The sequence below is a fragment of the Hordeum vulgare genome, chromosome 7H (assembly GCF_904849725.1).
Source record: "Hordeum vulgare subsp. vulgare chromosome 7H, MorexV3_pseudomolecules_assembly, whole genome shotgun sequence".
NCBI classification, from domain to species: Eukaryota; Viridiplantae; Streptophyta; class Magnoliopsida; order Poales; family Poaceae; genus Hordeum; species Hordeum vulgare.
The window spans coordinates 56,532,607-56,604,695 of record NC_058524.1 but is presented as its reverse complement, the minus strand read 5'-3'; the positions used below and the strand labels follow the sequence as shown (position 1 = coordinate 56,604,695).

Genomic DNA, 72,089 nt, shown 5'->3' with positions numbered 1-72,089 from the left:
TACTGTTTCCGCTGTAAGTTGGTCATCAGTGAGGAATTTTCTGAAAAGGAATTTCCTCAGTGATGAAATTCTAAAAATCTCCTATTCACCCCCCTCTAGTCGATATAATGCACTTTCACTTATGGGGGCCTAGTGTGCCCTCCAGTCTTCTTCCGATGCTCCACGGTCTTGTTTTGGTCCAGAAAAAATCACAAAAAGTTTTAGGTCAATTGGACGTCGTTTGGTACTCGAACCTGAAAGTGGAAAAACATGCAGAAAATAGCAACTGGCACTAGACAGTTGGTCAATAGGTTAGTGCTAAAAAATAATATAAATGGGTAGATAAGTGCCTAAAAAATGTTCTAAAATGATAACATAATAGCATGGAACAATAAAAAATTATAGATACGTTGGGGATGTGTCATGGTGTCACAACATGGCACATATATGTCGTGGTAAAAGAATTGTCCAATTTGGGCCAATCTTTACAACAAACCTCTTACAAACCGGAGTTTATCGCAAGAACCCTCGTGGTTCTGATAGGAAACGTGCCCCCTTGTGGGTGAAACGATAATTTCTGCCTCTTCTTGCCTTGTGTTTTTTTTCTACATGAAACATGGGACAACATGAGATTCATGATGAAATTTGAAATTATTCAAGGTTCGTTTGACCTTTTTATACATTAATTGAGTTTTCTAGTCATTTAATGTCCATAATTCAAATCTGAATTACAAATACATGCTTGAGTGCATTAAAATGTCTAGAAAAATTGTACATGTGTCCTTGGGTGCATGTTTAAGTCCCATGCAAGGAATGGGAATGGATTACAACTGTATCGGTGTCCTGGCTCGGCCTCAAATGTTAGGAATCTCAGTTTTTATGTCCTCGTAAATCCAAAACTCACGAGAAAATCATGAAACTTGGTATGGTGTCCCAACATTGCACATATATGTCGTGGTAAAAGAATTGTCCAATTTGGGCTAATATTTATTACAATCCTCTTACAAACCAGAGCTTATCACAAGAACCCTTGTGCTTCCGATAGGAAAACGTGCCCCCTTGTGGGTGAAACGTTAATTGCTGCCTCTTCTCATCTTGTATTTTTTCTACATGAAACATGAAACAACATGAGATTTATGATGAAATTTGAAACTACCCAGGATTTAATTGTCCTTTTATACATTAATTGAGTTTTCTAGGCATTTAATATCCATAATTCAAATCTGAAATACAAATACATGCCCTAGTCCACCAAAATAGATAGAAAAATAGTACATGTGTCCTTGGGTGCATGTTTAGATCTCATTGAAGGAATGGGAATGAATTACATAGGTCTTGTCGTCCTGAAACATTGAGAATATTGGTTTATAAATCCTAGTAAATCAAAAACTCACCCAAAAATTATGAAACTTGGCATGGTTTCATGACAATGCACATATATGCCGTGGTAAAAAAATCGTCCAATTTGAGACAGGGCACACACATTAATACCGAACGCAGTCCTTTGGAACAAATAGGTGACACGTTACTATCGCAAATGGTTGCATTATGTGAACTACGTGTGTTCCTATACCGATTTAAATGTGGCCACGCGTCCGTGTTTTTATTGGAGAGTACTAGCTCAGTCTTGGTTCATTGGTCCTCTTTGTATTTTGTGCAAAAATTTAACCATAGTCGGTGGCATGCGTGCAACTGTTTGATTTGACGGGACGAGCGCGAGCAGTCTGCCGCGCAGGCTTGATGGGATGCGTGCGAGGAGCCCGAGCTGCTGTTTAACATGCGGTTAATGAAAGCACACGGACAGAGGGTGCTTGCTTGTGATCCCATGGCCCCGCTCAATGTTAAGCATTTCCTTCGTTCGTGCCTCGCTGAGAATGTGATTTTAGCTTGTTACCAACTCGTATTCCAAATAATTTAAAATGCCACATGCGAAAATGGATAATACAACGACAAATTAAAATGGCAACAGATAATACGAGGACAAATTTACCATGGCGCAGATTATAATTGTCTTACATATTCCCGATAATTTTAAATGCGACACGCGACAAGGCACGAAAGACACAGAGGCAAGAGAAGAAGGAAATCACAGACAACAATCTGGGTCACTACCGTCTCTATTCCTTGATGGATCCTTGAGCGACGAGTTCCTCCAGCTCCTTCTTCAAATCATCACAACTTTTCTTGAAAGTAGCCACAGATTCCTCCACCTCCTCCTCGCGCTCGATGCGGAGCTTCCTCAAGTCACCCATAAGTTCCTCGAGGATCGCTTTCAGCGTCGTCCCCGAGGCACTGCTCTCCTCACGAAACTTCTTCTAGCTGACGGCCTCCTCCTCCTTCTTGGAGAGCTCCTTGAGGAGCTTTGCATTGTCACCCATGAGTGGCATGACAAGGTCAGTCGCCTTCTCAGCTGAGGCATCGCTAATCTTAGGCAGCTTCAACAATCTCTTGACCAGCTCCTCCTACCTAATTAGGCTAGCAAGACTAGCGTCATCGATAGCCAAGAATTTCAACACTGCCATTTCTTCGCGTTCGCCGATGCGACGAGTGCGCTTGCGAGAGCCCTTGCCTACTAGTGAGATCTCATTCGAGAGTCCATGGCGTGTTAGTACATCTTTGTTACGTCTGCCGTGCAGTGGCAAGACCTCTAGTGCTTCCGCGGCTTTGTTCTTTGCTCCCTGGTTATATGTCGACCTCCTCCTACCGGTCATGGCAGAATGACTTGACAGGAAAGACATGTTTAGTGGGTGATGAGGAGAGGAAATGAGAAGTATTTTTTGCGTGGGTAGTTTTCATATACCAGTGCTAAGTGTGAACACATTTAGATTTGGCCGGTGTTACTTATTGCGTGGTAATCTGGAATGTGACGAGAAACAAGATCAAAATTTATTGATGGTTTTGGGCTCGAAGCCCGAAACAACCCTTTATATGGATATGTTCAACTTCTATATGCAATAATTATGGATGTGCTTGCTCGTTATTTAGGCGGCCGTGACGCGCTCTTCTCGCGCACCTCTGCTTGCTCTGCTCGCTGTTTAGGCGCCGAGGCGCGCTCAGGTCGTATCCCTATGCACGCGCTCTGTTAGTGGTTGGGGCCGGTGTACAACCCATCTCGTTAAGTTGAACCGTTTCTGTTGTGTTCCCTAATCAAAGACAGTTCGTCTAAGTGAACTGTATGACACACTGTCGATGGTTGGGGCCTGCCTACGATCACGCTCGAGGCTCCATATGCATGCGGTTGCGCCACGAGTGTCGCCCCGTGCCGGTTTTCCGGGATGTCCGGCCCCCATCTATACCCGCGACCATTAACCATAGTCTCTTCATGCTTCCAATCATGCCCTACAATACAATAAGCACACGCTCAATGACATATACAGAGAGGATATCCAACAGGGCTGCAATGGAGTTCGGCGTGCATCTTGTGGAGACCCACATGAGGAAGATGGACTTCACGGTGGTGTACACCAATGACCCGGTCATGGTGGAGGACTCCATCAACACTAGGGAGCAGTTCCTAGATGAGGATAGAAAGTACAAAGTGGTCGGCTTCGACTTCGCTTACACCGGCGGTCGTGTCGGGCATGATCAGAAGGTTGTCGTCGCCCAGTTGTGTGTGCACCATCATGTTCTCCTCTACCACTGTTACCTGGCCATAGTGCCTTACGAGCATTTAACCTGGTTTGTCAACAACCTCGGCTACAGGTTCGCTAGAGTGGACACCACCAATGATCGAAAGGTGCTCAAGACTCCGGGCTTAGCCTGCCAGAAGCTTGTTGGCATCCACTAACACTACAAGATCTGGGCAGCAAAAAGGACATGGACTCCCATGTTGACCTAGCCGAGGCCATCACCGACCCCTACTATAGAGGCATGAAGGCTGAGTGCAAGAAGAACAAGCATGTCTGGCACATGGTCTGGGTGAAGAGACTGGATCACCTCCAGACCACGAACAAGGAAGCATACACATTCTACGAGATTTTCATGTGGATCATTGACATGATGAACTGCCTCCTACCTGAATACATCGAGGGATTGAGCCACGAGTAGAGCGGTGGCGGCAAGCATCACAGGAAGTAGATGATGTGTTGATCGTTTCCCATACTCACTCGGTGCTGAAATATTTATACCTTTAGTAGGCTAAGTTTATTATGCGTGTAATAGTGTATTGAGGTGTGCGCCAATGTTATGTGTGTAGTCACTTATGTATTTGGATGGTTAATTAGGTTAAGCAATCAAGTTGTTATTTGGATGCTTAACTACTTTGCATTTTGCAAAGTTTTTTCTACACACGGAATCACACACGAATTAACGGTAGTAATTGTGTGTGTTACATTTTCTCATCACCAATCGTTTGTGTTCTTTTGGCTCATCGCAAACAGTTCATCTATGTGAAGTGTATGTCGCATATCACATACATCTTCTTAAACTAAACATTTTCTATTGTGTTTCCTAATCAAAAACAGTTCGTTCGAGTGAATCGTATGTGATCTGGCTGACCGTTTCTGTTGTATTTTCTAATCACAAATAGTTCATATGAGTGAACTGTATGCCGAATATCGCACACACCTTCATGTGGCTGCCTGCTTTTTTGTTTTGCCTCATCAAAAATAGTTCTTTGGAGTAAACTGTATGCCACACATTGCACACACAACTCTAACCTGAATCGTGTTTTATGTCTCCGCCATCACAAACGTTTACCATCCTTTTTGACGTTTTTACACCAATGTTTGCGATTAATGCATCGCACACAATTTCATCGAAGGGTCTCTAATTGTAGTGTCGCATTTGGACCATCCTGCAATAGTGAATGGATTGGACGAGTCATGAACCACTCGAAGATCAGAAATAAATTCTTCACCCAAACACCTTCTTTTGCAACTTTAGAAGCCGCAATGTACTCAGCTTCTGTTATAGAATCAGAATCAGGTACCGTATATTGCTTGGAACTCCTCCAGCTCGCTACTCCTTCATTTAGAATGAACACAAACCCAAATTGTGACCAACTATCATCCATATCAGTTTGGAAACTAGCATCGGTGTAACTCTTTACAATGAGCTCATCCTCACCTCCATAAACCAAGAACATATCCTTAGTCCTTCTTAAGTATTTAAGGATCAACCTGGTATCTCCCACTATGCTTAGAGAAAAGCTAACATCAGGACGAGTACATACCATAGCATACATGATGGACCCAACAGCCAAAGCATAATGAATCTCATCCATGTGTCTTCACTCATCAGGAGTCAAGGGACTCTGAGTCTTGCTAAGACTAATGTCACGCGACATGGACAGGAACCTTTTCTTGGCATCTTCCATATTGAATCGCTTCAACACCTTGTATATATATACATACTTTGGCTTAATCCAATAGGCCTTCTCGATCTATCTCGATAGATCTTGATTCGCAGAATATAAGTTGCTTCTCCCAAGTACTTTGAAAAACTATTTTTCAATGAGTCGTTGACAGATTCAAGCATTTGAACATCATTTCAAATCAACAATATGTCATCTACATATAGGATCAGAAATGCAACTGAGCTCTCACTGACTTTCTTGAGTACACAATGATCATAGTCGTTCTTGGTGAAGCCAAACTCTTTGACCACTTCATTAAAACGAATGTTCTAATTTCGAGATGCTTGCCTCAATCCATAAATGGATCTCTAAAGAATGCATACCATACCAGCATCCTTTGGATCGACAAAACCCTCAGGTTGTATCATATACACATCCTCATTTAAGTTTCAATTGAGGAAAGCCATTTTGGCATCCATCTGCCATATCTCATAGTTGAAATGTGCAGCTATAGCAAGAATGATCCGAATTGATTTAGGCATCACAACAGTGAATAAGTCTCACCGTAGTCAAGTCCTTGGGCTTGTTGATAACCTTTAGCGACAAGTAGAGCCTTATGGACTGTAACATTTCTGTCCATATCAATTTTCTTCTTAAAGATCCATTTGCACTCAATCGCTCAAACTCCATCTCGCGGATCAACCACATTCCAAACTTGATTGTCATCCATGGACTTTAAGTTGGATCTCATGGCTTCAGGCCATAACTCAGAATCAGGGATAACCATTGCTTCCTCATACATGGTCGGATCGTTGTTTTTACAAGAACAACACATTGCAGTTGTGCATAATGTGCAACCTTTTTGACCTCCGTGGAACCGGCGCCGATTCCACTAAGGGTTCCCTCACTAACTCTGGTGTGATTGAATCACCTGCCGGAACATATCGTGCGGCTCTCAAATTTCTTCGATTCATATGGACCTCCCACTAGCCTATCGATTGAGAAATTTTTCTCAAGGAAAAATCCATGTCGAGCGACAAATACTTTGCCCTCTTCACGATTTTAGAAGTAATATGCCAAGGTTTCCGTGGGATATCACATGAATATGCACTTGTTCGACTTCGATGTGAGCTTTTTCGACTGGAGTCGCTTGATATATGCTTCACAACCCCAAATCTTTAGAGAAGACAAACTATGACTCCTTACATTCCATATCTCATATGGTGTCTTATCTACGGACTTTGATGGTACCCTATTTAGTGTGAAAGATGCAGTTTCTAGAGCGTATTCCCAAAATGATAAGGGTAAATTCGACTGACTTATAATCGACCGGACCATGTCTAACAGAGTCTAATTCCTCCATTCCGACACACCATTTTTCTATGGAGTACCTGGAGGAGTGAGTTGTGGAACTATTCCACGCCTCTTCAGATGATCATCAAGCTCCTGGCTCATATACTCACTACCACGATCAGATCGTAGAAGCTTGATTGTCTCGCCGAGTTGATTTTCCACTTAGTTCTAAAACTCCTTGAACTTTTCAAAAGTTTTTGACTTGTGCCTCATAAAGTAGACATATACATATCTACTAAAGTTGTCGGCAGAAGTCACAAAGTATTGGAAATCACCTCTTGTTGTCGTGCTCATTTGTCCACATACACCATTATGTATAAGTTCCAATAGCTCAAATGCCCTTCACAACTCTTTGGAAAAGCAGTCTTAGTCATATTGCCAAGTAGGTAGGCCTCGCATGTATCGAATGATTCAAAACCAAATGAAGTTAGAAATCCATCATCCTGGATCTTCTTTACGCGCTTTTCACTAATGTGTGCTAGTCGACTATGATCGATATTTTATTTTCGGTTTTCCGATCTAAGATCAGTTTGTGTCGTTCGCCGTCGCCATAGACCCCTACACGCCTCCGACACCGGTGCGGCCACTCGGTCTCTGTCCCGACCTTGCTATCCCTGGCAGCGGCGCCACAAATCATTTGGCTACGGCGACAGAAACCTTCTGTCGTCTCTTGAGCTTGCGTTGGTTTTTCCCCTGAAGAAGAAAGGGCAATGCAGCACAGGAGCAGTAAGTATTTCCCTCAGTTTGAGAACCAAGGTATCAATCCAACAGGAGAATCTCGTCAAGTCGAGAATACCTGCCCAAACACAAAAGAGCTTGCACCCAACGCTATAAAGGGGTTGTCAATCCCTTCAAGATTGATTGCAAAGTGAGATCTGAAGGCGGAAAGTGCAACGAAGTAAAAGTGTAAGGCTGAAAATATGGTGTGGAGTAGACCCGGGGCCATAGTGTTCACTAGAGGCTTCTCTCAAAATAGCAACTATTACAGTGGGTGAACAAATTACTGTCGAGCAATTGATAGAATCGCGCAAAGTCATGACGATATCTAAGGCAATGATCATACATATAGGCATCACATCCAAGACAAGTAGACCGATACTTTTTGCATCTACTACTATTACTCCACACATCAACCGCTACCGAGCATGCATCTAGTGTATTGAGTTCATGACGAACAGAGTAACGCCTTAAGCAAGATGACATGATGTAGAGGGATAATCTCAAACCAATGATGAAAACCCCATCTTTTTACCCTTGATGGAAACAACACGATGTGTGCCTCGCTACCCCTTATGTCACTGGGTGAGGTCACCGCACGGTATGAACCCAAAACCAAGCACTTCTCCCATTGCAAGAATCATAGATCTAGTTGGCCAAACAAAACCCACTACTCGAAGAGAATTACAAGGATATGAAATCATGCATAAGAGAGATCCGAAGAAACTCAAATAAGATTCATAGATAATCTGATCATAAATCCACAATTCATCGGATCTCGACAAACACACTGCAAAAGAAGATTACATCGGATAGATCTCCATGAAGATCATGGAGAACTTTGTATTGAAGATCCAAGAGAGAGAAGAAGTCATCTAGCTACTAGCTATGGACCCGTAGGTCTATGGTGAACTACTCACGCATCATCGGAGAGGTCATGGTGTTGATGAAGAAGCCCTCCGTATCCGAATCCCCCCTTCGGCAGGGCACCAGAACGTGCCCCAGATGGGATATTGCGGAGACAGAAGCTTGCGGCGGCGGAAAAGTACTTTCGATGATCTCCTGATTTTTTCTGGGATTTTAGGGAATATATAGGCGTAAAACCTAGGGCAGAGGAGGTCCAGGGGGCCCACAAGCCCGTGAGGCCCGGCCTCCCCCCTGGCCGGGGCTCGGGGCTTGTGGGGGTCCCAGGGTACCCCTTGCCTTGGTTCTCAAATTTCCCGATCTTCTTCTGTTTCGGGAAAAATCTTTTCGGGGATTTTATTCCGTTTGGACTCTATTTCAATCTTCCTCTGAAAAGGGTCAAAAACATGGAAAAAACAGGAACTGGCACTTGGCACTGAGTTAATAAGTTAGTCCCAAAAAAGATATAAAAGGCATATAAAAAATCCAAAGTTTGACAAGATAATAGCATGAAACCATAAAAAATTATAGATACGTTGGAGACGTATCATAGCCTCGTGCGACGCGGTGGCCCATCATGGCCGACATTTGCGTGTCTAAGCGCCCTTCGCTTTGCACCATTCATAGCCTCCCTCATCCAATCAGGATCCCGCATCAACCACGTCTCCTCCCCGCTTGGCTACATCAGTCCGCCGATCCTGATGTCACCATGCACGTTAGCTAGAAATTTGTAAAGTATGTGATTCTTTATTAATAAAGCTCGGCTGTTTCTCCTTTAAAAATAACAGGTCACCTTGACGCAAGGAGCATTATATATGAGCTCCCATTGTTTGGGACTAGAGCATCTACACTGAGACGCTCTAAATCCATCCCGGGTAGAGGAACCGGTCACTAACCAGTCACAAATAAAAATATTTGAGCGCCTTAAACCAGCCTCAAACGGCCGGATTGCCGAGCGCCCTTCTTTGGCCTCTTTGGGCTCTTTGGCCTTTTTTTATTTGGGCTCTTTGGCCTCTTTTTTTTATTTGGGGTCTTGGCCTCTTTTTTTATTTCCTCACATGGGACAATGCTCTAATAATGATGATCAACACACTTTTGTTTACTCACAGCTCAAAGCTCAAAATGATGATGACTTTATAGGAAATGCCTCCGGCAGTGTACCGAGATGTGCAACAATCTAGCTTGGCGTATGACGTTGAAACATCTCGCTAGCTATCTTACGATCATGCAATGGCAATATGAGAGTGACGACACAAGTCATGAGACGGAACGGTGGGAGTTGCATGGCAATATATCTCAGAATGGCTATGAAAATGCCATAGTAGGTAGGTATGGTGGCTGTTTTGAGGAAGGCATATGGTGGGTTTGTGTACCAGCGAGAATTGCACGACACTAGAGAGGCTAGCAATGGTGGAAGGTGAAAGTGCATCTATACCATGGACTCACATTAGTCATGAAGAACTCACATACTTGTTGCGAAAGTTTTTATTAGTAATTGAAACAAAGTGCTAAACGCATACTCCTAGGGGAAGGGTTGGTAGGTGTTAACCATCGCACGATCCCGACCTCAACACAAAGGATGACAATCAATAGATCAATTATGCTCTGACTTCCTAACATAGCGGTTTACCATACGTGCATGCTACGGGAATCACTAACTTCAACACAAGTATTTCTAGATTCACAACACCCTACTAAAATAACTCTTAATATTACCAAATCCATGTCTCAAAACTAATTGAGAGGAATCAAGACTTCTCTTTCTACTCAATGCACATGAAGATGGAGGTTTTTGTATCCTCTTTGGATACCTATCACCTTTGGGACTACTTTCATAGCATAAGCCAACTACAAAGTCACGCACCGCCGTGTTCTAAAATATCTAAGTGAAGCACATAGAGCAAAATTATCTAGCTCAAAAGATATAAGGGAAGCACGATGAGCATTCTAGCAAAATCACGATGAGTGCATGTCTCTCTCTAGAGGTGTGCAGCAAGGATGATTGTGACACAACAAAAAGAAAAGACTCCTAAGATACAAGACGCTCCAAGAAAAACACATATCATGTGGTGCATAAAAATATAGCTCCAAGTAATGTTACCGATGGATTGAAGACGAAAGAGGGGATGCCTTCCCGGGGCATCCCCAAGCTTAGGCTTTTTTGGTGTCCTTGAATTTGGCTAGGGATTCCTTGGGCATCCCCAATCTTGAGACCTTTCCACTCCTTATCTCTTTGTCCATGAGAGCATCACCCAAAACTTGAAAACTTCACAACACAAAACTTAAATAGAAACTCGCGATAACATTAACACAAGAAAACAAACTACCTCCACTTTAGGTACTGTAGCAATCTTGATTTATATTTATATTGGTGTTGGGCTACTGTATTCTCACTTTTTCATGACTATTACCCCCCGATACTATCCATAGTTTCATCAAAACAAGCAACCAACTCAACAAAAATAGAGTATGTCAAAAACAGACCAGTCTGTAGCAATATGTATACTTCCTATACTTCTGGTACCTCAAAAATTCCGAAAATTTACGACTGCGTGGGAAAAAGGCATATCAACCAGTAGCAAAAAGAATCAACTCAAAATCTCTTTATGAATAAAAATTAAAAATCATCTCGTGAGCAAAAAGTTTCTGTCTTTTTCCAGCAGGATTAAACAACCATCACCAAGACTAGTCATAAAGGTTTTGCTTGGCTCAAACGCAAAAAGAAACACAAAAAACACAATCACAACAGAATTATGATGGTGTGGACGCAAAAAAACAGAAATAAAAATATGAATTCATTGGGTTGCCTCCCAACATGCGCTATTGTTTAACGCCCTTAGGTATTCATAAAAGCGATAGAATCACGTATCGTCGTCTTTGGTGCTCAAACCATAAGTAGCGTGATCACTTATCATCTTAAGGTTTTCATCTTTCTTGCTAGATGATTCACCACTATTTTTGGGAACAAAAATAGACTTGGTGACCTTATTGTGGGCAAGAATTGGAGTATTCTGCACAGCGGCAAAAGCGGAACCCAAGTTGGTTATAACATCCTCTAGTTTGCCAATCCTAGCGGAATCATGACCTAGTTTTTCGTTAACTGTGGGTTCCTTCTCCTTTAAAATTTTCAAAACCATTCCTACCTTGGATCCGTACTGAGTGATTTGGTTCTGGATCTTTTTATCCAAATTCTCAATAAGCTCGATCATAGCAACTTTATTTTCAATGACATCCAACCTACACATCACATGTTCCAGAGTTAAGGTAGTTCCATTAACCATGAGTGGGGGTGAGCCTACCAAATTTATTACAACACCCTAAGAATCAACGGTATGGCTACCCAAGAAATTTCCACCTACGATGGTGTCAAAAATATACCTATTCCAAGGAGAAACACCCACATAAAAACTGCGAAGCACGACGGTAGTGGATTGCTTATGAGTAGATCTACTATGAGCATTGCAAATCCTATACCAAGCGTCCTTTAAATGTTCTTCCTCAATTTGTTTGAAATTGAGAACTTTGATCTCGGGAGTATCATTCGAAGTGGTGGATCTAGCCATGAGGACAGGTAGACTACCCCACACAGACGAACAAAAAACAAGCGAGAGAAAAGGGCAAAAGAAAAGGCGAACGGAAAAGGCAAATTTGTGAAGTGGGGGAGAGGAAAACAAGAGGCAACTGGGAAAAAAGTAAATGCAAGAGATGAGTTTGCGACACTTACTTGGATGAGTTCTTGACTTGATCCTCCCTGGCAATGGCACCAGAAATTCTTCTGCTATCCCTGGCAGCGGCGCCAGAAATCCTTTGGCTACGGCGACAGAAACCTTGTGTCGTCTCTTGAGCTTGCGTTGGTTTTTTCCTTGAAGAGGAAAGGCGATGCAGCACAGGAGCAGTAAGTATTTCCCTCAGTTTGAAAACCAAGGTATCAATCCAGTAGGAGAATCCCGTCAAGTCCAGAGTACCTGCACAAACACAAATGAGCTTGCACCCAACGCTATAAAGGGGTTGTCAATCCCTTCAAGATAGATTGCAAAGTGAGATCTGAAGGCGGAAAGTGCAACGAAGTAAAAGTGTAAGGCTGAGAATATGGTGTGGAGTAGACCCGGGGCCATAGTGTTCACTAGAGGTTTCTCTCAAAATAGCAAGTATTACGGTGGGTGAACAAATTACTGTCGAGAAATTGATAGAACCGCGCAAAGTCATGACGATATCTAAGGCAATGATCATACATATAGGCATCACGTCCGAGACAAGTAGACCGATACTTTCTGCATCTACTACTATTACTACACACATCGACCGCTATCCAGCATGCATCTAGTGTATTGAGTTCATGACAAACAGAGTAACGCCTTAAGCAAGATGACATGATGTAGAGGGATAATCTCAAACCAATGATGAAAACCCCATCTTTTTACCCTTGATGGAAACAACACGATGTGTGCCTCGCTACCCCTTATGTCACTGGGTGAGGTCACCGCACGGTATGAACCCAAAACCAAGCACTTCTCCCATTGCAAGAATCATAGATCTAGTTGGCCAAACAAAACCCACTACTCGAAGAGAATTACAAGGATATGAAATCATGCATAAGAGAGATCAGAAGAAACTTAAATAAGATTCATAGATAATCTGATCATAAATCCACAATTCATCGGATCTCGACAAACACACCGCAAAAGAAGATTACATCAGATAGATCTCCATGAATATCATGGAGAACTTTGTATTGAAGATCCAAGAGAGAGAAGAAGCCATCTAGCTACTAGCTATGGACCCGTAGGTCTATGGTGAACTACTCACGCATCATCAGAGAGGTCATGGTGTTGATGAAGAAGCCCTCCGTATCCGTATCCCATCTCCGACAGGGCACCAGAACGTGCCCCAGATGGGATATTGCGGAGACAGAAGCTTACAGCGGCGGAAAAGTACTTTCGATGATCTCCTGATTTTTTCTGGGATTTTAGGGAATATATAGACGCAAAAACTAGGGCAGAGGAGGTCGAGGGGGCCCACAAGCCCGTGAGGCCCGGCCTCCCCCCTGGCTGGGGCTGGGGGGCTTGTGGGGTCCTTGGGGACCCCCTACCTTGGTTCTCAAGTCTCCCGATCTTCTTCTGTTTCAGAAAAAATCTTTTCAGGGATTTTATTTCATTTGGACTCCGTTTCAAATCTTCCTCTGAAAAGGGTCAAAAACATGGAAAAAACAGGAAGTTGCACTTGGCACTGAGTTAATAAGTTAGTCCCAAAAAAGATATAAAAGGCATATAAAACATCCAAAGTTTGACAAGATAATAGCATGAAACCATCAAAAATTATAGATACGTTGGAGACGTATCATAGCCTCGTGCGACGCGGTGGCCCATCATGGCCGACATTTGCGTGTCTAAGCGCCCTTCGCTTTGCACCATTCATCGTCTCCCTCATCCGATCAGGATCCCGCATCAACCACGTCTCCTCCCCGCTCGGCTACATCAGTCCGCCGATCCTGATGTCACCATGCACGTTGATGACCCACAAGTATAGGAGATCAATCGTTGTCCTTTCAATAAGTAAGAGTGTCGAACCCAACGAGGAGCAGAAGGATATGACAAGTGGTTTTCAGCAAGGAAATATCTGCAAGCACTGAAATTATCGGTAACAAGTGATTGTGTGGTGAGATGATTCGTAGCGAGCAACAAGTAACAAAAGTAGCAAAGGTGCAGAAAAGTGGCCCAATCCCTTTTGTATCAAGGGACAAGCATGGACAAAGTCTTATAGGAGGAAAAATGCTCCCGAGGACACACGAAAATTTCTGTCATGCTAGTTTTCATCATGTTCATATGATTCGCGTTCGTTACTTTGATAGTTTGATATGTGGGTGGACCGGTGATACGTCTCAAACGTATCTATAATTTTGATGGTTTCACGCTGTTATCTTGTCAACTTTGGATGTTTTGTTTACCTTTTATATCTTTTTTGGGACTAACTTATTAACTCAGTGCCAAGTGCCAGTTCCTATTTTTTCAGTGTTTTTGACTCTTTTCAGATCTGATTTTGGAACGGAGTCTAAACGGAATAAAATCCCCAAAATGATTTTTTCCAGAACGGAAGAAGATCGGGAGGCTTGAGGGCCAAGCAAGTGGGCCCACAGGGAGCCCACAAGCCATGTTGCCGCGGCCAGGGGGAGGCCGCGACAACCAAGCTTGTCGCCTCCCTGGGGCCCCCCTGCCCTAGGTCTTTGCCCTATAAATTCCCTAAAAATCCAGAAAAAATCAAGGCGTCCACGAAAACACTTTTCCGCCACCGCAAGCTTCCGTTTCCGCGAGATCTCATCTCGAGACCCTTCCCGGTGCGCTGCCAGAGGGGTCTTTGGAGTTGGAGGGCTTATTCATCAACATTATCTCCCCTCCAATGACTTGTGAGTAGTTCACTTCAGACCTACGGGTCTGTATTTAGTAGCTAGATGGATTCTTCTCTCTCTTGGATCTTCAATACAAAGTTCTCCATGATCTTCATGGAGATCTATCCGATGTAATCCTCTTTGGCGGTGTGTTTGTCGAGATCCGATGAATTGTGGATTTGTGATCAGATTATCTATGATATATATTTGAGTCTTTGCTGATTTCTTATATGCATGATTTGATATCCTTGTAAGTCTCTTCGAGTCTTGGGTTTTGTTTGGCCAACTAGATCTATGATTCTTGCAATGGGAGAAGTGCTTGGTTTTGGGTTCTTACCGTGTGGTGACCTTTCCCAGTGACAGTAGGGGCAGCAAGGCACACATCGTGTAGTTGCCATCAAGGGTAACAAGATGAGCTTTGTCGTAGATATGAGATTGTCCATCTACATCATGTCATCTTGCTTAAGGCATTACTCTGTTCTTTCGGACTTAATACACTAGATGCATGCTGGATAGCGGTCGACGTGTGGAGTAATAGTAGTAGATGCAGAAAGTATCGGTCTACTTGTTTTGGACGTGATGCCTATAGGTATAATCATTGCCATAGATATCGTCATGACTTTGCGCTGTTCTATATATTACTCGAGAGTAATTCGTTCACCCATCGTCTACTTGCTTTCATGAGAGAAGCCACTAGTGAACACTACGGCCCCCGGGTCTATTCACACCTATCGTTTCCACTTTTGCTTTTACTTTGCTTTGTTACTTTGTTGCTTTTAGTTCTCACTTGGGAAACAATCTATAAGGGATTCACAACCCCTTCATAGCGTTGGGAGCAAGATCTTTGTGTTTGTGCAGGCACTTGTGATACTCCTTCACTGGATCGATACCTTGGTTCTCAAAACTAAGGGAAATACTTACCGCCGCGGTGCTACATCACCCTTTCCGCTTCGAGGGAACACCAACGCAAGGCTCCAAGGCCACGGGGGATGCTTTGCATATTTGCCTAGGAAGTCCCTAAAGGCGTAGCCGTAGCAGAAGGATTCCTGGTGCCGTTGCTGAGGAGAATCAAGACAAGAATAGTCTCCCGTCAGCACGCTTGTTTCTGGCGCCGTTGCAAGGTCTTTTGTTGCAGTAGCAAGAAGAATTTCTGGTGGCGTTGCCGGGGAAGGAGAGATCTATCCAAGTAGGTCTCACAAACTCATCTCTTGCATTTACTTTTTTGCCAGTTGCCTCTCGTTTTCCTCTCCCCCACTTCACATTTGCCGTTTTCATTTGCCTTTCTCCTTTGCCGTTTCCTTTTGCCTTTTACCTTTTTGCCGTTTCCCTTTGCCGGTTTTCTTGCTTGCTTGTGTGCTTGTTTGTTTGTTGAAGTCATTATGGCTGAAAACACCAAACTTTGTGACTTCTCGAGTACCAATAATAATGATTTTATTAGTACTCCGATTGCTCCCGCCACTAGTGCGGAATCGTATGAAATCAACGCAGCTTTGCTGAATCTTGTTATGAAAGAGCAATTCACTGGCCTTCCTAGTGAAGATGCCGCATCCCATCTCAATACCTTCACTGAGCTTTGCGATATGCAAAAGAAAAGAGATGTGGATAATGACGTGATTAAGTTGAAGCTTTTTTCCTTTCTCGTTGCGAGATCGCGCAAAAACTTGGTTTTCTTCTTTGCCTAAAAATAGTATCGATTCTTGGGACAAGTGCAAAGATGCTTACATATCCAAGTATTTTCCGCCGGCTAAGATTATCTCCTTACGTAACGATATCATGAATTTCAAGCAACTTGATCATGAACACATTGCACAATCTTGGGAGAGGATGAAGTTAATGATTATAAATTGTCCCGCTCATGGCTTGAGTTTGTGGATGATTTTACAAATCTTTTACGCTGGTTTGAATTTCGCTTCTCGCAATATCTTGGACTCCGCCTCAGGTGGAACGTTCATGGAAATCACGTTAGGAGACGCTACAAAACTCCTAGACAATATCATGACCAACTACTCTCAGCGGCATACTGAAAGGTCACCTGCTAGCAAAAAGGTACACGCTATAGAAGAAATTAACTCGCTTAGTGCTAAGATGGACGAGTTGATGAATTTGGTTTCTAGTAGAAACGCTCCTTTAGATCCTAATGACATGCCACTATCTTCCTTGATTGAGAGTAGCAACGCTAGTTTGGACGTTAACTTTGTTGGTAGGAACAATTTTGGCAACAACAATGCTTTTAGAGGAAACTATGTTCCTAGGCCTTTCCCTAGTAACTCTCTAACAATTATGGAAATTCCTACAACAACACTTATGGAAATCACAACAAATTACCGTCTGATTTAGAGAGTAATATCAAAGAGTTCATGAACTCTCAAAAGATTTTCAATGCGTCCATAGAGGAAAAACTACTCAAAATTCACGATTAGGCTAAGAGCGTTGATAGGATGTCTTGTGATATTGATGCTTTGAAAGTTAGATGTGCTCCTCCCAAGGTCAACTTGGATGAAACTTTGAAAGCTATGCGTGTCTCCATGAATGAGAGCAAAGAAAGAACCGCCCAAATTCGTGCTAGGCATGAATGGTTTAAAAGGGTGCGTTCTAGTGATGCAAATCACGAAGATCTTAAAGTGCTTGGTGTGTCTCCTCTTGAATCTTTGTTTTCGCGTGTCAAACCTATTGATGAAGGGGCTGGATATGAATCCACTTTGGTTGAAAAACGCCCCAATGACCTTTCCCAGTGACAGTAGGGGCAGCAAGGCACACATCGTGTAGTTGCCATCAAGGGTAACAAGATGGGCTTTGTCGTAGATATGAGAATGTCCATCTACATCATGTCATCTTGCTTAAGGCGTTACTCTGTTCTTTTGGACTTAATGCACTAGATGCATGCTGGATAGCGGTCGACGTGTGGAGTAATAGTAGTAGATGCAGAAAGTATTGGTCTACTTGTTTTGGACGTGATGCCTATAGATATAATCATTGCCATAGATATCGTGATGAATTTGCGCGGTTCTATCAATTGCTCGACAGTAATTCGTTCACCCACCGTCTACTTTCTTTCATGAGAGAAGCCAGTAGTGAACACTACGACCCCCGGGTCTATTCACACCTATCGTTTCCACTTTTGCTTTTACTTTGCTTTGTTACTTTGTTGCTTTCAGTTCTCACTTGGCAAACAATCTATAAGGGATTCATAACCCCTTCATAGCATTGGGAGGAAGCTCTTTGTGTTTGTGCAGGCACTTGTGATACTCCTTCACTCGATCGATACCTTGGTTCTCAAAACTGAGGGAAATACTTACCGCCGCTGTGCTACATCACCCTTTCCGCTTCGAGGGAACACCAACGCAAGGCTCCAAGGCCACGGGGGAATCCTTTGCATATTTTCCTAGGAAGTCCCTAAAGGCGTATCCGTAGCAGAAGGATTCCTGGTGCCGTTGCTGAGGAGAATCAAGACAAGAATAGTCTCCCGTCAGCACGCTTGTTTCTGGCGCCGTTGGAAGGTCTTTTGTTGCAGTAGCAACCGGCGCTTGGGTACTTCCCTTACTTGGACAAGCATCCCACTTATGATTAACCCCTCTCGCAAGCATCTGCAACTACGAAATAAGAATTAAGACAAAGTCTAACCATAGCATTAAACTAGTGGATCCAAATCAGCCCCTTACGAAGCAACGCATAAACTAGGGTTTAAGCTTCTGTCACTCTAGCAACCCATCATCTACTTAGTACTTCCCAATGCCTTCCTCTAGGCCCAAATAATGGTGAAGTGTTATGTAGTCGATGTTCATATAACACCACTAGAGGAAAAATAACATACAACATATCAAATTACCGAACGAATACCAAATTCACATGACTACTATTAGCATGACTTATCCCATGTCCTCAGGAACAAAAGTAACTACTCACAAAGCATAAACATATTCATGACCAGAGAGGTAATGAGTAGCATCAAGGATCTGAACATAAACTCTTCTACCAAGTAATCCAACTAGCATCAACTACAAAGAGTAATCAACACTACTAGCAACCTTACAAGTACCAATCGGAGTCGCGATACGGAGATTGGTTACAAGTGATGAACTAGGGTTTGGAGATGAGATGGTGCTAATGAAGATGTTGATGGTGACGAGTCCCCTCCGATGAGAGGAGTGTTGGTGATTATGATGGCGACGATTTCCCCCTATGGGAGGGAAGTTTCCCTGGCAGGATCGTCCTGTCGGAGCTCTAGATTGGTTCTGCTCAAGTTCCGCCTCGTGGCGGCAGCGAATCCATGAAAAAGCTCCTCCCTGATTTTTCCTGTACGAAACCCTTCATATAGCAGAAGAGGGGGGCCAGTGGGCCAGCAGGCTGCCCACAAGCCCTCATGGCGCGGCCTGGGGGGGTGGCCGCGCCGTGTAGGCTTGTGGCCACCTGCTGGCGCCCCTGTGGCACTTCTTCGGCCCATTATTTTTTATAAATCCGGAAAAAAACCCTCGTTGATTTTTACGGCGTTTGGAGTTGCGGAGAATAGGTATCTCAACTTTGCTCCTCTTTCAGGCCAGAATTCCAGCTGCCGACATTCTCCCTCTTCATGTAAACCTTGCAAAATAAGAGAGAAAGACATAAGTATTGTACCGTGAAGTGAAATAACAGCCCAAGAAGAGATAAATATCAACATGAAAACATGATGCAAAATGGACTTATCACACGTTAGCTAGAAATTTGTAAAGTATGTGATTCTTTATTAATAAAGCTCGGGTGTTTCCCCTTTAAAAATAACAGGTCACCTTGACGCAAGGAGGATTGTATATGAGCTCCCATTGTTTGGGACTAGAGAATCTACAGTGAGACGCTCTAAATCCATCCCGGGTAGATGAACCAGCCACTAACGAGTCACAAAAAAATATATTTGAGCGCCTTAAACCAACCTCAAACGGTCGGATTGCCCAGCGCCCTTCATATCTAGGATGGGTTGTCTGGTGCCCCTCATATATATGTACCTCGGCGTTTCGGGCATGTCGGGTGTGTCCGTCATGTTGGACCCGATAGGTCTCGCCCACCACCGATCCCACGGCTGCCCCACAAAATTCGAAATCCACCCCATCCTACAAACCCAATCTAACTCTCATTCTCCTCTCTCACTTCGTCCCCTCCTCTCCTCTCTCCATTTCTAATTTAATAAGGCGAGATTTCGAGCTCCGGTAGCCACGCCGGCTCCAACCCCGACTATGTCGAGGAGCTTGTCCTCCGCATTACCTTGGAGCAGTAAAAGGTGGACACCGGGGGCAACTTCGGATCGGCACCATCACCGCTCATGCACCGGTGCACCGGAAATGCTTGAGTTGGCCCCTCCCAGCTAGTGCATAGCTTCGCTAGGACATCACAACCCGCTCCCCACTTCGTCCCATTACCCCATCGGTGGTTGCTTCGCACGGGCAACGCTAAGTGCGAGTTCCCGTGCCGCGAGCCCTCACACGCACACGCACTGCGAAATCGGAGGTGCGCGGCTCCCGCTGCGAGAAGGGCAAGTGAGAGGGACATGGCGGAGCACTCCATGCGTCAACAATGCACGTTGCCAGCAGAGCCCAATGGGGACGAAAGGCTCCTCGCTTGGGTGTACCATTGGTCGTTGACGATGGTGGAAGAACGCGTACACGCTCCGGTTTGCTATTGAGCACTCAGAGTGCTAGGTGTGTTGGGGTAAACATAGTAAATTCAAAATTTTCCTACGCCATACAAGGATCTATCTATGGAGAAACCCGCAATGAGAGAGGTTGTAGAGCATCTTCATACCTTTGAAGATCGCTAAGCGGAAGCATTACTATGAACGCGGTCTATGGAGTCGAACTCACAGCGACTCAGATCGCGGTCAGTTCCAATCTATGTGCCGAATCACGGCACCTCCGCGTTCAACACACGTACAGCCCGGTGACATCTCCCACGCCTTGATCCAGCAAGGAGGAGGGAGAGGTTGAGGGAGAGCTCCGGCAGCGCGATGACGCGGTGGCGGTGGAGCTACGAGGTATTCCCACAAGGCTTCGCCAAGCACCGCGGAAGAGGAGAAAGAGGAGAAGCAGGGCTGCGCCGAGAGAGAGATTTCGTGTGTCTCAAATCAGCCAAAACCTCCACTATATATAGGGGGAGAGGGAGGGGGCGCCCCTTTAGGGTTCCCACCCCCAAAGGGTGCGGCAGCCCCATCTAGGGCTGGTGGTGGTGGCAAGGGCAAGAGAGAGGGGGGTGGCGCACCCCAGATGGCCTTAGGCCCATCTGCACTAGGGTTTCCCCTTCCCTCTCTTGTGGGGCCTTGGGCCTAGATGGGAGGCGCACCAGCCCACTTTGGGCTGGTTCCCTTCCACCTTTTAGCCCATGCTAGCCTTTGGGGTCTGGTGGCCCCTCTCGGTGGACCCCCGAAACCCTTTCGGTGGTCCCGGTACATTACCGGTGTCGCCCGAAACAATTCCGGCGACCAAATCCTCACTTCCTATATATAATTCTTTACCTCCGGACTATTCCGGAGCTCCTCATGACGTCCAAGATCTCATCCGGGACTTCGAACAACCTTAGGTAACCTCGTACACTATTTCCCTATAACCCTAGCATCATCGAACCTTAAGAGTGTAGACCCTATGGGTTCGGGAGACGTGCATACATGACCAAGACATATCTCCGGCCAATAACCAACAACAGGGTCTGGATATCCATGTTGGTTCCCACATGTTCCATGATGATCTCATCGGATGAACCACGATGTCAATGATTCAATCAATCCTGTATGCAATTCCATTTGTCTATCGGTATGATACTTGCCCGAGATTCGATCGTCGGTATCCCTATACCAATCTCGTTACCGGCAAGTCTCTTTACTCGTTCTGTAGCACATCATCTCGTGGATAACTCCTTAGTCACACTAAGCTCATTATGATAGTGTTCTACCGAGTGGGCCCGGAGATACCTCTCCCTCATACGGAGTGACAAATCCCGGTCTCGATTCGTACCAACTCAACATATACTTTCGGAGATACCCGTAGGGCACCTTTATAGTCACCCAGTTACGTTGTGATGTTTGATACACCCAAAGCACTCCTACGGTATCCGGGAGTTGCACAATCTCACGGTCGACGGAAAAGATACTTGACATTAGAAAAGCTTTAGCATACGAACAACACGATCTAGTGCTATGCTTAGGATTGGGTCTTGTCCATCACATCATTCTCCTAATGATGTGATCCCGTTATCAATGACATCCAAAGTCCATGATCATGAAACCATGATCATCTATTGATCAACGAGCTAGCCAACTAGAGGCTTGCTAGGGACACATTATGATCTATTTATCCACACATGTATTACTGTTTCCTGTTAATACAATTATAGCATGAACAATAGACGATTATCATGAACAAGGAAATATGATAATAACCATTTTATTATTGCCTCTAGGGCATATTTCCAACAGTCTCCCACTTGCACTAGAGTCAATAATCTAGTTCACATCACTATGTGATTGCAATGAATTCAACACCCATACAGTTCTCGGGTTCGATCATGTCTTGCTTGTGAGAGAGGTTTATAGTCAACGGGTCTTGAACCTTTCAGATCCGTGTGTGCTCTACAAATCTCTACGTCATCCTATAGATGCTACTACGCCCCATCTGGAACCATTCCAAATGATTGCTCCACTATATGAATCCGGTTTACTATTCATAGTCCTCCGGATTAGTGACAAAGCTTGCATCGACGTAACTCCTTTACGACGAACTCTTTAATCACCTCCATAATTGAGAAAAATTCCTTAATCCATTAGTTACTAAGGATAACTTCGACCGCTGTCCAGTGATCCATTCCTGGATCACTCTTGTACCCCATGACTAACTCATGGCAAGGCACGCTTTAGGTGCGGTACACAACATAGCATACTTATAGAGCCTATGGCTGATGCATAGGGGACGACATTCTTCCTTTCTCTTTCTTCTGCCGTGGTCGGGCTTTGAGTCCTACTCAAATTTACACCTTACAACATAGCAAGAACTCCTTCTTTGCTGATCTATTTTGAACTCCTTCAAAAACTTTTCAAGGCATGCATTTCGTTGAAAGTTCCATTAAGCACTTTGATCTATCTTTATAGATCTTGATGCTCAACTCTCAAGTAGCTACATCTAGGTTTTCCTTGAAAAAAAACTACTTTCAAACAACCCTTTATGCTTTGCAGAAATTCTACATTATTTTCGATCAACAATATGTCAACCACATATATTCATCAGAAATTCGGTAGTGCTCCCACTCACTTCTTTGGAAATACAAGTTTCTCATAAACTTTATAAAACCAAAAACATTGATCACCTCATCAAAGTGTATATTCCAACTCTGAGATGCTTGCTCCAGTCCATAGAAGGATCGCTGGAGCTTTGCATACTTGTTAGCACCCTTTAGGATCGACAAAATCTTCTGGTTGTATCACATACAACCTTTCCTCAAGGAAACCATCGAGGAAACAATATTTTTACATCCTATCTACAAGATTTCATAAATGATGCAGCAAATGCTAACATAGTTCCAACAGACTTTCAGCATCGCTACGAGTGAGAAAGTCTCATCGTAGTCAACTCTTTGAACTTTGTCGGAAACATCTTCGCGACAAGTCGAGCTTTCTTAATGGTGACTTCTCACCATCACAGTGTGTCTTCCTTTTAAAGATCCATTCACACTTAATAGTCTTATGACCATCAAGTGGTTCTTCCAAAGTCTATACTTTGTTTTCATACATGGATCCTCTCTTCGGATTTCATGGCCTCCAGCCATTTGTCGGAATCCGGGCCCACCATTGCTTCTCCATAGCTCGTAGGTTCATTGTTGTCCAACAACATGACTTTCGAGACAGGGTTATTGAAGCACTCTGTAGCAGCAATACGTGACCTTGTCGACCTATGAGGTTTCTGGTAACTTGATCTGAAGTCTCATGATCACTATCATTAGCTTCCACTTCAATTGGTGTAGGCGCCACAGGAACAACTTCCTACGCCCTGCTACACACACACTGGTTGAAGTGATGGTTCACATAATCTCATCAAGTTTCCACCAAAACTCCCACTCAATTCTTTCGAGAGAAACCTTTCCTCGAGAAAGGACCTGTTTCTAGAAACAAACGCATTTGCTTCCGGATCTGAGATAGGAGGTATACCCAACTATTTTGGGTGTCCTATGAAGATGCATTTATCCGCTTTGGGTTCGAGCTTATCCGGCTGAAACTCTTTCACATAAGCATCGCAGCCCCAAACTCTTATGAAATGACAGCTTAGGTTCCTCTAAACCATAGTTCATACGGTGCCATCTTAACGGAATTACGTGGTGCCCTATTTAAAGTGAATGCGGTTGTCTCTAATGCCTAACCCATAAACGATAGTGGTAATTTGATAAGAAATATCATAGTATGCACTATGTCTAATAGTGCACGATTATGACATACGGACACACCATCAGACTATGGTGTTCCAGGTGGCATGAGTTGTGAAACATTTTTCATGTGAAACAATTTTCACCTTGTCTTAAACGTTTACCAAACTCGTAACTCAGATATATATGATTACCTCCACGATCACATCGTAGACATATTATCCTCTTATCACGATGATCTTCAACTTCACTGTGAAATTACTTGAACCTTTTTCAATAATTCAGACCTGTGTTTCATCAAGTAAATACACTAGTACCTACTCAAATCATTTGTGAAGTATGAACATAATGATATCCACTGTGTGCCTCAGTACTCATCGGACTGCACACATCAAAATGTATTACTTCCAACAAGTTACATTCTTGTTCCATCTCACTGGAAAAGGAGGTATTCAGTCATCTTGCCCATGTGGTATGATTTGCATGTCTCAAGTGATGCAAAAATCAAGTGAGTCAAACGATCCATCCACATGGAGTTTCTTCATGCGTTTATACCAACAGGCATGGTTTGCCTGTCTCAAACGTTTCAAAAATGAGTAAGTACAAAGATCCATCAGCATGGAGCTTCTTCACGCATTTTATACCAATATGACTCAAGCAGCAGTGCCACAAGTAAGTGGTACTATCATTACTACTTTGTATATTTTGGCAACAATATTATGGACATGTGTATCACTACGATCGAGATTCAATAAACCATTCATTCTAGGTGCAAGACCATTTAAGGTATCATTCAAGTAGACAAAATAACCATTATTCTCTTTAGATGAATAATCGTATTTGCCATTAACATAATCCAATCATGTCTATGCTCAACGCAAACACCAAATAAAAATTATTTAGGTTTAACACTAATCTCGATGGTAGAGGGAGCGTGCGATGTGTGATCATATCAAACTTGGAAACACTTCCAACGCACACCGTCACCTTGCCTTTAGCTAGTCTCTATTTATTCCGTAGACTTTATTTCGAGTTACTAACACTTAGCAAGCGAACTGATATCTAATACCCTGGTGCTACTAGGAGTACTAGTAAAGTACACATCAATATCATGTATATCCAATATACTTTTGTCGACTTTGCGAGCCTTCTCATCTACCAAGTGTCTAGGGTAGTTCCTCTTCAGTGACTGTTCCCCTTATTATAGAAGCACTTAGTCTCGGGTTTGGGTTCAACCTTGGGCCGATCTTCACTAGAGTAGCAACTGGTTTGCATTTAATGAACTATCCCTTCATGCCCTTTCCCTTCTTGAAACTAGCGGTTTCACAAACCATCAACAATTGATGCTCCTTTTCGATTTCTACTTCCGTGGTGTCAAACATCGCGAATAGTTCAAGGATCATCATATCCATCCTTGATATGTTATAGTTCACCACAAAGCTCTAGTAGCTTGGTGTCAATGACTTTGGAGAGCTATCACTCTCTCATCTGGAAGATCAACTCCCACACGATTCAAGCGATTGTAGTACTCAGAGAACCTGAGCACATGCTCAATGACCGAGCTCTTCTCCTTTACTTTTGCGCACAAAGAATCTTGTCGGAGGTCTCATACCTCTCAACAAGGGTACGAGCATGAAATCACAATTTCATCTCTTGGATCATCACGTATGTCCTGCGACATTCGAAACGTCTTTAACACCTTAATACTAAGTCGTTCAAGCAATATGCACTAAACTATCATGTAGTTATCAAAAAATGTGTATGTCGGATGTTCGCAACATCCATAGATCACGCTTGGGGTTTGATACGTCTCCAACGTATCTATAATTTTTGATGGTTCCATGCTATTATCTTGTCAACTTTGGATGTTTTATATGCATGAATATGCTATTTTATTTCTTTTTTGGGACTAACCTATTAACTCAGTGCCAAGTGCCAGTTTCTGTTTTTCCGTGTTTTTGACCCTTTTTCAAACGGAGTCCAAATGGAATGAAACTTTACGATGATTTTTTGGACCAAAAGAGACCCCCGAAGCTTTGTAAGAAGGCCAAAAGAGCCACAAGGGAGTCACAAGCCCTGACGCCGCGGCCACCCCCCAGGTCGCACCGTGCAGGCTTGTGACCTCCTCGTTGGCCCAACTGACGCAATTCCACCGCCATAAATTCCTATAAATTCAGAAACCCCCAGAAAGAAACCTAGATCGGGAGTTCCGCCGCCACAAGCCTCTGTAGCCACCAAAAACCAATCTGGAGCCCGTTCCGGCACCCTGCCGGAGGGGGAATCCATCTCCGGTGGCCATCTTCATCATCCCGACGATCTCCATGACGAGGAGGGAGTAGTTCTCCCTCGAGGTTGAGGGTATGTACCAGTAGCTATGTGTTTGATCTCTCTCTCTCTCTCGTGTTCTTGAGATGTCTTGATCTCAATGTACCGTGGGCTTTGCTACTATAGTTGGATCTTATGATGTTCTTCCCCCTCTCCCTTCCTGTAATGAATTGAGTTTCCCCTTTGAAGTTATCTTATGGGATTGAGTCTTTGAGAACACTTGATGTATGTCTTGCACGTGTCTATCTGTTGTGATCAACTTGAGGGTTCGTGACATTGGGAACCTATGCATATGGGTTGGCACACGTGGATTCATGTGAGTACTTGATGTATGTTTTGGTGATCAACTTGCGGGTTCGTGATATTGGGAACCTATGCACAGGGGCTGGCACACGTTTTGACTCTCTGGTAGAAACTTTGGGGCACTCTTTGAAGTTCTATGTGTTGGTTGAATAGATGATTCTGAGATTGTGTGATGCATATCGTATAATCATACCCACGGATGCTTGAGGTGACAATGGAGTATCTAGGTGACATTAGGGTCTTGGTTGAGTATCTTAAGGTGTTATTCTAGTACGAACTCTATGAAAGATTGAACGGAAAGAATAGATTCGTGCTATTTTACTACGGACTCTTGAATAGATCGATCATAAAGAATAACTTTGTGGTTGTTTCGTACCCAACAATAATCTCTTCGTTTGTTCTCCACTATTAGTGACTTTGGAGTGACTCTTTGTTGCATGTTCAAGGCTAGTTATATGATCCAATTATGTTATCATTGTTGAGAGAACTTCACTAGTGAAAGTATGAACCCTAGGACTTGTTTCCACACATTGCAATACCGTTCATGCTCACTTTTGTTACTAGTTACCTTGCTGTTTTTGTAATTTCAGATTACAAAAACCTATATCTACCATCCTTATTGCACTTGTATCACCATCTCTTCGCCGAACTAGTGCACCTATACAACTTACCATTGTATTGGGTGTGTTGGGGACACAAGAGACTCTTTGTTATTTGGTTGAAGGGTTGCTTGAGAGAGACCATCTTCATCCTATGCCTCCCACGGATTGATAAACCTTAGGTTACCCACTTGAGGGAAAATTGCTACTGTCCTACAAACCTCCGCGCTTGGAGGCCCAACAACGTCTACAAGGAGAAGGTTGCGTAGTAGACATCAAGCTCTTTTCTGGCGCCGTTGCCGGGGAGGTTAGCGCTTGAAGGTATATCTTTAGATCTTGCAATCGAATCTTTTTGTTTCTTGTTCTTTCGCTAGAAAACTACAAAAAATATGGAATTGAGGATGCCTCATATGCTCCAACTTTTCAATGTCTTTCGTGAGCATGATGGGAAGGAAAATTGTGCTCAAGTGCTTAAAGAAGAATTACATAGAATGCTTGGCATAGAATATGTGAAGGATGAGCATGATTGCAATGTTTTTAGCATGAATTCGTTGAATACCCATGATGCTAATGATATGCAAAGCCACAAGCTTGGGGATGCTATATTTGATGAAGATGATCTTTTTAGTTCTTCCACTTTGAATGATCAAAATCATTTTGATGAAAGCATGCCCCCTATCTACGATGATTATTGTGAGGATACTTATGCTTTGAAGAATAGGGATGATAAAACTTGTCATACTCCCGAGAACCCTTTTGCTAAACCTTGCTTTTTCATTGTGGACACAATTTGTAGTGCTCAAGTCTTTTACGATCCTCCCACTACTATTCTTGAGAATAGATTTCCTTATGTGGAGAGTAGTAAAATTCCTATGCTTGTAGATCATGAAAAGAAAGCCTTAGGTGCTGGTTATATTGTTGAATTCATTCATGATGCTACTGAAAATTACTATGAGAGAGGATCATATGCTTCTACTTATTGCAATAGTATCAAGCTTCCTCTCCATATGTTGAAATTTTTGAAGCTATGCTTGTTTTGCCTTCCTATGCTAGTTGATTCTTGCTCCAATAAATTGTTTGATCACAAAATCCCTATGCATAGGAAGTGGGTTAGACTTAAATGTGCTAGACATTTGCTCCATGATGCTCTCGTTGTGTTTCAATCCTTACCTTTTATGTGAGCATCATTGAAATCAATGCCTAGCTAAGGGCGTTAAACGATAGCGCTTGTTGGGAGGCAACCCAATGAATAAATTTTTCTTTGCTTTTTGCTTCCTGTTTTGTTTTCTCCACACCATCATAATTCTGCTATGATTGTGTCTTTTGTGTTTCTTTTTGTGTTTGTGCCAAGCAAATCCGTTATGATTAGTCTTGGTGATGATTGTTTGATCATGCTGGAAAAAGACAGAAACTTTCTGCTCACGAAAAGAACTTTCATTTTTATTCTGTAAGAGATTTTGAGTTGATTATTTTTGCTTCTGATTTCTATGCAATTTCTTCAGACTGTTGTATTTTTCAGAATTTTTGAAGTACCAGAAGTATACGAAGTATACAGATTGCTACAGACTGGACATATTCTGTTTTTATTGAGTTGGTTGCTTATTTTGATGAAGCTATGGATAGTATCGGAGGGTACTAGCCATGGAAAATTGAAAATACAGAAACCCAACACCAACATAAGTAGAATTTAATTTTGCTACAGTACCTAAGGAAGTGGTGGTTTGCTTTCTTATACTAATGTTATAACGAGTTTCTGTTTAAGTTTCGTTTTGTGAAGTTTTCAAGTTTTGGGTGAAGTTCTTATGGACAAAAAGATAAAGAGTGGCAAGAGCTCAAGCTTGGGGATGCCCAAGGCACCCGAAGTTGATTCAAGGATGTCGTAAAAGCCTAAGCTTGGGGATGCCCCGGGAAGGCATCCCCTCTTTCGTCTTCAATCCATCGGTAACGTTACTTGGGGCTATATTTTTATTCACCACATGTTATGTGTTTTGCTTGGAGAGTCTTGTACCGTATGAGTCTTTTATTTTTGTTGTGTCACAATCATCCTTGCTGCACACCTAGATAGAGAGACATGCACTCACCGTGATTTTGTCGAGCTTCACTTATATCTTTTGGTTAGACAATTCAGCTCACATGTGCTTCACTTATATCTTTTGAGCTAGTTGATTTTGCTCTATGTGCTTCACTTATATCTTTTAGAGCACAGCGGTGCGTGGCTTGGTAGTTGATCTATGCTTTGAAAGTAGTCTCAAAAGGGGTAGTTATCCAAAGGGATATGAAAACTTGCACCTTCATATGCATTAAATAGTTAGAGAAGTTTGATTCATCTCAATTAGTTTTGAGTTGTGGTTGTGGTAATATTGAAGTTATATTAGTAAGGTGTTGTGGATCTAGAAATACTTGTGTTGAAGTTAGTGATTCCCGTAGCATGCACGTATGGTGAACCGCTATGTGATGAAGTCTGAGCATGATTAGTTTATTGATTGTCATCCTTGTGTAGCGGTCGGGATCGCGCGATGGTTTATACCTACCAACCCTTCCCCTAGGAGTATGCGTTGAATGCTTTGTTTCGATTACTACTAAAACTTTTGCAACAAGTATATGAGTTCTTCATGACTAATGTTGAGTCCATGGTTTAGATGCACTTTCACCTTCCACCATCACTATCTTCTTTAGTGCCGTGCAACTTTCGCCGGTGCATAAAACCACCATTAGCCTCCCTCAAAACAGCCACCATACCTACCTACTATGGCTTTTTCAAAGCCATTCCAAGATATATTGCCATGCAACTACCACCATGACATGTGCCACAGCTTCTACATTGCCATTGCATGATCATAAGATAGCTAGCATGATGTTTTCATTGATGTCTATGCCATGCTAGATCATTGTCACGGTACACTACCGAAGGCATTCCATATAGAGTCATCATTGCTCTAAGTTTTGAGTTGTAAGTGTGATGATCATCATTGATGGAGCATTTTCCCATGTGAGGAAATAAAAGAGGCCAAAGATGCCCACAAAAATAAAAAAATAAAAAAAGGAGGCCAAAGAGCCCACAAAAAAATGAGAGAAAAAAAAGAGAAGGGACAATGCTACTATCTCCTTTCCACACTTGTGCTTCATATTAAGCACCATGATTTTCATGATTGAGAGTCTCTCGTTTTGTCACCACCATATAGCTAGTGGGAAATTTTCATTATATAACTTGGCTTGTATATTCCTATGATGGGCTTCCTCAAAATTGCCTTAGGTCTTCGTGAGCAAGCAAGTTGGATGCACACCCACTAGTTTTCTTTAAGAGCTTTCACATACTCTTAGCTCTAGTGCATCATTTGTATGACAACCCCTACTCATTCACGTTGATATCTATTGATGAGCATCTCCATAGCTCATTGATATGCCTAGTCAATGTGACCGTCTTCTCCTTGTTTGCCTTGCAACCTCCACCACACTCCACACCACTTATAGTGCTAAAACCATGGCTCACGCTCATGTATTGCGTGAGAGCCGAAAAAGTTTGAGAAAGTAAAGGTGTGAAAACAATTACTTGGCCAATACCGAGATTGTGCATGATTTAAATTCGTTGTGCAAGGATGCTAGAGCATAGCCAGATTATATGATTTTATAGGGATAAGTTTCTTTTGGTCTTGTTATTTTGAAAGTTCATGATTACCTTGCTAGTTTGCTTGAAGTATTATTGTCTCCACATCAATAGCAAACTATTGTTTTGAATCTAACGGATCTGAACATTCATGTCACGTGAGAGAAGTTACAAAGGAAAATATGCTAGGTAGCATGCAACATCATAAATTTATTCTTTATCACTTCCCTACTCGAGGACGAGTAGGAGTTAAGCTTGGGGATGCTTGATACGTCTCCAACGTATCTATAATTTTTGATGGTTCCATGCTATTATCTTTTCAACTTTGGATGTTTTCTATGCATGAATATGCTATTTTATTTATTTTTTGGGACTAACCTATTAACTCAGTGCCAAGTGTGAGTTTCTGTTTTTTCCGTGTTTTTGACCCTTTTTTCAGACGGAGTCCAAATGGAATGAAACTTTACGATGATTTTTTTGGGACCAAAAGAGACCCCCAAAGCTTTGGAAGAAGGCCAGAAGAGCCACGAGGGAGTCACAAGCCCTGACACCGCGGCCACCCCCCAGGTCGCACCGTGCAGGCTTTTGACCTCCTCGTGGGCCCAACTGACACAATTCCACCGCCATAAATTCCTATAAATTCAGAACCCCCAGAAAGAAACCTAGATCGGGAGTTCCGCTGCCACAAGCCTCTGTAGCCACCAAAAACCAATCTGGAGCCCGTTCCAGCACCCTGCCGGAGGGGGAATCCATCTCCGATGGCCATCTTCATCATCCCGGCGATCTCCATGACATGGAGGGAGTAGTTCTCCCTCGAGGCTGAGGGTATGTAACAGTAGCTATGTGTTTGATCTCTATCTCTCTCTTGTGTTCTTGAGATGTCTTGATCTCGATGTACCATGGGCTTTGCTACTATAGTTGGATCTTATGATGTTCTTCTCCCACTCCCTTCTTGTAATGAATTGAGTTTCCCCTTTGAAGTTATCTTATCGGATTGAGTCTTTGAGAACACTTGATGTATGTCTTGCACGTGTCTATCTGCTGTGATCAACTTGCGGGTTCGTGACATTGGGAACCTATGCATATGGGTTGGCACACGTGAATTCATGTGAGTACTTGATGTATGTTTTGGTGATCAACTTGCGGGTTCGTGACATTGGTAACCTATGCACAGGGGTTGGCACACGTTTTGATTCTCGGGTAGAAACTTTGGGGCACTCTTTGAAGTTCTATGTGTTGGTTGAATAGATGATTCTGAGATTGTGTGATGCATATCGTATAATCATACCCACGGATACTTGAGGTGACAATGGAGTATCTATGTGACATTAGGGTCTTGGTTGATAAGTATCTTAAGGTGTTATTCTAGTACGAACTCTATGAAAGATTGAACAGAAAGAATAGCTTCGTGCTATTTTACTACGGACTCTTGAATAGATCGATCATAAAGAATAACTTTGTGGTTGTTTCGTACCCGACAATAATCTCTTCGTTTGTTCTCTGCTATTAGTGACTTTGGAGTGACTCTTTGTTGCATGTTGAGGGCTAGTTATATGATCCAATTATGTTATCATTGTTGAGAGAACTTCACTAGTGAAAGTATGAACCCTAGGCCTTGTTTCCACGCATTGCAATATCGTTCGTGCTCACTTTTGTTACCCCTTACCTTGCTGTTTTTGTAATTTCAGATTACAAAAACCTATATCTACCATCCTTATTGCACTTGTATCACCATCTCTTCGCCGAACTAGTGCACCTATACAACTTACCATTGTATTGGGTGTGTTGGAGACACAAGAGACTCTTTGTTATTTGGTTGCAGGGTTGCTTGAGAGAGACCATCTTCATCCTACGCCTCCCGCGGATTGATAAACCTTAGGTCACCCACTTGAGGGAAAATTGCTACTGTCCTACAAACCTCTGCGCTTGGAGGCCCAACAACGTCTACAAGGAGAAGGTTGCATAGTAGACATCAGTGTTTAGCACACCGAGTGGTGCGTTAAGGACATAAGCCTTCTGTTTAGCAATGAGGACAATCCTCAGTTAACGGACCGAGTCCGCATAATTGCTACTTCTATCTTTCAACCATATTTTCTCTAGGAACGTAAAAAATACCGTAGAGCTATAGTGTAAGTTACAACATAATTTGCAAAGAGCTATTTGACTATGTTCATGATAATTAAGTTCATCTGATGAACTCCCACTTAGATCGACATCCCTCTAGTCATCCTAGTATTACACGATCCACGTCGACTAGCCCATGTCCGATCATCACGTGAGACGGACTAGCCATCAACGGTGAGCATCTCCATGCTGATCGTATCAACCATACGACTCATGTTCGACCTTTCGGTCTCCTGTATTCGAGGCCATGTATTTACATGCTAGGCTCGCCGAGTCAACCTAAGTGTTCTGCGTGTGTAAACTGGCTTACACCCGTTATATGCGAACGTTGGAATCTATCACACCCAATCATCACGTGGTGCTTCGAGACAACGATCCTTCGCAAAGGTGCACACTTAGGGGAATACTTTCTCGAAATTTTCACGAGGGATCATCTTATCTTTGCTACCGTCGTTCTAAGCAATAAGATGTAAAAGAACATGATAAACATCACATGCAATCATATAGTGACATGATATGGCCATTATCATCTTGCTCCTTTGATCACCATCTTCGGGGCACCATGATCATCATCGTCACCGGCATGACACCATGATCTCCATCATCATGATCTCCATCATTGTGTCTCCATGAAGTCGTCATGCCAATCTATTACTTCTACAATAAATTAAGACAACTCATATGGCTCCTGCCGATTGTCATACTCATCGTCATGCAAGTCGTGAGTCCTATTACAAGAACATGATCAATCTCATACATCACATATGCAAAATCACATTCTTTTGGCCATATCACATCACATAGCATACCCTGCAAAAACAAGTTAGACGTCCTCTAATTGTTGTTGCAAGTTTTACGTGGCTGATTTGGGTTTCTAGCAAGAACGTTTCTTACCTACGTGATAGCCACAACGTTGATATGCCAATGCTATTTACCTTCATAAGGACTCTCTTCATCGAATCTGATCTGACTAAAGTGGGAGAGACAGACACCCGCTAGCCACCTTATGCAAATGGTGCATGTCTGTCGATGGAACCATTCTCACGTAAGAGTACGTGTAAAGTCGGTCCGGGCCGCTTCATCCTACGATGTCGCCAAATCAACATAAGACTAGTAACATCGGCCAATTGACAAAATCAGCGCCCACAACTTTTGTGTTCTACTCGTGCATAGAATCTACGCATAGAACCTTGGCTCTGATACCACTGTTGGGGTAAACGTAGTAAATTCAAAATTTTCCTACGCCATACAAGGATCTATCTATGGAGAAACCATCAACGAGAGAGGTTGTAGAGCATCTTCATACCTTCGAAGATCGCTAAGCAGAAGCATTACTATGAACGCGGTCGATGGAGTCGTACTCACAACGATTCAGATCGCGGCCAGTTTTGATCTATGTGCCGAATCACGGCACCTCCGCGTTCAACACACGTACAACCCGGTGACGTCTCTGACGCCTTGATCCTGCAAGGAGGAGGGAGAGGTAGAGGGAGAGCTCCGGCAGCGCGACGGTGCGGTGGAGGTGAAGCTACGAGGTATTCCGACAATGCTTCGCCAAGCACCGCGGAAGAGGAGAAAGAGGAGAAGGAGGGCTGCACCGAGAGAGAGATTCCGTGTGTCTCAAATCAGCCAAAACCTCCACTATATATAGGGGGAGAGGGAGGGGTGCCCCCTTTAGGTTTCCCACCCCCAAAGGGTGCAGCAGCCCCATCTAGGCCTGGTGGTGGCGGCCAGGGCAAGAGAGAGGGGGGTGGCGCACCCCAGATGGGCCTTAGGCCCATCTGCACTAGGGTTCCCCCCTTCCCTCTCTTGTGATGCCTTGGGCCTAGGTGGGAGGCGCACCAGCCCACTCTGGGCTGGTTCCCTTCCACCTTTTGGTCCATGCTAGCCTTTGGGGCTGGTGGCCCCTCCCGGTGGACCCCCGAAACCCTTTCGGTGGTCCCGGTACATTACCGGTGTCGCCCGAAACAATTCTCGCGACCAAATCCTCACTTCCTATATATAATTCTTTACCTACGGACTATTCCGGAGCTCCTCATGACGTCTAGGATCTCATCCGGGACTCCAAACAACCTTCAGTAACCTCGTACACTATTTCCCTATAACCCTAGCGTCATCAAACCTTTAGTGTGTAGACCCTACGGGTTCGGAAGACATGTAGACATGACCGAGACATATCTGGCCAATAACCAACAGCGGGGTCTGGATATCCATGTTGGTTCCCACATGTTCCACGATGATCTCATCGGATGAACCACGATGTCAAGGATTCAATCAATCCCGTATGCAATTCCCTTTGTCTATCGGTATGATACTTGCCCGAGATTCGATCGTCGGTATCCCTATTCCTTGTTCAATCTCATTACCGGCAAGTCTCTTTACTCGTTTCGTATCACATCATCTCGTGGCTAACTCCTTAGTCATACTGAGCTCATTATGATGATGTTCTACCGAGTGGGCCCAGAGATACCTCTCCGTCATACGGAGTGACAAATCCCGTTCTCGATTCGTACCAACTCAACAGATACTTTTGGAGATACCCGTAGTGCACCTTTATAGTCACCCAGTTACGTTGTGACGTTTGATACACCCAAAGCACTCCTATGGTATCCGGGAGTTGCACAATCTCACGGTCGAAGGAAAAGATACTTGACATTAGAAAAGTTTTAGCATACGAACAACACGATCTAGTGCTATGCTTAGGATTGGGTCTTGTCCATCACATCATTCTCCTAATGATGTGATCCCGTTATCAATGACATCCAATGTCCATGATCAGGAAACCATGATCATCTATTGATCAACGAGCTAGCCAACTAGAGGCTTGCTAGGGACACATTGTGATCTATTTATCCACACATGTATTACTGTTTCCTGTTAATACAATTATAGCATGAACAATAGACGATTATCATGAACAAGGAAATATGATAATAACCATATTATTATTACCTCTAGGGCATACTTCCAACAAAGGTGAAGGAGGCACCTCGGGTCTCCAAGTAAAATCGAGAAGAGGACATGGGCGTCCGGTGGATGAAGGGGATGGTCGTCCTGTGTGATTCCTCATCCGACGACGACGATCACATATCCACCTCCTCCTGTGACGACCAAGATCCTCCACCAGCCGTGGACGCCTATAGCTGCGCCGGGGACCGGAAGGTCAAATGTGTGGCACCAAAGTGGTGACCCCGCTCCTCCTCCCATGTTTATTATCGTTTTTAGTTGTTGAAATTTAAGAAATTGGCCGGCGATGAACTCAGATGATTTTTTGGATCACGTAAACTTCATTTATGTGCATTTAGTTGTCCGTTGTATGAATTAGCTTATCATGTTGCATGTGTAGTATGGATATAGCATGTGGGATATAAGGTACGCAAACTTGGAGAAGGAAATATAAAGTGTGCCCCATCAATGCGCGTTTGAGTGGCCAACTTAGAGCATCTCTAGCCAACGTTGTAAAAGCGTCCGACCCATATAATTCCGGCAACTATACGGGTTTGGACCATTTTTTAGGCCAGACCAAACCCCGTATAGTCGCCCTGGCCCATTAAACGTTTAGAGTGGCCCGGAAAAACACCCCCGCGCAGTATATCTACGTGTTTGCGACTGCTATATGGGGCGAAACCCTATACCCCCGCCACCGCAATCCCCCCTTTCCCCTCTTATTTCTCGACGTCGGCAACCAAAATCCGTCGCCCTCACTCCGCTACCGCCAACAGATCTTCCACCATGTAGCGTAGGATGTGGAGCTTCGACTGCGGCGTTGGTGGTGGCGCGGATCCTGAGCGGAAGCGCTGCATCGCCGCTGACGCGGCAAGGAAGCGGTCCGCCCGACGGTACGGAAACCGGGGCCTTAAGGCACCGTTGTCTATCCTCCGTCGCGAGGCGGAGGAGGACGACTGGCGGCAGGATCGGCTCTCCTCCTATGCGGGCAGCTCCGCCACATCGGCTAGCTTGCGTAGGCCACTCTCGTCGATGAAGAGGGAGCCAAAGGAGCTCCCGCTGCTCCACGTGATGAAGAGGGAGGTGGAGGTGGAGCGACGGAGCACCGACGTCATTTGTCCGGATGATTTCCTCCCCCCTACCGATGCATACGCCATCAAAGAGGCCATCCTCGTGCGTAATGCGCGGGAAGAGGCGGAGGAGGAGGCGCATCGCCATCGGGACGAGGAACTGGACGTCGTCCTGTACATGCATGGGCTCGCGAAGGCACGCGATTCCGACGACAACATGGCCACGTGGCGCCGTGAAGCCGTCATGCAGGATGCCATGTTCATCCACCTTACCTTCGATGACGACGATTGATCATCTATGCTGCCGCATCAAGAGGGCTTCGATAAGCCACATTTTAGGCATTATGGTTAGGGGTAGGCGACCTCCTTCGGTCTATTATATGTAAATGAACTATGTATGGATGATCAAGTATGTATGGATGCCCCTAGTTCTACTGCTTGTGTTCTTCTCTCGCGCAAAATTTTATTTTGAAATTTTAAAGGTCCATTTGAGGTTTCGGTTCTCCCACAATTGTTTTCGGACTTTATTGAACGAAACCGCGAGCTGCAAACCTCTTATATGGGATGACCTTAGAGCAACTCTAGCAGACCCCGTATATCTCCCCGACCCGCAAAATACCCGCATTTTTATAGTTTCACAATGAAAAAGTGTCCAGAATAGACCCCGTAATCGCGACAGGCCCTTAAATTTTAAACGACACGATAAAAGTGCCCCTCCGACCTGCAAATACACAGTTTTTGCCCCCACCCCATCGGCTCTATGTATCTCGGGAAAGCGGTTGGTAGGAAGGACATTTCAGCCCGCGCTGGTTCCCTTCCCCATCCCAGCGCTATCACCTGCACTTTCGCATGCGATTTCGACCATACTCACCGCCGGACCGCTCCTGAGCCCACTCCACCACGCTGCCTCGCCGCCCCAGGATCCGCTAGCCGTGCCGCCTTGGGTGCCTGCCGTAACGGATCGACCCCCGCGCGGGCTGCCTGGTAGGCTAGGAAGCGTTGATTGCATGCATTGGACTTGAAAAAACTTCCAATGAATGACACAAACAGTATTGTGGCAAGTCTCATAATGTAATAATTATGCTAGAAGTCGTCGCATCCGAGGATTTATGAATTTGGCATTGCTTTTTTGATATGCCGGATAATTTCTGTCATTTTTTCATTTAATTCATGCATAATTTTCATTATTGTTTTATGCATAACAGTTTTTTTTATTGAATTATTACTTTGTTTCAGAGACTTGAATAATTATTGTAATATGAATGATTGTTGTATTATGATTTAAATATTTTATCTTAAGTTTTTTAGTCAATTTCAGTAAATACCACATCTTTTACAGGCTGGTGAGGCCGCGACAGAACAGAACCGGCATCGCGCAACTGTAAATAGAGTTTTTATAATTACGCGATGCGGGTTTTGTTCTGCCGCGACATTAACCCGTAAAACCCAATTTTTGTGAACTGTAAATACGTGATACATGTTCGTAATATACGGGGTCTGTTAAAGTTGTACTTATAAGGAGTCTGCTAGAAATGCCCTGACCATAAATATTCTTTCTCGCGGCGAATATTGTCTTTGGAGGCCGAGTTCCATGGAGCTCGGTTTTGAAAAATTTGAATTTTGTTAAATTTCATGTTTTAATTTTTTTAAAAAAACACAGGTATACATGCACACATGTGTGTAAATTTTCCGGACAAAATACGTTAAAATGACGGCTCTGCAAAAAAGACAAATCTGAGTCTTTTTAACATATGATACTATTCATCCTCCTAGGTCATAAATTTGTCTTTTTTATACAGGTCCTTTTTCAACATTTTTTATTCTGAAATTTTACACATATACATATAACATCCTTGTGTACTTGCACAATTTTTCCAGATTTTTTTTTGAAACCAACAAGTTTGAATTTTGCTTAGCTTGATTCTGTTTCTAGGACTGGTACACAACATTTTCTACTTTGATGATGACAAAGCTGGAACGCAACTAGCGTATCAAAAGGAGGGCTCGCGCCAAAAAAGCGTATCAGTATCGGAGATGCCACGCATGTGCCCTGAACTACAGGATTACGATTCTGTAATCTGCTTTGATAGAGTATTAAAACACGATACCGTGATGTCACCAGCAGCAATCATGTGGCGGCGGCCAATGATCCTGCTCATATATGTATGCTTGCACGATTACCATGACTAAAAATTAGATCGATAGTACTTCCTCCTTTTTTAAATATAAATCTTTTTAAAGATTTTACTAAATGACTACATACGAAGTAAAATGAATGAATGTACATTCTAAAATATGTTTATATACATTCGTATGTAGACTTATAATGAAACCTTTTTAAAGACTTATATTTAGCAACGGAGAGAGAGTAGTACTTTCAGCTTCCTGATCAGTAGCCTGTTGACGGACTGTTCAGCTTTCATTTAATAAAGCTCTTAGTGATTTTCCCGGGGAAAAAAAATCATGTGGCGATATGCATGTGTGAGGAGATCGGGATCTAGGTGGCTAGACGAGCACGCACGCACGAGAGCCTCGAGGCACAGAAGCCAGCGGAAGGGAAGAAGAAGAAGGCAAAACGGTGCCGGGTCTAGACCTTGGACAGCGGCGATAGCAACAAGGCGGGTGGTGGTGGGCCGGGCGGCTGATGAGAGCGAGGGCGTAATGGAGCGTGATGGTCACTGATGGCACGGCATGCCGCTGTGTCCCGCCGCTCTGCCACCCGGAAGCTTCCCGGAAAGCGGCCTCGTCCTTCTCGCTAGACAGGGGTGGAGGAGCCTGTCGCCGACGCATTCACTGCCCGATCCATCGCTTGCATGGCAAGGAAGGAAATCTCCATGATTGTGTTGTACCCACCCGGCCGAGCCACTGTTGGTCCGATCAGGGCACTGTTGTCTTGGTCGAGCCGTTGCCGTTGGGTCAGTCAGTCAAGTTTCCATGCGAATGAAATGAACCGCGCGTGGCAGCGACGGCTTTGGCACCTCCGATCCTCTGCGCGCGCGGGTAGTTCAGTGCGGATCGGAATTGACCGGACCGAGTCCGACCCGAGATGACCCCCACAATAATTCGCCTCGCCAGTGGATTTCCCTCCCATAATTCGATCCCGCCCATCTCCGTCGCCATCCATCGCTACCAATTAAGCTGGCAGTGGACTCCGGTGCGCGCCGCGCGGACACCACAGTTATAAAGCCACCCCCCACCACCGCTCTGTCCCCCGCGCCGACCGATCACCACACGGGCCGAGCAGAGGTCCATGGAGGCGCACGCGGCTGCTCCGCTTCCTGAAATGGCCGGCGCCGCCGCGGCTAGATCCTGCGCCCGCATGCGCGGTGCTCGCGGTTAGGTGCGCGCGTGCTCGGAGCGATCGTTGACGTCTTTAGGAACGTTGGGTCATCATGGCCGGGATGCTGCCCGGGGTGGAGTGCGCGCGGCGGCGGCGGATGTGGCAGGGCGGGGGCGCAGGGGCGGACCAGGCGGCCGCGGGCACGAGGCGGCTCTCCTTCTGCCTCTACGCGGCCGGGCACGGCGCCGCTCACGCCGTCGGCACCGGCAGTTCCGGTAACAAGGTACGTAAGCTCCGGGAATATTGTTTGTTGTCGTTACGGTGTGATTACGATGGAGCAATTGGTTTGGACGATTGGTTGATGTCTTTGGTGGGAATTCGCAGCAGAGGAGCGGCCTCATGGACGGGTGGGCGCTGGACAGCAATGCCCGGGAGGCCAAGGAGAGGCTGGACCAGAAGCTCAAGAGCAAGAGCAACGGGCCCGACGCCGTCATCAAGAGGTGGTTAATCGAAGTTGATCGATGCCGATGCAGGATTCGTTTTCCTTTTGTGTTCTGCTTCACTCCGGTGCGATCGATGTCCGAAGCAAGGGATTAGTCAGGCATCTGACCGGTCGAACACTTCCGCAGGCATCACAGCACGGGGAGCATCAAGGTTAGCAGAGCAAACGGAGGGGGCTCGTCGGCCGCGGTGGCGACGGGCGTGCAGCGGGAGGTGTACTCGAAGAAGGGCGTGATGAGGCGGCTGATGAGGTGGAGCCGGCTGAGGTGGGACGCCGCGGAGCAGGCGGAGTGCGCGGTGTGCCTGGACGAGTTCGCCGCCGGCGACGTCCTGGCGCACCTGCCGTGCGGCCACCGCTTCCACTGGGGCTGCGCGCTGCCCTGGCTCGAGGGCGCCGCCGCCGCCTCGCACTCCTGCCCGTTCTGCCGCGCCAAGGTCGACGCCGGCGCGCACGCCGCCTCCTAGGGATACCCCATCGGCTCGACTCCAGCCCCCGCGCGCGCCCCGGCGTCGCGCGATGCCGTGATCGGCCGACCAGCGCGCACACGATGCATGCCCTGCCACCGCCGGCACCGAGTTGTGACGTGCTAGTTGTATCGCTGGATCGATGGCAGAAACCTTGGAATGCGTGGGGAGAGAAGGCGGCCGTGAAAGAAGTCCTCGCCGGGTTATATGGTTTTGGGCTCATCCGTGCACGGTCGATTCTGCCATTTCGGTTTTTCCGGCGCATGGCTGCTGATGAGGTTGTTTTGGCGGGTATGTACATGTAACGGTTGGCAATGTCCGTTGTGTTGCATCATCCTCTGGTCAAGATGAAAAAACTGTAGATTAAGGACGCATTTAATTACCTGCATTAGCTAGGAACAGACCGGCGCGGGAAGAAAGGATTTGGACCGTTTGGTTATCTGGACTGTTTGGCTTGCGTAACACGAGCATTAAAGCATCTTTGGACCGCAAACCAATCCATGATTGAATGGTTAGGAGAAATGTATTATCCCCTGTCCATCAGAGTATAACTCCGAGACTTGACGTTGGTGCTTGCGTGTTACTGGATTTATTTCAGGTCTTCCGGTGCTCATAGGGGTAAGGGTAGTGTGTGCGTGCGTGCGTTCATAGGGGTGAGTGTACGTTCGTGTATGTAAGCGATTTCGATTGTACTTTGCTAAAAAAAGTATCTTTGGACCTGCATTCATGAAAACATTCAAATTGACCATTTTTGCGGAGCTAGACCCGAGCGCTGCAACCCTAGGCACATGGGCGTGGACGGTTGCACGCGTGAATGCAGCATGGAAAAGTTGTGTTGTTTTCCAAAGCACCATCATAAATTACTCTCACCTCCTTCCTCACCGCTCTCCCCTCTTTCCCACTCACACCGGCGGGGCCGACCACCGGTGTGACAGCAGTGGATCCACAATGGCAACGACCACTGCAACGACTTCACACCTCTAGCGCAACACATCGTCAATGGCGGTAAGTTTCTTTGCCCTCTCTAGAGTAACTCCGTCGAGGACGGGCTAGATTTAAGAGCATCTCCAGCCACGCCTCCAGAACACCTTTTCAATCGGCGGCGCTAAAAAATCGCCCAACTGTGCTCCCAGGACGTCGTTTTGCGTTGGATTTGGCCAAATTTAGCCTAGGCGACCCCAGGCCAAACCCAGCCCCCCTCGGGGGGGGGGGGGGGGCGCTTGGGGGCGTCCGACGCTATTTTTGCATACACAAATCTCATGGGACAGCCTCTCTCCCCTCTCTCCTCCCTTTCTCTGCTAGGCCCTCCATGTGCATGTAAAAAATGAATCTTTCCTCTCTCTCTATCTCTCTCTCATGTGGCCGGCCGGGGTGGGAATGAGTGGAAAATTTTGCCCCCCCCAGGCCACAGTTTTCGTCGGCAGCCCCCCAAGCGGCGAAAAAATGCCTCATGGGAGGGGGGGGGGGCAAACGACCGGAGTTGCTCTATTTGAGCACGCAATAGGAGAGTGAGGAGGAGGGGATCGAACACATCGAGTGTGGGGGATTGAACACATTTGTTTGAAATTGAAATGGAAATATCTGTCTATTCCTCTCAGCAAAGCAAAATTTATACAAAGGGAGGAGGCCCGATGATCTAAAGGAAGACGTTCCATCCTGTGGGGATGAAGTGTCGATTGCGGGGGCAACCGTTCTGTCGCTATAGGCAAGGGAAGATTTCCCCTTAATGACCTATTTAATTAATATTAACACCCCCCCTAATCTATACTTTACCATGTAGAGTCACTTCATGATTGTCCGGATAGCACTATTATCTCGAAAGGATTCTCCTCCAAAAAGTTCTTCATGAAAACTTGATGAGAACATGAAACATAAACTCACAGAGGGATATCATAATGTGATGTTTTAAACAAGGATATATTAAGAAGAGACTCCCCCTGATGCCTGCAAGTCCCTAAGTCGTCACATACCAATTCCATGAACATATTTCTAGAACGTTGAGTTTGGTAGAGACTTAGTAAATAAATCAGCAAGGTTGTCGCATGATTTGACTTGCAAGATGCTTATTTCCCTACTTCTCTCAAGATTGTGGGGGAATACCATTTAGGAGAAATAAGATTAGTGATATTACTCTTGATGTATCTTGTTTGCATCTGTGCAACACAAGCCGCATTTTCCTCATAGATAATGGTGGCTGATTCTATCGAACCGATTCCACATGACTGTTGTATGTGGTTTATGAAAGCACAATTGCTTCCTAAGGTGGTTTTAGTAATTAATCACAACATATGTATCATTGAACTAATGATCTTATCTAAGTATCTTTTAGAAAACTTGAAAGATGCATTGTCTAAAGGATCGTGAGGAAATTACCCCTTGGTGCAAGGAATAGGATTGGCTCAAGCTTCAAGTAAGAGGACTCTACATTTTACATTTGTGAGAAATCATGTTTTGAGTCCATAGGAAAGCCAACACTATTAAAAGGGGATGAGGTATTATGATGAATTGGTTGCTCAAGTGCTTAGAGATGGCCACCAAAAATATTCAGTCATTCTCCCATAAATATCTGTGTCCTAAGCCAAAACAACAAAATTGGTGCCACCAACTTTTCCCATTCGACCCTACCAAATTTTCTAGTGACAAATCCTTTGCCAAACCCTATTCTTTCGGTACCACCGAAAGCAAGTGACTGACTTTCTGTTGAGCAGATATCCAGAATCGGAATTTCCGATTGAAATTGGTCTCATCGATATTTGGAAACTTCCCTAGGTTATCATATGGGTACGACCAAGATTTATATATCGGTCTCACTGAGAATTCAAAAGTTTCCACATTTAGAGCAACTCGGTACCACCGAGATTCATTTCGGTGTCACCGAGTTGGGCAATAATGTTGTAACGGTTGGATTTTGGGGGATGCCTATATATACCCCTCCACCTGCTCTAATTCGCAGAGGAAGCACTCAGAACACACACACACACACACACTTGCCATATCCATTTTTCTAAGAGAGAGCCACCTACTCATGTGTTGAGATCAAGAGATTCCAATCCAACCATTTTAAACTTGATCTATAGCCTCCCCAAGTTGCTTTCCACAAAATCAATCTCTCCTACCCATGCCAAATCCGCGAGAGAGTGATTGAGTGTTAAGGAAACTATCTTTTGAAGCACAAGAGCAAGCAGTTTATCGTTCTACCACATCTATTACCTTTTGGAGGGTGGTGCCTCCTAGATTGGTTAGGTGTCCCTTGGGAGCCTCCTACTTTGTGTTGTGGAGTTGAACCAAGAATTTTGTAAGGGCAAGGAGATCACCTACTTCGTGAAGATCTACCATGAGTGAGGCTAGTCCAGTGTGGATGTAAGCCATGGTGGAATAGACAAGGCCGCTTCTTCATGGACCCCTTGTGGGTGGAGCCCTCTGTGGGCTCTCGCAGCCTTTACCCTTCATGGGTTGAAGTCTCCACTAACATGGACGTATGATAGCATCACCTATCGGAACCAATCACCATGCCAACCTTTGCATGTGATCTTCCTTCCCTACCCTCTACATTACATTTGCATGTATTCACTTTCCACTGCTATACTCTTAGATATTCATGTGTAGGGTGAACTTGACAAGTCATAATTGCTAAAACTAGCCCACAACTAAAATTGGGAAAATGCTAAGTTGCATTTGGTCAAGTCGTCTCATCATCTCCCCTCTAGACATACTTCGGATCGTACAAGGGGTATCAAAGCTTTGGTCTCCATTGCATTGGTTTCACAAACTAGGAGAGTATGGCGTCTAGTGATGAAAATTATCAATGTAAAGGTCCATATTTTGATGGTACAAACCTTGCTAGGTGGAACCATAAGATGAAAATGCATATTCTTGGTCTTAACCCTGCCACTTGGTTTGTTGTTCGTGTTGGTGTGCGAGAAGTAAGAGAACCAGATTGCGATGGCACAGCGGAAGAATTGAAGATGTTGCAATACAATGCTCAAGCCCGCGACATCCTGTTCAACTGCTTGTGCCTCGAAGAATTCAACAAAATCAGCTGCCTTGAGAATGCAAAAGAAATTTGGGATACTTTGGTTGATATGCACGAAGGTACTGAATCTGCCAGGGAATCTAAGTTGGATGTGCTTCAAAGTCAGCTTGACAAGTTCAAGATGAAGGATGGTGAAGGAGTCGCTGAGATGTACTCTAGACTATATCTCATCACAAATGAGATTGCCGGCTTAGGAAGCGAAGAGATGACCGACAAATTCATCATCAAGAAGATACTTAGAGCCTTGGATGGAAGATAAAACACCGTGTGCACATTGATCCAATTAATGACAAACTAGAAGGATCTCAAGCCAACGGAAGTCATTGGAAGGATTGTTGCTCATGAAATGTCACTCAAGGACAAAGATGAGTTGCACAACAAGTCAAGTGATGCTTAAGAAGCTTCAAGCGATGCTTGATACGTCTCCAACTTTTCTATAATTTTTGATGGTTCCATGCTATTATCTTGTCAAATTTTGGATGTTTTGTATGCCTTTTATATCTTTTTTGGGACTAACTTATTAACTTAGTGCCAAGTGCCACTTCCTGTTTTTTCCGTGTTTTTGACCCTTTTCAGAGGAGGATTTTAAACTGTGTCCAAACGGAATAAAACTTCCGAAAAGATTTTTTTGGAACAGAAGATACACACGAGATGTGAGAACCAAGGCAGAAGCCACCAGGGGACTCCAAAAGCCCCCTAGGCGCGGCTAGGGGGGCCCACACCTAGAAGGCTTGTAGCCCCCCTGTGGCTCGTCCGCCTATAAATTCAAGAAAAAAAATCCAAAACTGCGCGAGAGATCCACGAAAATACTTTTCCGCCGCCGCAAGCTTCTGTCTCCGCAAGATCCCATCTGGGGCACGTTCTGGTGCCCTGCCGGAGGGGGATTCAGATACGGAGGGCTTCTTCATCAACACCATGACCTCTCCGATGATGCGTGACTAGTTCACCATAGACCTTCGGGTCCATAGTTAGTAGCTAGATGCCTTCTTCTCTCTCTTGGATCTTCAATACAAAGTTCTGCATGATCTTCATGGAGATCTATTCGATGTAATCTTCTTTTGCAGTGTGTTTGTCGAGATCCGATGAATTGTGGATTTATTATCACATTATCTACAAATCTTATTTGAGTTTCTTCTGATCTCTTATATGCATGATTTCATATCCTTGTAATTCTCTTCGAGTTGTGGGTTTTGTTTGGCCAACTTGATCTATGATTCCTGCAATGGGAGAAGTGCTTGGTTTTGGGTTCATACCGTGCGGTGACCTCACCCAGTGACAGAAGGGGTAGCGAGGCACGCATCGTGTTGTTGCCATCAAGGGTAAAAAGACGGGGTTTCCATCATTGGTTTGAGTTTATCCCTCTACATCATGTCATCTTGCTTAAGGCGTTACTCTGTTCGTCATGAACTCAATACACTAGATGCATGCTGGATAGCGGTCGATGTGTGGAGTAATAGTAGTAGATGCAGAAAGTATCGGTCTACTTGTCTCGGACGTGATGCCTATATGTATGATCATTGCCTTAGATATTGTCATGACTTTGCGCGGTTCTATCAATTGCTCGACAGTAATTTGTTCACCCACCGTAATATTTGCTATTTTGAGAGAAGCCTCTAGTGAACACTATGGCCCCCGGGTCTACTTCACACCATATTTTCAGCCTTTCACTTTTACTTTGTTGCACTTTCCGCCTTCACATCTCACTTTGCAATAAATCTTGAAGGGATTGACAACCCCTTTATGTTGGGGAACGTCGCATGGGAAACAAAAATTTTCCTACGCGCACGAAGACCTATCATGGTGATGTCCATCTACGAGAGGGGATGAATGATCTACGTACCCTTGTAGATCGTACAGCAGAAGCGTTAGAGAACGCGGTTGATGTAGTGGAACGTCCTCACGTCCCTCGATCCGCCCCGCGATCAATCCCGCGATCAGTCCCACGATCTAGTGCCGAACGGACGGCACCTCCGCGTTCAGCACACGTACAGCTCGACGATGATCTCGGCCTTCTTGATCCAGCAAGAGAGACGGAGAGGTAGAAGAGTTCTCCGGCAGCGTGACGGCGCTCCGGAGGTTGGTGATGACCTTGTCTCAGCAGGGCTCCGCCCGAGCTCCGCAGAAACGCGATCTAGAGGAAAAACCGTGGAGGTATGTGGTCGGGCTGCCGTGGAAAAGTTGTCTCAAATCAGCCCTAAAACCTCCGTATATATAGGTGGGAGGGAGGGGGCCTTGCCTTGGGGCTCAAGGAGCCCCAAGGGGGTCGGCCGAGTCCAAGGGGGAGGACTCTCCCCCCCCAAACCGAGTTGGACTAGGTTTGGTGGGAGGGAGTCCCCCTTCCTTCCCACCTCCTCCTTTTTTTTTCTTTCTCTCTTGATTTTCTTCTCCTTGGCGCATAGGGCACTTGTGGGCTGTCCCACCAGCCCACTAAGGGCTGGTGTGTCTCCCCCAAGGCCTATGGGCTTCCCCGGGGTGGGTTGCCCCCCCGGTGAACTCCCGGAACCCATTCGTCATTCCCGGTACATTCCCGGTAACTTCGAAAACCTTCCGGTAATCAAATGAGGTCATCCTATATATCAATCTTCGTTTCCGGACCATTCCGGAAACCCTCGTGACGTCCGTGATCTCATCCGGGACTCCGAACAACATTCAGTAACCAACCATATAACTCATATACGCATAAAACAACGTCGAACCTTAAGTGTGCAGACCCTGCGGGTTCGAGAACTATGTAGACATGACCCGAGAGACTCCTCGGTCAATATCCAATAGCGGGACCTGTATGCCCATATTGGATCCTACATATTCTACGAAGATCTTATCGTTTGAACCTTAGTGCCAAGGATTCGTATAATCCCGTATGTCATTCCCTTTGTCCTTCGGTATGTTACTTGCCCGAGATTCGATCGTTAGTATCCGCATACCTATTTCAATCTCGTTTACCGGCAAGTCTCTTTACTCGTTCCGTAGTACAAGATCCCGCAACTTACACTAAGTTACATTGCTTGCAAGGCTTGTGTGTGATGTTGTATTACCGAGTGGGCCCCGAGATACCTCTCCGTCACACGGAGTGACAAATCCCAGTCTTGATCCATACTAACTCAACTAACACCTTCGGAGATACCTGTAGAGCATCTTTATAGTCACCCAGTTACGTTGCGATGTTTGATACACACAAAGCATTCCTCCGGTGTCAGTGAGTTATATGATCTCATGGTCATAGGAATAAGTACTTGACACGCAGAAAACAGTAGCAACAAAATGACACGATCAACATGCTACGTCTATTAGTTTGGGTCTAGTCCAACACGTGATTCTCCCAATGACGTGATCCAGTTATCAAGCAACAACACCTTGTTCATAATCAGAAGACACTGACTATCATTGATCAACTGGCTAGCCAACTAGAGGCATGCTAGGGACGGTGTTTTGTCTATGTATCCACACATGTAAATGAGTCTTCATTCAATACAATTATAGCATGGATAATAAACTATTATCTTGATACAGGAATTATAATAATAACCATATTTATTATTGCCTCTAGGGCATAATTCCAACAGTCTCCCACTTGCACTAGAGTCAATAATCCAGCCCTCACATCACCATGTGAATTACATTGTAATAAATCTAACACCCATACAGTTCTGGTGTCGATCATGTTTTGGCCGTGGAAGAGGTTTAGTCAGCGGGTCTGCTACATTCAGATCCGTGTGCACTTTGCATATATTTACGTCCTCTTCCTCGACGTAGTCGCGGATGAGGTTGAAGCGTCGTTTGATGTGTCTGGTCTACTTGTGAAACCGTGGTTCCTTTGCTAAGGCAATGGCACCCGTGTTGTCACAGAACAAGGTTATTGGATCCAGTGCACTTGGCACCACTCCAAGATCCGTCATGAACTGCTTCATCCAGACACCCTCCTTAGCTGCCTCCGAGGCAGCCATGTACTCTGCTTCACATGTAGAATCTGCTATGACGCTTTGCTTGGAACTGCACCAGCTTACTGCACCCGCATTAAGAATAAATACGTATCCGGTTTGCGACTTAGAGTCGTCCGGATCTGTGTCAAAGCTTGCATCGACGTAACCTTTTACGGCGAGCTCTTCGTCACCTCCATATACGAGAAACATCTCCTTAGTCCTTTTCAGGTACTTCAGGATATTCTTGACCGCTTTCCAGTGATCCACTCCTGGATTACTCTGGAACCTACCTGCCATACTTATGGCCAGGCTAACATCCGGTCTAGTGCACAACATCGCATACATGATAGAACCTATGGCTGAAGCATAGGGGACGGAGCGCATATGCTCTCTATCTTCATCAGTTGCTGGGCACTGAGTCTTACTCAATCTCGTACCTTGTAAAACTGGCAAGAACCCTTTCTTGGACTGTTCCATTTTGAACCTCTTCAAAACTTTATCAAGGTATGTGCTTTGTGAAAGTCCTATCAGGCGTTTTGATCTATCCCTATAGATCTTAATGCCTAGAATGTAAGCAACTTCTCCTAGGTCCTTCATAGAGAAAGTTTTATTCAAGTAACCTTTTATGCTCTCCAAAAGCTCTACGTTGTTTCCAATCAGCAATATGTCATCCACATATAATATTAGAAACGCCACAGAGCTCCCACTCACTTTCTTGTAAATACAAGATTCTCCAACCACTTGTATAAACCCAAATGCCTTGATCACCTCATCAAAGCGTTTGTTCCAACTCCGAGATGCTTGCACCAATCCATAAATGGATCGCTGGAGCTTGCACACCTTGTTAGCATTCTTAGGATCGACAAAACCTTCGGGTTGCATCATATACAACTCTTCCTTAAGGAAACTGTTAAGGAACACCGTTTTGACATCCATCTGCCAGATTTCATAACCGAAAAATGCAGCTATTGCTAACATGATTCTCACGGACTTAAGCATCGCCACGGGTGATAAAGTCTCATCGTAGTCAACTCCTGGAACTTGTGAAAAACCCTTTGCCACAAGTCGAGCTTTATAAACGGTCACATTACCGTCAGCGTCCGTCTTCTTCTTAAAGATCCATTTATTCTGAATAGCCTTGCGGCCCTCAGGTAGTATCTCCAAAGTCCACACTTTGTTCTCATACATGGATCCTATCTCGGATTTCATGGCTTCTAGCCATTTGTTGGAATCTGGGCCCACCATTGCTTCTTCATAACTTGCAGGTTCATTGTTGTCTAACAACATGATTGATAAGACGGGATTACCGTACCACTCTAGAGCAGCACGTGATCTCGTCGACCTGCGTGGTTCAACAGAAACTTGAACTGGAGTTTCATGATCATCATCATTAACTTCCTCCTCAACCGGCGTCGCAATGACATAGGTTTCCCCTTGCCCTGCGCCACCATCCAGGGGGATGAGAGGTTTGACAACCTCGTCAAGTTCTATCTTCCTCCCACTCAATTCTCTCGAGAGAAACTCTTTCTCGAGAAAAGCTCCGTTCTTAGCAACAAACACTTTGCCCTCGGATTTGAGATAGAAGGTGTACCCAACTGTCTCTTTTGGGTAACCTATGAAGACGCATTTTTCTGCTTTGGGTTCCAGCTTTTCAGGCTGAAGCTTTTTGACATAAGCATCACATCCCCAAACTTTAAGAAACGACAACTTTGGCCTCTTGCCATACCACAGTTCGTATGGTGTCGTCTCAACGGATTTTGATGGTGCCCTATTTAAAGTGAATGCAGCTGTTTCTAATACATAACCCCAAAATGATAACGACAAATCAGTAAGAGACATCATAGATCGCACCATCTCTATAAAGTACGATTACGACGTTCGGACACACCATTACGCTGTGGTGTTCCAGGCGGTGTTAACTGTGAAACAATTCCACATTGTCTTAAGTGAGCACCAAACTCGAAACTCAGATATTCACCCCCACGATCAGAACGTAGGAACTTGATCTTCTTGTTATGATGATTTTCCACTTCACTCTGAAATTGCTTGAACTTTTCAAATGTTTCAGACTTGTGCTTCATCAAGTAGACATAACCATATCTACTTAAATCGTCAGTGAAGGTGAGAAAATAACGATATCCGCCGCGTGCCTCCACGCTCATTGGACCACACACATCGGTATGTATGATTTCCAATAAGTCACTTACACGCTCCATTGTTTCGGAGAACGGAGTCTTAGTCATCTTGCCCATGAGGCATGGTTCGCACGTGTCAAGTGAATCAAAGTCAAGTGACTCCAAAAGTCCATCAGCATGGAGTTTCTTCATGCGCTTTACACCAATATGACCCAAGCGGCAGTGCCACAAAAATATGGCGCTATCATTGTTTACTCTAACTCTTTTGGTCTCAATGTTATGTATATGCGTATCGCTATCAAGATTCAATATGAACAATCCTCTCACATTCGGTGCATGACCATAAAAGATGTTACTCATAGAAATAGAACAACCATTATTCTCAGACTTAAAAGATTAACCGTCTCGCAATAAACAAGATCCAGATATAATGTTCATGCTCAACGCAGGCACTAAATAACAATGATTTAAGTTCATCACTAATCCCGATGGTAGCTGAAGTGACACTATGCCGACGGCGATTGCATCAACCTTGGAACCATTTCCTACGCGCATCGTCACTTCGTCTTTCGCCAGCCTTCGTCTATTCCGCAGTTCCTGCTTCGAGTTGCAAATATGAGCAACAGAACCGTATCGAATACCCAGGCACTACTACGAGAGCCGGTTAAGTACACATCGATAACATGTATATCAAATATACCTGATTTTTCTTTGCCCGCCTTCTTATCTGCCAGATACTTGGGGCAATTGCGCTTCCAGTGACCCATACCCTTGCAATAGAAACACTCCGTTTCAGGCTTAGGTCCAGCTTTGGGTTTCTTCCGCAGATTGGCAACAGGCTTTCCACTCTTCTTCGAGTTGCCCTTCTTGCCTTTGCCGTTTCTCTTGAAACTACTGGTCTTATTCACCATCAACACTTGATGCTCTTTACGGACTTCAACATCGCAAACAACTCGCCGGGAGACTTGTTCATCCCTTGCATGTTGTAGTTCAACACAAAGCCTTTGTAGCTTGGCGGCAGTGATTGAAGGATTCTGTCACTGATAGCTTCTTGCGGGAGTTCAATCCCCAGTTCAGCTAGACGGTTTGAGTACCCAGACATTTTGAGCACATGTTCACTGACAGACGAGTTTTCCTCCATCTTGCAAGCATAGAATTTAACGGAGGTCTCATACCTCTCGATCCAGGCGTTCTTCTGAAAGATAAACTCCAACTCCTGGAACATCTCAAATGCTCCATGACGCTCAAAGCGACGTTGAAGTCCCGGTTCTAAGCCATACAAGACTGCACATTGAACTATCGAGTAGTCCTCCTTACGTGCTAATCAAGCGTTCTTAACATCCTGATCAGCCGTAGCGGGTGGTTCATCTCCTAGCGCAGCATTAAGGACATAATCCTTCTTCCCAGCTTGTAGGATTAGCTTAAGATTATGAGCCCAGTCTACAAAGTTGCTTCCATCATCTTTCAACTTAGCTTTCTCTAGGAACGTATTAAAATTCAGGATGACTGTCGCGTGAGCCATGATCTACAACACAAATATATTCAAAGTGGACTTAGACTATGTTCAAGATAATTCGAGTTCAACTTAATCAATTTATATGCTAAACTCCTACTCAAAAAGTACATCTCTCTAGTCATTTGAGTGGTTCATGATCCACTTACACCATCCCAAGTCCGATCATCACGTGGGTTGGGTATAGTTTCAGTGGTAAGCATCCCTATGCTAATCATATCAACTATATGATTCACGATCGACCTTTCGGTCTCATGTGTTCCGAGGCCATGTCTGCACATGCTAGGCTCGTCAAGCTTAACCCGAGTGTTCCGCGTGCGCAACTGTTTTGCACCCGTTGTATGTGAACGTTGAGTCTATCACACCCGATCATCACGTGGTGTCTCGAAACGACGAACTGTAGCAACGGTGCACAGTCGGGGAGAACACAATTTCGTCTTGAAATTTTAGTGAGAGATCACCTCATAATGCTACCGTCGTTCTAAGCAAAATAAGGTGCATAAAAGGATTAACATCACATGCAATTCATAAGTGACATGATATGGCCATCATCACGTGCTTCTTGATCTCCATCACCAAAGCACCGGCACGATCTTCTTGTCACCGGCGCCACACCATGATCATCCATCAACGTGTTGCCATCGGGGTTGTCGTGCTACTTATGCTATTACTACTAAAGCTACATCCTAGCAAAATAGTTAACGCATGTGCAAGCACAAACGTTAGTATAAAGACAACCCTATGGCTCCTGCCGGTTGCCGTACCATCGACGTGCAAGTCGATATTTCTATTACAACATGATCATCTCATACATCCAATATATCACATCACATCGTTGGCCATATCACATCACAAGCATACCTTGCAAAAACAAGTTAGACGTCCTCTAATTTTGTTGTTGCATGTTTTACGTGGTGACCAAGGGCATCTAGTAGGATCGCATCTTACTTACGCAAACACCACAACGGAGATATATGAGTTGCTATTTAACCTCATCCAAGGACCTCCTCGGTCAAATCCGATTCAACTAAAGTTGGAGAAACCGTCACTTGCCAGTCATCTTTGAGCAAAGGGGGTTACTCGTAACGATGAAACCAGTCTCTCGTAAGCGTACGAGTAATGTCGGTCCAACCCGCTTCAATCCAACAATACCGCGGAATCAAGAAAAGACTAAGGAGGGCAGCAAAACGCACATCACCGCCCACAAAAACTTTTGTGTTCTACTCGAGAAGACATCTACGCATGAACCTAGCTCTGATACCACTGTTGGGGAACGTCGCATGGGAAACAAAAATTTTCCTACGCGCACGAAGACCTATCATGGTGATGTCCATCTACGAGAGGGGATGAATGATCTACGTACCCTTGTAGATCGTACAGCAGAAGCGTTAGAGAACGCGGTTGATGTAGTGGAACGTCCTCACGTCCCTCGATCCGCCCCGCGATCAATCCCGCGATCAGTCCCACGATCTAGTGCCGAACGGACGGCACCTCCGCATTCAGCACACGTACAGCTCGACGATGATCTCGGCCTTCTTGATCCAGCAAGAGAGACGGAGAGGTAGAAGAGTTCTCCGACAGCGTGACGACGCTGCGGAGGTTGGTGATGTCATCCTATATATCAATCTTCGTTTCCGGACCATTCCGGAAACCCTCGTGACGTCCGTGATCTCATCCGGGACTCCGAACAACATTCGTTAACCAACCATATAACTCATATACGCATAAAACAACGTCGAACCTTAAGTGTGCAGACCCTGCGGGTTCGAGAACTATGTAGACATGACCCGAGAGACTCCTCGGTCAATATCCAATAGCGGGACCTGTATGCCCATATTGGATCCTACATATTCTACGAAGATCTTATCGTTTGAACCTTAGTGCCAAGGATTCGTATAATCCCGTATGTCATTCCCTTTGTCCTTCGGTATGTTACTTGCCCGAGATTCGATCGTTAGTATCCGCATACCTATTTCAATCTCGTTTACCGGCAAGTCTCTTTACTCGTTCCGTAGTACAAGATCCCGCAACTTACACTAAGTTACATTGCTTGCAAGGCTTGTGTGTGATGTTGTATTACCGAGTGGGCCCCGAGATACCTCTCCGTCACACGGAGTGACAAATCCCAGTCTTGATCCATACTAACTCAACTAACACCTTCGGAGATACCTGTAGAGCATCTTTATAGTCACCCAGTTACGTTGCGATGTTTGATACACACAAAGCATTCCTCCGGTGTCAGTGAGTTATATGATCTCATGGTCATAGGAATAAGTACTTGACACGCAGAAAACAGTAGCAACAAAATGACACGATCAACATGCTACGTCTATTAGTTTGGGTCTAGTCCAACACGTGATTCTCCCAATGACGTGATCCAGTTATCAAGCAACAACACCTTGTTCATAATCAGAAGACACTGACTATCATTGATCAACTGGCTAGCCAACTAGAGGCATGCTAGGGACGGTGTTTTGTCTATGTATCCACACATGTAAATGAGTCTTCATTCAATACAATTATAGCATGGATAATAAACTATTATCTTGATACAGGAATTATAATAATAACCATATTTATTATTGCCTCTAGGGCATAATTCCAACAGTCTCCCACTTGCACTAGAGTCAATAATCCAGCCCTCACATCACCATGTGAATTACATTGTAATAAATCTAACACCCATACAGTTCTGGTGTCGATCATGTTTTGGCCGTGGAAGAGGTTTAGTCAGCGGGTCTGCTACATTCAGATCCGTGTGCACTTTGCATATATTTACGTCCTCTTCCTCGACGTAGTCGCGGATGAGGTTGAAGCGTCGTTTGATGTGTCTGGTCTACTTGTGAAACCGTGGTTCCTTTGCTAAGGCAATGGCACCCGTGTTGTCACAGAACAAGGTTATTGGATCCAGTGCACTTGGCACCACTCCAAGATCCGTCATGAACTGCTTCATCCAGACACCCTCCTTAGCCGCCTCCGAGGCAGCCATGTACTCTGCTTCACATGTAGAATCTGCTATGACGCTTTGCTTGGAACTGCACCAGCTTACTGCACCCGCATTAAGAATAAATACGTATCCGGTTTGCGACTTAGAGTCGTCCGGATCTGTGTCAAAGCTTGCATCGACGTAACCTTTTACGGCGAGCTCTTCGTCACCTCCATATACGAGAAACATCTCCTTAGTCCTTTTCAGGTACTTCAGGATATTCTTGACCGCTTTCCAGTGATCCACTCCTGGATTACTCTGGAACCTACCTGCCATACTTATGGCCAGGCTAACATCCGGTCTAGTGCACAACATCGCATACATGATAGAACCTATGGCTGAAGCATAGGGGACGGAGCGCATATGCTCTCTATCTTCATCAGTTGCTGGGCACTGAGTCTTACTCAATCTCGTACCTTGTAAAACTGGCAAGAACCCTTTCTTGGACTGTTCCATTTTGAACCTCTTCAAAACTTTATCAAGGTATGTGCTTTGTGAAAGTCCTATCAGGCGTTTTGATCTATCCCTATAGATCTTAATGCCTAGAATGTAAGCAACTTCTCCTAGGTCCTTCATAGAGAAAGTTTTATTCAAGTAACCTTTTATGCTCTCCAAAAGCTCTACGTTGTTTCCAATCAGCAATATGTCATCCACATATAATATTAGAAACGCCACAGAGCTCCCACTCACTTTCTTGTAAATACAAGATTCTCCAACCACTTGTATAAACCCAAATGCCTTGATCACCTCATCAAAGCGTTTGTTCCAACTCCGAGATGCTTGCACCAATCCATAAATGGATCGCTGGAGCTTGCACACCTTGTTAGCATTCTTAGGATCGACAAAACCTTCGGGTTGCATCATATACAACTCTTCCTTAAGGAAACCGTTAAGGAACACCGTTTTGACATCCATCTGCCAGATTTCATAACCGAAAAATGCAGCTATTGCTAACATGATTCTGACGGACTTAAGCATCGCCACGGGTGATAAAGTCTCATCGTAGTCAACTCCTGGAACTTGTGAAAAACCCTTTGCCACAAGTCGAGCTTTATAAACGGTCACATTACCGTCAGCGTCCGTCTTCTTCTTAAAGATCCATTTATTCTGAATAGCCTTGCGGCCCTCAGGTAGTATCTCCAAAGTCCACACTTTGTTCTCATACATGGATCCTATCTCGGATTTCATGGCTTCTAGCCATTTGTTGGAATCTGGGCCCACCATTGCTTCTTCATAACTTGCAGGTTCATTGTTGTCTAACAACATGATTGATAAGACGGGATTACCGTACCACTCTAGAGCAGCACGTGATCTCGTCGACCTGCGTGGTTCAACAGAAACTTGAACTGGAGTTTCATGATCATCATCATTAACTTCCTCCTCAACCGGCGTCGCAATGACATAGGTTTCCCCTTGCCCTGCACCACCATCCAGGGGGATGAGAGGTTTGACAACCTCGTCAAGTTCTATCTTCCTCCCACTCAATTCTCTCGAGAGAAACTCTTTCTCGAGAAAAGCTCCGTTCTTAGCAACAAACACTTTGCCCTCGGATTTGAGATAGAAGGTGTACCCAACTGTCTCTTTTGGGTAACCTATGAAGACGCATTTTTCTGCTTTGGGTTCCAGCTTTTCAGGCTGAAGCTTTTTGACATAAGCATCACATCCCCAAACTTTAAGAAACGACAACTTTGGCCTCTTGCCATACCACAGTTCGTATGGTGTCGTCTCAACGGATTTTGATGGTGCCCTATTTAAAGTGAATGCAGCTGTTTCTAATACATAACCCCAAAATGATAACGACAAATCAGTAAGAGACATCATAGATCGCACCATCTCTATAAAGTACGATTACGACGTTCGGACACACCATTACGCTGTGGTGTTCCAGGCGGTGTTAACTGTGAAACAATTCCACATTGTCTTAAGTGAGCACCAAACTCGAAACTCAGATATTCACCCCCACGATCAGAACGTAGGAACTTGATCTTCTTGTTATGATGATTTTCCACTTCACTCTGAAATTGCTTGAACTTTTCAAATGTTTCAGACTTGTGCTTCATCAAGTAGACATAACCATATCTACTTAAATCGTCAGTGAAGGTGAGAAAATAACGATATCCGCCGCGTGCCTCCACGCTCATTGGACCACACACATCGGTATGTATGATTTCCAATAAGTCACTTACACGCTCCATTGTTTCGGAGAACGGAGTCTTAGTCATCTTGCCCATGAGGCATGGTTCGCACGTGTCAAGTGAATCAAAGTCAAGTGACTCCAAAAGTCCATCAGCATGGAGTTTCTTCATGCGCTTTACACCAATATGACCCAAGCGGCAGTGCCACAAAAATATGGCGCTATCATTGTTTACTCTAACTCTTTTGGTCTCAATGTTATGTATATGCGTATCGCTATCAAGATTCAATATGAACAATCCTCTCACATTCGGTGCATGACCATAAAAGATGTTACTCATAGAAATAGAACAACCATTATTCTCAGACTTAAAAGATTAACCGTCTCGCAATAAACAAGATCCAGATATAATGTTCATGCTCAACGCAGGCACTAAATAACAATGATTTAAGTTCATCACTAATCCCGATGGTAGCTGAAGTGACACTGTGCCGACGGCGATTGCATCAACCTTGGAACCATTTCCTACGCGCATCGTCACTTCGTCTTTCGCCAGCCTTCGTCTATTCCGCAGTTCCTGCTTCGAGTTGCAAATATGAGCAACAGAACCGTATCGAATACCCAGGCACTACTACGAGAGCCGGTTAAGTACACATCGATAACATGTATATCAAATATACCTGATTTTTCTTTGCCCGCCTTCTTATCTGCCAGATACTTGGGGCAATTGCGCTTCCAGTGACCCATACCCTTGCAATAGAAACACTCCGTTTCAGGCTTAGGTCCAGCTTTGGGTTTCTTCCGCAGATTGGCAACAGGCTTGCCACTCTTCTTCGAGTTGCCCTTCTTGCCTTTGCCGTTTCTCTTGAAACTAGTGGTCTTATTCACCATCAACACTTGATGCTCTTTACGGACTTCAACATCGCAAACAACTCGCCGGGAGACTTGTTCATCCCTTGCATGTTGTAGTTCAACACAAAGCCTTTGTAGCTTGGCGGCAGTGATTGAAGGATTCTGTCACTGATAGCTTCTTGCGGGAGTTCAATCCCCAGTTCAGCTAGACGGTTTGAGTACCCAGACATTTTGAGCACATGTTCACTGACAGACGAGTTTTCCTCCATCTTGCAAGCATAGAATTTAACGGAGGTCTCATACCTCTCGATCCAGGCGTTCTTCTGAAAGATAAACTCCAACTCCTGGAACATCTCAAATGCTCCATGACGCTCAAAGCGACGTTGAAGTCCCGGTTCTAAGCCATACAAGACTGCACATTGAACTATCGAGTAGTCCTCCTTACGTGCTAATCAAGCGTTCTTAACATCCTGATCAGCCGTAGCGGGTGGTTCATCTCCTAGCGCAGCACTAAGGACATAATCCTTCTTCCCAGCTTGTAGGATTAGCTTAAGATTATGAGCCCAGTCTACAAAGTTGCTTCCATCATCTTTCAACTTAGCTTTCTCTAGGAACGTATTAAAATTCAGGATGACTGTCGCGTGAGCCATGATCTACAACACAAATATATTCAAAGTGGACTTAGACTATGTTCAAGATAATTCGAGTTCAACTTAATCAATTTATATGCTAAACTCCTACTCAAAAAGTACATCTCTCTAGTCATTTGAGTGGTTCATGATCCACTTACACCATCCCAAGTCCGATCATCACGTGAGTTGGGTATAGTTTCAGTGGTAAGCATCCCTATGCTAATCATATCAACTATATGATTCACGATCGACCTTTCGGTCTCATGTGTTCCGAGGCCATGTCTGCACATGCTAGGCTCGTCAAGCTTAACCCGAGTGTTCCGCGTGCGCAACTGTTTTGCACCCGTTGTATGTGAACGTTGAGTCTATCACACCCGATCATCACGTGGTGTCTCGAAACGACGAACTGTAGCAACGGTGCACAGTCGGGGAGAACACAATTTCGTCTTGAAATTTTAGTGAGAGATCACCTCATAATGCTACCGTCGTTCTAAGCAAAATAAGGTGCATAAAAGGATTAACATCACATGCAATTCATAAGTGACATGATATGGCCATCATCACGTGCTTCTTGATCTCCATCACCAAAGCACCGGCACGATCTTCTTGTCACCGGCGCCACACCATGATCATCCATCAACGTGTTGCCATCGGGGTTGTCGTGCTACTTATGCTATTACTACTAAAGCTACATCCTAGCAAAATAGTTAACGCATGTGCAAGCACAAACGTTAGTATAAAGACAACCCTATGGCTCCTGCCGGTTGCCGTACCATCGACGTGCAAGTCGATATTTCTATTACAACATGATCATCTCATACATCCAATATATCACATCACATCGTTGGCCATATCACATCACAAGCATACCTTGCAAAAACAAGTTAGACGTCCTCTAATTTTGTTGTTGCATGTTTTACGTGGTGACCAAGGGCATCTAGTAGGATCGCATCTTACTTACGCAAACACCACAACGGAGATATATGAGTTGCTATTTAACCTCATCCAAGGACCTCCTCGGTCAAATCCGATTCAACTAAAGTTGGAGAAACCGTCACTTGCCAGTCATCTTTGAGCAAAGGGGGTTACTCGTAACGATGAAACCAGTCTCTCGTAAGCGTACGAGTAATGTCGGTCCAAGCCGCTTCAATCCAACAATACCGCGGAATCAAGAAAAGACTAAGGAGGGCAGCAAAACGCACATCACCGCCCACAAAAACTTTTGTGTTCTACTCGAGAAGACATCTACGCATGAACCTAGCTCTGATACCACTGTTGGGGAACGTCGCATGGGAAACAAAAATTTTCCTACGCGCACGAAGACCTATCATGGTGATGTCCATCTACGAGAGGGGATGAATGATCTACGTACCCTTGTAGATCGTACAGCAGAAGCGTTAGAGAACGCGGTTGATGTAGTGGAACGTCCTCACGTCCCTCGATCCGCCCCGCGATCAATCCCGCGATCAGTCCCACGATCTAGTGCCGAACGGACGGCACCTCCGCATTCATCACACGTACAGCTCGACGATGATCTCGGCCTTCTTGATCCAGCAAGAGAGACGGAGAGGTAGAAGAGTTCTCCGGCAGCGTGACGGCGCTCCGGAGGTTGGTGATGTCATCCTATATATCAATCTTCGTTTCCGGACCATTCCGGAAACCCTCGTGACGTCCGTGATCTCATCCGGGACTCCGAACAACATTCGGTAACCAACCATATAACTCATATACGCATAAAACAACGTCGAACCTTAAGTGTGCAGACCCTGCGGGTTCGAGAACTATGTAGACATGACCCGAGAGACTCCTCGGTCAATATCCAATAGCGGGACCTGGATGCCCATATTGGATCCTACATATTCTACGAAGATCTTATCGTTTGAACCTCAGTGCCAAGGATTCGTATAATCCCGTATGTCATTCCCTTTGTCCTTCGGTATGTTACTTGCCCGAGATTCGATCGTCAGTATCCGCATACCTATTTCAATCTCGTTTACCGGCAAGTCTCTTTACTCGTTCCGTAATACAAGATCCCGCAACTTACACTAAGTTACATTGCTTGCAAGGCTTGTGTGTGATGTTGTATTACCGAGTGGGCCCCGAGATGAAAAATCCCAGTCTTGATCCATACTAACTCAACTAACACCTTCGGAGATACCTGTAGAGCATCTTTATAGTCACCCAGTTACGTTGCGACGTTTGATACACACAAAGCATTCCTCCGGTGTCAGTGAGTTATATGATCTCATGGTCATAGGAATAAGTACTTGACACGCAGAAAACAGTAGCAACAAAATGACACGATCAACATGCTACGTCTATTAGTTTGGGTCTAGTCCATCACGTGATTCGCCCAATGGCGTGATCCAATTATCAAGCAACAACACCTTGTTCATAATCAGAAGACACTGACTATCATTGATCAACTGGCTAGCCAACTAGAGGCATGCTAGGGACGGTGTTTTGTCTATGTATCCACACATGTAAATGAGTCTTCATTCAATACAATTATAGCATGGATAATAAACTATTATCTTGATACAGGAATTATAATAATAACCATATTTATTATTGCCTCTAGGGCATAATTCCAACACTTTATAGCGCTGGGTGCAAGCTCATTTGTGTTTGCGCGGGTACTGTGGATACTTGGCTTGATTCTCTTGCTGGATTGATACCTTGGTTCTCAAACTAAGGGAAATACTTACTGCTCCTGTGCTGCATCACCCTTTCCTCTTCAAGGGAAAAACCAACGCAAGCTCAAGAGGCATCAGAAGGATTTCTGGCGCCGTAGCAATGCTCCCGCTACTTGAAATGACAACCTTGTTACCAATGAAGAGATAAGACTCATGGTTAGGAAATTCAACAAGTTCTACAAGAGTAGAGGCAAAGATAAAAGCTCAATCTAAAGATATGATGAGAAGCGTTCATCTAGTCGTGATAGAAACTGCTACAATTGTGGAAAGCCCGGACACTACTCCAATGAGTGCTCGGCTCCCCACAAACGAAGAGAAGAGTCACCTGGAAGATGAAGCTCAAGAGATGAGTCACCTCGCAGAGAGAGAAGGAGTAGAGAAGATCATTGTGAATGAAGACACTCCCGAAGAGGCAAGGAATCAGAAAAGAAGGACAAGTACACCAAGAGAAGCTCAAGAAGAAGACATCAAGCTCAAGTTAGTGAATGGGTATCGGGTTCCGAGTCCGACAACCAATTCGAGAGAAACTACCACTCCGACTCCGACTATAGTCAATATGAAGGTGTTTCTGGTCTTGCACTCGTTTCCTCCAGCTCCTACGACTTATTTGATTCACCAAATGAAAGGATTGGAAACTGCTTCATGGCAAAAGGCCCCATGGTATCACACCTCGAGTATTTTGACTTTGATAGTGATGAGGATGACTTTTTAGGAGAGGACGACTTTCTCTTTGATAAGACTAGTGATAACATTGAAAATGAACTTGATAAGAATCATGCTAGTCAATAGAAGTTGAATGATGATGATAAGAAAGAGATTGACTCTTAAGTTAGCTCATGAAACTACTCTATAAGATCATAGAGAGCTTTCAAGAACTCATGAGAAGCTATGCTTCGAGAAGCTAAATTTAGAGCAAGAGCATGAGTTTCTAAAAGCAATCGATGATGATCTTCGAAAGAAGAGTTCTTCTTATGTAGCCAAACGACTACTCTTGTCTACTTTCGTTCCACAAGTTAAACCTAAGAACACTAGTAACAAAGGCAAGAAAGTTTCTTCATCTAGTAACAACAATGCTAAAGTTAAATCAAATGATGTTGTTGCTAGTATCTCTCTTGATTCCAATGATGATTCTCTTAGCCAAGTTACACTAGAGCAAGTAAAAGATTTGTTGAAGGGAATTATAGAGAGAGGTGTCTTCAAGATTCTTGTCGAAAGTAAGAAATTTGAGGAAATTGTGCGCAAGCAAGGACGATATCAGAAGAAGCAAGGTGTTGGATACTTCAATGCCAACAGAGTTGAATGGGATGAAGGTCAATATCCCATCCCGAAGTTTGTTCGAGAAGTATGATCCTACTCTCCCCAAGGGAACAAGCTCTCAAGATGACCTTCTACCACAGGACCACAAGGGCAAGGGCAAACTTCAAGAAGAGGTTGACTCATTTGAGGAAGAATCCCAAGCCAAGGTCAAGTGGATTCCCAAGGACACCAGTAGCTCTACTTCATCTAGTGCTACAACAACTCCAAGAATCCCTATCAAGTTGATGTGGGTCCCCAAGAATAAGAACTAGAGAAGTTCTTAAGGGGTGACTCTCCCAATGAAATTCAATCTTATTCATTTTGGCAAGAACTATATGCAATCAACTCCAACCATATGCATTAGTTCAAGGAGGCACACATTCCCTTAAAGTTAAGCAAGGGACAATGTAATTAATGTATCTTTGGACATCATATCGCATGCATTTCATTCCATTTCCATAGATATCCTTTCATACGTTCCTTGTGCTTTGGGACTAACCCATGTAGGTGAGAAGAGTAAGAAAGAGAAAGGATTGCTCCCAACTCAAGATGATATTCATCAACAATGAGCATCCACCACTACTACACCTACATGAAGTCTTCTACGGAAAAAACCCAAGGTTAGTTTATCCCTCTTAGGGGGATGTCACATCAAGAGGGAGCTTTACTCTAAGACTTGAGTATAAGCATATCTTAAAGATGTGAGCACATTGAAAGCTTTATGTAAAAGTGGTAACCCCACTTGTGCTTAAACAATGAGTATGACATATGATCAAGTATTCTTGCTTGGTTCCTAAGTCAATATACTCATATATAGATGACATCGTCATCACCAAAGTGCTTGGTAGATACTAGCGTGTTTTTGCATGTTCACCGTGTTTTATTTGATATCTTATTGTGTGAGCATGTTAGTATGCATATTTTTCTCATTCGACGATATCCAGTTGTTGTTATTTGGCTTTCTATTTTATTTGGCCAATTGGATATACAAGAATGCCTAAGTACCTCTCTCTAGCTTTCTATGCTTTCTCGTCTCAAATTCTATTCATGCTACATCACAAAATTTGAGCAAGCAATCTAGGGACACTCTATGCGAGGAGCACTCGGATATCCGTCTCGACAAGGGTTGACTTCCAAAACCTCCCAAAAGCATATCGGTGTGACCAACCTCAAAAACTCAGTCCCATCGAAGCCTAGGGTTGATCAAGTTTTTTACTCTTGGTACCACCGACCTCACCGGGTTTCACTGTCAACTGGCAGTTATGGAACTTGATAGCACCAAAAATTCCAACTCGGTGTCACCGACAGCCAGGGGATATATATTGTTCGCGGACCCATTGTTTGAAATTTCTTCTTCCAATCTCACCTCACACACATCCTCGCTATCGTGCCCTCGTCCCCGAGACTTCATCGATTTTCTCTTGTGCGCCCTCGCCACGAGAGCCTTCATTGTCGACGGGAATCTAGGCCGCCATCATCACCATATCGGATCTGTCACCACACCCTATGTATCCTCCCCCTCTTTGCGCTCCCTTCATAGAATCATGCACAAATAGGCTTTGATGAGATTTGTCCACGATTACAATGACTCCATCCAGAAGAATATTCTCGTAGATTAGAGAACGAAGAAAAACATAGGGTTAGCAGTCCGCAAAACCGAATCTTGGTGTCACCGAGTCAGAAAAATCGGTCTTACCGATTTTGGTTTTAGGGTTACTCAGAACAGTCTCGGTGAAACCGAGTTTCCCTTTTCTATGTAGTTAAAAAGGGTTGCCAAGCTTCTATTAAAACGAATGTCAGTCTCGGTGGATCCAATTTTTTTGTCTCGATGGAACCTATATCCCTTTTTGCAGAAAGTTAGACCTAACCTTTTCAGAGTTCAAAACTTTCAAAAACTTCTAATATTTGTGATGCTCATCCACTCTAGCTCTTCTAACTCTTTTCAAACGGTCTGCTTGTGTGCTTGGCTGTTTGCCAGTATGTCAGGATCAAAGGATAGTCAGAACTACTTCAGTGAGCCTAGTGCTGATGGATTCATGCACTAGTCCAGAGAGGACAGATTCTGACCCAGGTGCACCTAGCTCCCATGGTTTGCCCAAGGCAGCTACCAGGTCTAGGAAGAAGCTTAATTCAGAGGAAGAAGATGCTGATTTTATCCCAAAGGAGATTATTCATCAGAAGAAGAAGGAGAAGACCAATGTTATAAAGACTTTGAGAAAGGAGCATGCCAGACCTGCTGATGTAAAGGTTCCAAAGGATACACAAAGAGGGTTGAAGCTCACCCTTGGAGCCCCTTCTTCTAGGCTTGCTAATAAGCCATGTCAGAAAAGAGCGAGGAAGAGAGTAGTGCATGTTGTTGGATGGCCAACATCGATGTATGAAGACCCAACAGAAGCTGCGGCGGAAGAGGAGGAAGAGATTGTAGCTTATGCCCCTCGTGCTAAGAAGAAGAAGCTCATGGCTGATGCAATGCCAAAGAAGTCTGCACCAAAGCCTTCTACACCTAAGAAGCAAGTAGTTTCCAAGAGGACTCACTCCAAGAAATTTTCAACTTGTGAGCTTCTCTCAGTGACCCTAGCTGAATTGGTCGTAAATCCACGGTCATTTCGCTAGGAAGGGATCAAACCCTGGAATTGCCTTACACCAAATGGTCATAAAGCAAACAACAGTGGTCAACGACCTTATTTCTACCTCATTACAACCAACATAAATGGTCATGAGGTTGCGAACGTGGATGCATTGGTACTTAAGGCCACCTCCTTTTTAAATGTACTGTGAAGGAAGTAACATTTTTATTTATCCAAATGTATGAAAAATTTACGGTGCCTTCATATGCCCAAATTATCATCCTTCTCCAAATAGTAGCTCAATCCAATCATCTATTGGAGCCCAACATCAATTTCTATTTTTTTTCCAGATTGGCACATTGCAAAGCAAGTGCTATCTAGAACCCTCCTATCTCCCTCGGAATTTTCGGGCTCTCTTAGATATTCAAATCATTTCTACATGCCAATATTTAGCTCCATTTTCCAAGTAAAGCTTCGTGAGCAAATTTCCAAAGTTTCTATCCAAAAAGAAGCTTCGTGAAGGAAGTACTGGCTAGGATTATCCAAATGATATAAGATTTTTCCAAATGTTTCATATGCTCAAATAATCTCTCTCCGCAAAATTTCAGATTTATCCAGCAATCCATGTGAGCTCATCATCCAAACTTTTATTCTGGTGATATTTTCAGTTTGCGAATCAAGTATATTTTATATTTCTTAATTATTTATGAAACTTTACGAGGGAATGTTGATAACTATATAACTTATCTCCACCAAATTTTACCTCATTTCATTTAGCCAATTCATCTCAATGTTTTTCCCAAGTTTTTGTCCAAAGAAGAGAATTGTGAAGGAAGTACCACTTTGGCACGTCCAAATGGTATCACATCTGTACAGTACCTACCTACGCCCAAATTACCATCCTCCGCCAAATTTCAGCTCAATACATTCATCCATTTGAGCCGAGCTACAAAATTCATATTTCTGTCCATTGTGGTACTTTGCAAAGCAAGTGCCACCCAGGCTCCTCCATTTGAGCTAAAAAATTGCCAAGAGAGTCTCCTTAGTTGATAATCATCCTCAGCCAAAACTCAGGCTCATTGGCTATATTCATTTCGCCCACCGCTAATCAAACACTTGACTACTAATTCATGTTTGAGCTTAGTTCCGTCTCCTTGTAAGATTCTTATGTTGTATTCTTCTTCCTAACACCTACCGGGGAAGTGTCCGACACATCATACATGCCTAGGCCACCCAAAACACATGTCAACCAAGGTCAGGTGGTGACCACGTGGTTGGCATGCCAGTTTGCGCGCTCTGGGGTTGGGGCCCTCGAACACCATCCAAACCTCGACCTGCTGCCACCACACCATGTGTCTATGACTAAGTGGATACTTATGTAACTATAAATGATTTTTGGGAAAAATAGAGAGCAAACTATAATGCAACTGCAGTTCAAATTTGACCCACTTCCAACTGAATCAGCAGAAAATTTTCTTTTCCACGAGAGGTGGATCAAAGCTTTTGAGACCCAACAATTTGGTCAATTGTACATTAAATATGGTCTAGTATTTTTATAAAAATGATTTGGTCTAATTTTTCGACAAATATATGGTAGGCCCTACACAAAAGAACTCATTTTGGGCACTTGAAAAATGGAAAATGAATTTTTCATCAAGGAAAATGAAAACTTCCTTAAGAAACATTGACTGCCATTCTAATATGCACCCTTTTGCATAGTATTAGATCTTTTGAACAAACTATGCCATGAATGTGTCCATAAGATTGATCATTTGGCTTGAAAACCATGAACCTTCACACATGATAGCTTATTTCTGAGAACAATTTTTTTAAATAATTGTTGTATTACAATTTTATTATTTTTGCTGGTAACTTGGTCACATATAATTACACAATGCAAAGGTTTTACAATTTTATGATTTTTAATTTTTTTCCTGTCCATTTCAAGATGGGTCAAAACGGCGGGCATGCCCGTTCCTAGCTAGTGGTTGAATCTTGGAAACATTCTGGTGTTTCTATGATTAAATAGATACTTTTGTACCTAGAAATGGTTTAAAAAAAATAAAAAGTAATCTATGAGGCAGCTATAGTTCAATTTGACTCGCTTCGAGCTGAATCGGCAGAAATTTGTCTTTTTCACGAGAGGTGTTTCAAAGATTTTGGCACCCAACCATTTAGTAAATTGTACATTAAATATGGCCTAGTATTTTATAAAAATGATTTGGTCCAATTTTGCAACAAATATATGATAGGTCTTTTACAAAATAACTTATTTTAGTCACTTGAAAAATGGAAAATTTGAACCCTCCCTCCGTCATCCCCGCTCCCCATCCAGCAGCCTCGGGCTGCCGCATCCGCCCCCTCCCTTTTATCTCCTCTCCTTCTCCCATCACCATGAGCCAAGACAAGTGGGATCGAGATTCATCGCGACGGGACCAAGCATGCCCTTCCATGGCACAACCAGATCCCCCTACCGGTTGGCTTCGTCGTGCCCAGATCGGCCGTGGCGCGACCGACCAGGTGAGGAGGGCGACTAGGATTGGGGGGAGGGGATGGCCACCTTCTCTCTCTCGGGACGCCGCCCTCCCTTCTCTCTGCTCCCACTGCCGTGTCGGGTCCACCTCCACCGGCACCGGTAGTCATGGAAATGCAGCTCCAAAGGAGAGAACGACACCGGCTCCCCTAGCTAGGGTTTTTCTGCCCCCGCCGCCACCTACTCCATTTGATCCCACCAGGCGTGGCGTGGGATCTGTGTCTGATCTCTTTCAGATTGGCTTTCTCGCAGGCGCTAAAGAACCAGAACACCGTCGATTTCCCCAACTTCAAGCTCGTCATCGTCGGTGATGTCGGAACTGGTGAGTCTCGTCTAGCGCCTGCTTCCCTCGTTCGTTGTTGTTATTACGGTAGATGAGTTCGTGATCTGTCCGATGTGCCTGCTTGTCTCTGTGGTTTTGGAGAGATCTGAGTCGTGTTATGGGTTTTGCATGGCCTATGGATGGAATATGATCTCGTGTTAGGTTCTAGGGATTCCGGGCGCGATGGTAATCTGTGCCATGAAAGGTTTTCTTGATTCCTTTGCCACACGGGTTCATTTTTTGACTGATACTTTCCGTTTTGGAAACGCATTGAAAACAGAGTCATTAGTTGCCGAGGTGATACCAATAGGAAAAAGTTTGTGACAGAACAATATTGTGTTTGTCAGATATATTTTTTCTTATACGCGGTTGCCCCAATAGTCATAGCAACAGAATTAGAGATTGAAAAATTACAAGCAGATTATACGCATTAAAATGATTATTTGAACATGGGAGTGTATAGTGTTTTATTTGTTTAGGTGGAATGGAAGTAATATATGTAGAGGAGGGAGGAGAGGCACTGCCACAACACCACGCGGTTCTAGGTGAATCTCATCAGATGATTTTGTCGTGAGTCCCCTGCCTGTTCATATTCAGACTAACATTTTGCTGAAAGTTTGCTTTGGCAGAAGATGTTCTTCGTCCTAAAACATACCCACACTTCTGAAATTGTAGCTTATCTTTTCTCTCATTTATAAAATGGAAGTATATAATATAGGTCCTTTGCAATGTTGTTTGATTTAGTAACAAGTATTGAAGTATACAACGTCCCATCTCAACAATTGTTTGATTTACTAACAACGAATTAGAGAGGACAAGAAACCTGCACATTTGCTAGTTCTCTGCAATTTTTATTTATGGTGATCATGCCATGATGACTAGTTTCAGTTTATGAACTAATGTGGACATGAAGCCTAATCCTATATATGTACTGATGGCAGCGTTCAGTTCAACATAGAGAGGTTCTGGTGCTTCCCTTTTTTGCATATGTACATGCCTTTTCTGTAAAACTGTTGTTGTTTGTTAACTGAAAAATTGCAGTTTATCTTAGTACTAAAACTGAATAAAATACTGATGCTTATCTCAATATAATATGTTTTGATTGTTGTTATTTTTGTTTTTGCAGAGACTCGATAATGGATGATGAGGAACCTATCGATGGATCTTTCTCAAGGGCCCTTGTTGTGGTTGTACTTCGTAGCTAGTTATATTGTAATAGGTAGTAAAGACTGTAACAGGTTAATTTTGGTTATCGTTTCAAGAATTTATTTGTGTAACATTTGAAATGTTTATCTTTTGTGTACTATGAAAATGTGATAAATAGAAAGCTGCCAAGTTGGACCAACTTAATGAAAAAGGCCAAGTCACAAAACGTAAATGGAATGTAAAAAGGCTGAGGCTCAAACAAGAATTGGACTGTAAAAAGGTTGAGCCAGAAACAAATGGTTTGTAAAAAAGGAACTTGATTGTAAAAGGCCGCATGCTACAAAATAAAACACGGAATTATTGGGCGAGGACCATGCAACTAACAAAAGTTATGAGAAAAAAGTACAATAAATAGGCTGAATTAATGGGCTTAGCCCATATAGACACCTATCTGGACCGGGCTGATTCTAATCAACGACTTTTTCAGTTGGTCGCAATTTTTCCATGTCGGATCTCACGTGGTGTGGGCAGATAGCCAGCGACCAGAAAATTGGTCTTAGAACCAACAACCTTTTCATTTTGGCCGTTATAGTTCATTAGAGACGGTCAGCTTTTGACCAACTATTTTTTGTCATAAAAAGGTCACAAATGGAAAACAACGACCATTCAGTGACCAATGTTGAAGGTCAAAAGTTGACATATTTCATGTACTGACAACTAAGGACATACTTGCGGCAGAGAAGAACAAAGGCTCTCTATCGAGAGAGTTCACTTCAGAGGAAGTAGGAGATGCACCTATGTTGATGAAATTAAGATCTCACTTGCCATTGCACAATGGTGCTCATCCTCTTGCTCAGGACATGAAGAAGAGAAGGGATCAAGGTTTGAGGCCCTCGAGGACTACATATGCATATGCTATCAGGAGAAGAACTGTTGTTGATCCTCGTTTCCACACTAAGGAGCAACATAATTTTTATGAGACAGTGTTGCTAGACAAGAGTCCTACAGTCATTGACATGCGATTTATTAATTGGGAATATATCAAGGCCAATGAGCACTTCTTTCCTCATGTGATAGAAAATTTCAGGCTAGTTGATATTGAAGATTTTGTTGGCAGAGAGATGACTGCGTGGAACAGTGAGATGACCATGCAATTCTATTCAAGTGCTCATTTTTATCCTGATGAAAGGATAGTATGGATGAGAGAAGGTCACCGGTATGAGTCTACTGGAGATGAGTGGGCCACTATCATTGGTGCCCCAAAGTCATAAGAGGAAGATTTGGATGTGTACTCAGAATCCAAGATGAACCACAACACAATGTCAAATATGTATGATATGTCTCCAACGTATCTATAATTTTGAGGGTTTCATGCTATTATCTTGTCAAACTTTGGATGTTTTGCATGCCTTTTATTTATTTCTTTGGACTAACTTATTAATCCAGTGCCAAGTGCCAGTTCCTGTTTTTCCATGTTTTTGACCCCTTTCAGAGGAGATTTTGAAACGGAGTCCAAACGGAAGAAAATCCCCGAAAAGATTTTTTCTGGAACGGAAGAAGATCGGGGGACTTGGGAGCCAAGCCGGAAGAGCCCCAGGGGCCCCAGGGGCCCCACAAGCCCCCACCCCGCGGCCAGGGGGCGGGCCATGCAGGCTTGTGGGCCCCCTGGAGGTCCCCTGACCTAGATCTTGCGCCTATAAATTCCCAAATATTCCCAAAAACATCACGGGAGCATCGTAATCACTTTTCCTCCGTCGCAAGCTTCTGTGTCCGCAAGATCTCATCTGGGGCACATTCTGGTGCCCTGTCGGAGGGGGGATTCGGACATGGAGGGCTTCTTCATCAATACCATAACCTCCCGATGATGCGTGAGTAGTTCACCATAGACCTACGGGTCCATAGCTAGTAACTAGATGGCTTCTTCTCTCTCTTGGATCTTCAATTCAAAGTTCTCCATGATCTTCACGGAGATCTATCCGATGTAATCTTCTTTTGCGGTGTGTTTGTCGAGATCCGATGAATTGTGGATTTATGATCATATTATCTATGAATCTTATTTGAGTTTCTTCTGATCTCTTTTATGCGTGATTTCATATCCTTGTAATTCTCTT

At 44.2% G+C, this 72,089-nt stretch overlaps 1 protein-coding gene across 1 annotated transcript; it reads left to right on the top strand.

Moving 5' to 3' along the window:
• The first annotated feature begins 40,128 nt into the window (after positions 1 to 40,128).
• LOC123412783 (E3 ubiquitin-protein ligase TTC3-like) lies at positions 40,129 to 41,946 on the top strand. Its single transcript, XM_045105718.1, has 3 exons — positions 40,129 to 40,530; positions 40,635 to 40,747; positions 40,877 to 41,946. Exons 1-3 carry the CDS (start codon positions 40,360 to 40,362, stop codon positions 41,211 to 41,213), a joined length of 621 nt encoding a protein of 206 aa, XP_044961653.1. The 5' UTR covers positions 40,129 to 40,359; the 3' UTR covers positions 41,214 to 41,946.
• The last annotated feature ends 30,143 nt before the right edge of the window (positions 41,947 to 72,089 follow it).

Excerpts from the sequence above, each read along its gene's own strand:
- LOC123412783 (XM_045105718.1), top strand. The coding sequence starts at position 40,360 with ATGGCCGGGATGCTGCCCGGGGTGGAGTGCGCGCGGCGGCGGCGGATG. Across the intron at positions 40,531-40,634 it reads CCGGCAGTTCCGGTAACAAG|AGGAGCGGCCTCATGGACGG; the intron begins GTACGTAAGCTC and ends AATTCGCAGCAG. Across the intron at positions 40,748-40,876 it reads CCCGACGCCGTCATCAAGAG|GCATCACAGCACGGGGAGCA; the intron begins GTGGTTAATCGA and ends ACACTTCCGCAG.